Source organism: Lolium rigidum, chromosome 4, assembly GCF_022539505.1.
Source record: "Lolium rigidum isolate FL_2022 chromosome 4, APGP_CSIRO_Lrig_0.1, whole genome shotgun sequence".
Classification (NCBI taxonomy): domain Eukaryota; kingdom Viridiplantae; phylum Streptophyta; class Magnoliopsida; order Poales; family Poaceae; genus Lolium; species Lolium rigidum.
In genome coordinates this window covers 31,549,762-31,620,983 of record NC_061511.1, presented here as the reverse complement: position 1 = coordinate 31,620,983, position 71,222 = coordinate 31,549,762, and the positions used below count along the sequence as shown (strand labels likewise).

At 43.5% G+C, this 71,222-nt stretch overlaps 4 protein-coding genes and 1 non-coding gene across 6 annotated transcripts; 4 read left to right on the top strand and 1 right to left on the bottom strand.

Moving 5' to 3' along the window:
* Nucleotides 1-2,630: 2,630 nt before the first annotated feature.
* Nucleotides 2,631-2,704, top strand: TRNAR-UCG. Its single transcript has one exon. It is a non-coding gene; the product is annotated as a tRNA-Arg (tRNA).
* A 3,203-nt stretch (nucleotides 2,705-5,907) lies between these two features.
* On the top strand, nucleotides 5,908-11,495 carry LOC124708254 (nudix hydrolase 9-like). Its single transcript, XM_047239937.1, has 9 exons — nucleotides 5,908-6,039; nucleotides 6,141-6,215; nucleotides 6,292-6,348; nucleotides 6,898-6,980; nucleotides 7,143-7,201; nucleotides 7,576-7,724; nucleotides 8,211-8,348; nucleotides 10,825-10,983; nucleotides 11,075-11,495. The coding sequence occupies exons 1-9, from the start codon at nucleotides 5,950-5,952 to the stop codon at nucleotides 11,168-11,170; spliced, it is 906 nt and encodes a 301-aa protein (XP_047095893.1). The 5' UTR covers nucleotides 5,908-5,949; the 3' UTR covers nucleotides 11,171-11,495.
* Nucleotides 11,496-35,545: 24,050 nt separating this feature from the next.
* Nucleotides 35,546-43,382, top strand: LOC124708101 (E3 UFM1-protein ligase 1 homolog). 2 transcript variants are annotated; one of them, XM_047239791.1, is made up of 20 exons: nucleotides 35,546-35,748; nucleotides 36,362-36,673; nucleotides 36,764-37,030; nucleotides 37,106-37,153; nucleotides 37,466-37,531; nucleotides 37,616-37,719; nucleotides 38,362-38,455; nucleotides 38,524-38,580; nucleotides 38,701-39,136; nucleotides 39,231-39,379; nucleotides 39,555-39,620; nucleotides 39,723-39,791; nucleotides 40,074-40,163; nucleotides 40,304-40,369; nucleotides 41,186-41,232; nucleotides 41,307-41,370; nucleotides 42,071-42,148; nucleotides 42,249-42,311; nucleotides 42,861-42,953; nucleotides 43,080-43,382. In XM_047239791.1, the coding sequence occupies exons 1-20, from the start codon at nucleotides 35,575-35,577 to the stop codon at nucleotides 43,182-43,184; spliced, it is 2,448 nt and encodes an 815-aa protein (XP_047095747.1). In that variant the 5' UTR covers nucleotides 35,546-35,574; the 3' UTR covers nucleotides 43,185-43,382. The 2 variants fall into 2 exon arrangements, with proteins under 2 accessions (XP_047095747.1, XP_047095746.1); XM_047239790.1 differs by having other exon boundaries at nucleotides 39,225-39,379.
* A 4,621-nt stretch (nucleotides 43,383-48,003) lies between these two features.
* On the top strand, nucleotides 48,004-50,896 carry LOC124705310 (cilia- and flagella-associated protein 298-like). Its single transcript, XM_047237054.1, has 5 exons — nucleotides 48,004-48,187; nucleotides 48,290-48,366; nucleotides 49,995-50,124; nucleotides 50,402-50,499; nucleotides 50,575-50,896. Exons 1-5 carry the CDS (start codon nucleotides 48,004-48,006, stop codon nucleotides 50,608-50,610), a joined length of 525 nt encoding a protein of 174 aa, XP_047093010.1. The 3' UTR covers nucleotides 50,611-50,896.
* A 2,733-nt stretch (nucleotides 50,897-53,629) lies between these two features.
* Nucleotides 53,630-54,747, bottom strand: LOC124705654 (probable membrane-associated kinase regulator 4). Its single transcript, XM_047237358.1, has one exon. The coding sequence runs from the start codon at nucleotides 54,609-54,611 to the stop codon at nucleotides 53,709-53,711; it is 903 nt and encodes a 300-aa protein (XP_047093314.1). The 5' UTR covers nucleotides 54,612-54,747; the 3' UTR covers nucleotides 53,630-53,708.
* Nucleotides 54,748-71,222: the final 16,475 nt, after the last annotated feature.

The following is a 71,222-nucleotide window of genomic DNA, read 5'->3' as shown; positions in this document are numbered from 1 at the left end:
GTAATACCCTTTTGACTAAAGCCGCTGAACTTAATTATTAATCCGAATACAGGGTTATGGGATGAGGATTTATTACGAGAACTTTTTTGGGAAGTGGATGTGAATCGAATTATGGAGATTCGCATTGCACCACCTGGTATGGATGATTTTATTGCATGGCATCATACAAGCATCAGTTTTTTCACGGTGCGCTCGGTGTACCATGCTGAATGGGAATATCGTTTCGGCCGACAAGAGAGAAGAGCTTTAGGTGTGGGAAGGTCTGAGATTAGCCCGGTATGGAAAAAATTATGGAAACTAAATATTCCTGCAAAAGTAAAAAATCTTTGGCTGGAGAGCTCTCCATGGTCTCATCCCTTGTTTTGGTATTCTGGCAAATCGACATATAATTACTAATAGTGGATGCCCGGTGTGCTTGGTGGGATGTAAGGATATAATGCATACTCTGCTCACCTGTATGCGTGCAAAGAAAATATGGGAGAAGCTTGGAGTTCTTTCAGTAATTGAGGATGCGGTAAGTATAGATAGAGCAGGAGCTATTGCGTTGGAACATAACATCTGTACAATGGGAACCTGATACTCTCTTGGTGGAATCGGATTACCTGAAATTATTCTTACTGGGGCATGGTATATCTGGTGGGAGAGACGCAAATGTGTCCATGGTGAGGAGGTGCAAACGCCCCAGAATTCGGCTTTGTCTATTGGAGCCCAGGCATCAAACTATTGGTGAGCATGCAAGAACCCTATTCAGCGCAAACCTGTGTCTTGGACATGTCCACCTGAAGGTGAAGTGAAGATCAATGTCGACACATCTTTTTGTGCAGATCAAGGACGTGGAAGTGCGGGTGTTATTATACGCGACTTCAAAGGTAAATTCATCGCAGCTCATACTAAAGATCTCCCATTTGTGGCAGATGTGATGACTACTAAAGCTTATGCTCTCCGAGAGGGACTTTTGTTAGCTCAATATATGGGATGCAATCGATTTACTATACAATTTGATAATACTGAAGTAGTGCAAACAATGAATGATGGGGGTTTCTCGGCTACAGCTGCAATAGCTATCTTCTATGACTGCAACTTATTGGCATCAGGTTTCTCAAAGGTGAATTTTGAATACTGCCCACGTGAGGCAAATATTGTAGCCCATGAACTTGCTAAATCTAGTTTTTAGTCTTCTTCTTCTTGTTGTACTTGGGACGATGATTTCCCTAGTTTTATTTTCTAATAAACGATGTAAGTGTGTTTGATTATCAATACAGCTGGCAGCGGGACGGAGTCCCACTGTTTCCCTCAAAAGGACAACCAGCCCCCGTCGATCGAGCGAAAGGTGCGAAACAAAGCATCAAAGACTCAAAGCGATCTGATATCGGGAGACCGATCGATTGGAAACTGATCGACGTGTATTCTTTTTTTCCCAAGGGAACCTTTTTTTTTTTAGGATATTTTCCCAAGGGAACTGATCGTGGCCTGCTACACCTGCTCGGCTGCTCCTGCTAGGCTTGGACCGCACTAGAAAACAGCAAAGGAAGTGAATCAATTGATCAACCGGACCTAGCATACTACTGGGCTGCAGAAATTTGGGGGCCCCTAGAATTCGGGGCCCTGTTCGGTGAATCAATCGATGTGAACTTCTCGGTGCTCAGAAAGGTTCCTACCAGGCCAAACCCGATGAGGTCAGACTCGGCACCGCCGTCGCCCCCGCATGTGCACTTTCCGGTGCTCACGAGGGTTCCTACCGGACCTAACTCGATGAGGTCGGACTCGCCACCGCACGTGGACTTCTCCGTGCGCAGGAAGGTTCCTACCGGACCTAACCCGATGAGGTTGGACTCGCCACCACTGAGGGACTTCTCCGTGCGCAGGAAGGTTCCTACCGGACCTAACCCTATGAGGTTGGACTCGCAACCACCACCGCCACCGCAGGCTGACTTCTCGGTGCTCATAAAGTTGCCCACCGGAACCTACCCCATGAAGTTGGACTCATTATTGCCGCCACCACCGCACACGTGATGGTAGCGCCGGGCGCACCATGCATGCACTTACTTTGGAGGAGTAGCAAAAGTGAAGAGCCCCTTAATTTGCACTGCTTTTTTTTTTGCCTACTCGCGTCGTGGCAAATTGACAGATTCATGCATTGTATGCACAAAGTGTTATGTGTTGTCACCAACCATTTTATAATTAATAGATGAATTTCTACATGGAGATCGATCAGCTGCCTGCTTAATAAATACTCCCTCTCCCATGTCAAAATGTTATGAATATTAATTATATTGTCCTAATATAACATGCTTGCAGATTTTGTTTTTTCTGAGAATGATGCCTTCGTCAGATGTGTTGCAAATCACAATTATACAAAATACGACGCAGAGTGGCTAAACTTAAAAATCGTGTTGTAGATTAGTCAACGGGTACAAATCCAAACTATATTCCTGATGATATCCAAATTAAATGACCTCGACATATTTTCTATTCGATTTAGATCAATCCATATAATGGGAATTATGGAATATATTTGTACTGCAGTGGTGTAGTAGTAGGGTTATCCTGTGAAGTTTTCACTGTACGCACCGCTTGCAAACGAGCGGAAGACAGAATTCTTATAATAAATATGATTTTAAGAATAACTCGACCGCATAGCGCAGTGGATTAGCGCGTCTGACTTCGGATCAGAAGGTCGTGGGTTCGACTCCCACTGTGGTCGTTTTTGCATCAATTTTTTGCATTCTTCGAGTCGCCTGCTGATGACAAGATTTTGCCCGGTAACCTAATCGATTTTACTGACACGTCCCAGTAAGTGATCTTACCGAGTGAAAAAATCTGGATTAGTTCAAATGAGGCATTGGATAGATCTGCCATGTATCTGGATTAGTTTAAAACCCTCTAGCGGTTGCTGGGATGTTGGATCTTTTTGCTTTTTTCCTTTCTTTGTTATAGTTTTCTTTCTTGTTTGCCTGTAAAAACTTGGTTTCTTTAATGGAAATCGTGGGAAACCTTTTAGTAATAAAAAAAGAGCAAGTAACATAAATTGCAACGATATGCACGATACATCAGGTCAAGCGTTCAATACGTTTAGACAACTTATTCAATGTTAAAACTTTCTCATTTGTTTGAACCCCCTTAGTTTTGTAGAAGAGGTACCTAGTGTTCTACTGGGTATTATCCCACAGGTATTTGGTGAAACCACCACCCTCACCCAATTCCCCTTTCCATTATCAAGTGATTTGATTGAAGCTTGCATGTGTGCTATCGATCAAGTCTCTGAAAACAACCTGTACGCAAAAGAAACCCACGACCCCAACCCTAGCCGCCACACCCACCGCACCCCCTCCTCCCGCCGCCGCCGGTGGCGCCGCCGGGCAAAGCCCCGGTGGCGTGGCGGCGGCGGGGGCTCCTCCTCTGCTGCGCCGGGAAGCGCCCGGCCTAGTCTTCGCGTGGTGCTCTCGGGACGGCGTCGAGATGGTGGAGAGCGACGTCGCGTCGGAATAAGGATGCCTGGAGCTCGATCCCCATCTCGGCAAGGCCACTTGTGGCGGCGTCGGCGAGCTCGCTGGCCTGGTTTCCTCTCGGATCCGCGGATCGGGGAGGGTGGATTCCCCGGGCACGGTCGAACTTCGACCATGCCGTGGAGTTTGCGGAGTCCGTTCGGAGTCGGAGGAGTGCCGATGTTGTTGCCTTCTCCTCGGCCGGCCGTGGTGGCGAGGGAGAGGAAGGAGATGGCACCACTGTCTTCCTTTTAGGGTTTGTGTTCTTCCGGTGGCTTGCGGCTGTCACGTCTTGCGGCTTCTTCCGGCCGGCCTTGGTGGCGAGGGGAGGAGGCGGTCCGACGTGGCGACGCCAAAATCGGCCGGATGGTCGGGAGAAAGACCCTTCTTCCTCCTTGTCGGTATGATTTGCTGCTTCGTTGTTTTTCTTCCTCCTCGGCGCTCGATGCTGGAGGGAGTTCCTGGTTTGCCCGGGCGGATGGCCCGGCCGCGGTCTTGGACCGGTCGGTTGACTCGAGTTCCCTTCCTTCCGGAAGGGACACTTTTCGCGGTACTCAAAGCCAAAGATGGCGACGGCTGCTGCAGGCGTGTTGGATTGGTGTCCATGCCCTCTCGGGACTGGTGTCAAGGAAGGAGGAAGCAGCATGGTGGCAATTGCACCGTGGTCGAAGATGATGACCTGCTTGCGCTTGGTTGTAGCTCTTTCTGCAGGGGTCTTCTCTCAAGTTTATGGGATGATGACACATGGCTCCGGAGATCTTCATGGGCTATGGTGGTCTTAGGGTGTTCTAGGTGTTTTTGGTCCTTTGTATTTGTGTTTCTCTGTGTTTGTAAGGGTCAACAACTTTGTATCTTTCCGTGATATGAATGCAGAGAAATTCTCAAAAAAAAAAAGTCTCTGAAAACAAGCCAGTTTATAGGTACTGTTGCCCTCGACCAGAAGCACCGACCAGAAATAAAAAAAAGCAATCGGCGTACGCGAGCAGCTTTGCTAGAGAATGTCACATCCCAAAAGTATCCAAAATTTGGAATGTGAAAATAAATAAGAACTTGAAACTTGTTAGTTGGACTTTTGAATACAATTAAATGTATTTTCCAAAAAATTAACTTTACTTAAACATTTGGTTTCAAATTATTTAAAACAAAAACTATTATAGTTTTGAAGTTTTGAAATCATAAAGAATTTTATTTGAGAAGACAAAAGTCAATACCCGATTTGGAATACTAATGCCAAAGTAGCCCATAAGGCCAAATGCATAAAAATAGTATTTGTATTTTGTTATGGATTAGAAAAGTATTCCTGTGTCAAAAAAAAAGTATTCCAATATATCCTATTTAACTATTAGGAATTTCACAAATTTTATTTGGATCGATTTAGTGGCCTAAAACTTAAAATAAAAAATAAAATAGAAAAGATAAATGGAAAAAAAGACAAGACAGACGAGACCTCCAGATGCTGCCACGCCGCCGCCTTAGGTCAACGGTGGGTTTCCTCAATCTGTGGCATCGGAACTTCGGCTGTTCCGCCGTGAAAATAACAGTGGACGGCGTTCGCCGGTGGCTTGGGACATTCTCGTCACCGGAGCTCGTCGCCCACGCCTACGACTTCGGCGTGTGGACGTTCGATCGGCGGTGCCTCGAGATGAACTTCCCCAAAGTGGAGAGCCTAAGGGAGGTCGAGTTTCTCTCGCCGCAGATGCGCATGGCCACCCACAAGCAAAAGAAGGGGAATTTCCGTGCCTTCTTGCAAGTTAGGGCGCATGAGGACGATGTGGAGGCCGCCGCCGCATGACGTTACCCGAGCTCGTTCAGTTCGAGACCGAGTACTTTGCGGCGAGGGAGAATGCTAAGAAGAAGAAGAAGGGGGAGAAGGTTGCTGCAGCGACGATCGAGGCTGGTCCATCTACCATCGACCTCTCGTCGGGCTCCTCCTCTGAGTTAGACTCGAACTTCTGGAACAACCTCAGTAGCTCTAACGACGACAACGACTAGGAGCGAACTCCCCTTCCACCATCGATGTTTATCGATCTTTCGAGTTTTATGGTGAAAGTAGGCGTCGAAGTTTAGGGTTCAAGTGTGTGTCGAATTTTAGGTTTTTATACCATGTTGATGTCGAATTTGGATATATCCAATCTACCCTATGAAGTAGAAGTGTTTGAATTAAATTACTACTGCAATCTATCGTATGAGTAGAAGTATTTTACTTTCAGTTTCAGTTGTTCAGTTAGAAGTTTGGTTTGTCTAAGAAGAAGAATTTGATATAGTTTTTTTTATCTTAAGAATTTGATATAGATGCTCTTGCTATCTCACAGTGCATACGTTCTGGTTAGGCCCGAAAAGCAGGGCCCGTGCCTCTTTCTTTCCAAAGCTTCCGGCGGCCTTCTGCTCGACACCTCGCCGGCGCCGCCGCCACCGGCCACCTCCTTTCTCTCTCCCCTCACCATCCCTCCACCGCCGGTGCCACATGGCCACAGACACGCCCGCGGCGGCAGCCGGCCCCGGCGCGGCGTATAAGCTCCTCCTCTCCTGCCCCGCAGGCCTCCCTCGATCCCGGGTAACCTCCCTCTCCCCCTCCCTTCGTCCCACCGTCTGGAGTCGAACAGCTCGTCGCAAATCCTTCTTATAGTCTTGCCTCACTGTTGCTGTGAAATGAAGGTCTCGGTGAAATTCGATCCGTCGTTCGACCGGATCCCCCATCCAGATTCAGCGTTGGAAGAGTCTATAGACGAGGTAATGTGGCCAACCATGCGTTCGCTTCGTATAGGACCCAACCCATGGCTGTTGTTCATATTTTGTTGTTTCACAGATATGGAACCAGAGGCTCCAGGAGAACCCATCGCTGTACAGCGGCACAAAGTTCCGGGTATGTATGTATGTACCTCTGGGCTCTTGTTATTTTTGGGTGCCATTTCCCTGCTGTACTGATGCGTGGACGTACTATTGATTAGATAGCTTCTCTGTTAAGTAATTTAGGACTGCGCTTTATGTCGAATTGGTACTGACAAGATACCTGTGTAATGTGGTGGAGTGGAGTGTTCATGATGCCTTCAGATTTGTTCGGGATAGATGCACAGGAGTCAGTCAAGACATAGGGGTTTCATACTTAATTAGAAACTGCAGGTCACTGGGATACCATCTTTATCCAGACAAAGTTGGATCTTGACCCTTCTTTTTTCCTTTCATTAGGTGGACCTGAATTGCCACAACATCTGTTTCTGGACTTGGCTGTTCCTTTTATAGCTGAACTCAAGCTATCGCAATGTTTATTTGTTTTAGTGTTCGATTAACAGCTAAACAAGTGTTGTTTGAACTTTTCGAGTGTGCTGTCCCTGGGTTCTTTTTTTTATCCGCTTTGCTGTTATTCATTGAGTACCAGAATTAATTTCTCTTGGCCACATTGAAAAAATTTCAGTATGGAGGGCATGCCTCACACCAGAATGATGAACCAAATCAGGAGTACTCCGTCTCACTTCATTTGGGTCTCACAGACTACAGGTCTGCTTGGCCCTTCTTATTTTATTACAATAGCAACATGCTTGAAATAGAATTCCTATATCCTCTTTTTTCTTTTTACTTCCGGCCCTTGCCATTTTTTACTTCTATGCAATATTTCAATGCTATCTAACACCAATATTACCATTAACTTGCAAACAACAGGACATTTGTAGGAACAAATCTCAGTCCATTGTGGGAGAATTTTTTGGTCCCCTCTGAAGGTAATTTACAAGCTAGAATGTCGAGATGCCTTAGTCACATTCGCTTTGTGGACCAAAGCCTTTTTGTATATCTAACTTAAATTTTTTTTGATTTAAAATTATCTCGTGAATTATCTGTTTCATTCCTTGCTCAACCTTGTAAAATTTAAAATGCCTATTCCTTGCATTTATTTTCCTTTCCATGGTCACATGTTTTGCTATATATGATGTAAACATGTTCACTATAAACATTGTGTTGATGTCCACTGGATTATTAATTGTTGAATAACTTGTCTCAGTACTTTGTCTGCTCAATTACATGGTGTGAATCTTTGTATAGGATCATTGGAATCAGTCTTGACCTAAATAGTTACTCTTTCTATCTGTGTGATTAGATGACTCTGTGTGTTGCCAACACATGTCAAATCCACTGGGAAATGGTGCGATTGTTGAAACATCTGATAAAAAAATTATTGTATTGCAAAGGAGCAACAATGTGGGTGAATCTCCTGGCTACTATGTTTTTCCTGGAGGACATTCTGAGGTAAATAGGTAATACTTGAGAATGTTACAATATTGAGCACACTTGACGAAATCTAAGATTTTTGTTTACTGAATTCCCAAGTAGAAACAAAGCTCTAGGACCTCTATCTTTGGTACGCTGAATTATTTGTTTGTGTCGCCCGTGTTGCTTTGCTAGAGAACAGAAGTCAGGTCGAAGGTGCTTGTCTTTTGTTCCTCTTAACTTTATATGAAATATATCATAGTTTTTCAATTGGAATTTGGGCCACCTCTTATCTTTGAAACAAATATTCTAGATACTCTTTTCGGTGAGATGATGAAGAATTTGACCTGAGGTGTTATATATATACTTGATAATTTAGGTTTTGGAAAATTTTGAGCCGAGACAATAATCGAATCTCTTGAATTGAATACATATTATTTTTACAGGATTGGTGGGCTTGTGGATTCAATTGCCGATCAGTAATATTCACTTTTCTTATTATCAAAGTTCATTTGTTTTTATCAGCCAGAAGAAGTTGGAATCTTGGCTCATCAAAATGATGTAGAAGATGTTGGTCGTCTCATTGAAAGAGTTTCTGATGAAATGTTTGATGGAATTATTCGTGAGGTAGTTGAGGAAACTGGAGTTCCTGCTAGTTCCCTGGTAATTAAACCACCAACATTCTTTGTCTTTCATCCATAATTACTGCATAGGTAGTGTCCTCAACAAGACCACGTCACAAGGATGCTTTACAGTTTTCTGTAACTACTAGTTAGTGTGCACGTGCAACGCACGTCTCTAGAATACACCATCGTCTTTTGAATGTCAACCTTTTTATATGAGTTGTCTTTTCTATAGTTATTTCATCTCTATCTTATTATTAGAACAAAATGATAAATTTAGGCTTCCTAAGGTTGCCCAAATTTTCTCAATAAAATCAATCTGCATTCCATGAATCACGTAACTCCAATACTCAAAAGAGGTTAACGACCCTAAAAGAAACATGCACGTGCGCATATCTCTAACAGATAAAAGATGAGTCAAATCAATCACTATATACAATTCATTCAAACATAGAAAATATTTGGCATATTCAGAGAGAATAAGATAGTTTTACAATGAAAAATGATCCCTTGCAAAGTTTCATATGCACAGCTCAAGGATTAAATCCCCTTCATGATAAAGGACTACCAGAAGATCCATTATCCACGTTGGCACCAATACTTCATCAAAACGGGTCTCCACTTCCTCAAAATAAATAAGGACATCACCATGTTAAAAGCAGAAAAACAAAAACAAAAACATGTTACACTACACAGTTCTATCTCCTCTAGTAATTATAAAAATTAACCTCTTGCATTTTAAGAGCAGTAGTAGCAGTCGAATATTATGATAATTCCATATTAAAGATCTCTCGCCTTTGTACCATGATAGTAACCTCTGTACTTCAGGTCTGCACCTCTTCTTTTCACTTGAGATTGTTTTCATCGAAGAAGCAAGAAGACTACCAGAAGTGGCTAGTGAAAAACTGCTCCATATGTTCAGCCAATTGCAATACTACAATTATTCATGTCAATCCCAATCACTTGGACTGAAAAGAAGATGTAGGGAATTCCCCAAATTCAATACAGAGCCACGAAAGTAAGATCAAAGAGAACAAGATATCAGTGTTCAGTGCTCACCCACGTCATCAGTACAGTGACACATGTGGTCCACAAATTACATAATTAAGATCTCCTACTAAGTTAGCATCCCAATCTGATATCACAATAGAGCTTCAGCGCTCTCCATAACCAAATGTTAGATTACCATATCATATACTATGAACTTGGCTGAAGAAACTTATGTATAAATTATGTTATACAAATCAAAGTATTGAATAACTTATCCAAGAAAAAATTACTTAACTGACAATATGAACCTGATATTTCAACTAAAAGGTTGTGCACATCATGAATCTAAGTGCCCATTAATCTGAGTGAGAAAGAGAATAATGATACTTATAAGCTAACGTGTCTCTGAACCTGATGGAATTATACAAGTGAACCAACATAACTAACCATTTTAATTTGTATGTGGCCAAGTTAGTACAATATTTTTCTTGTGAAGAAACTAAATCAAAAGTCAGAAAATTTGTTTGTTTTCTTTTCAAAACGAAAACTGGTAGCTCCTATTTAGGAGAAACATTCCTGAACTGACCATGTAATATTTTTACCCTATCTCGAGTTCAGCTCAAGGGATGTACATACTATAGTAGAGTGATAAATATGATATGTAATCCTGTGTGGAGAAAAATAAAATACATACATGATACTTAAGCCAACAATTCAGACTGAAGTGGATGAATATTTGCCCGGTGCCAGAAAATGAGGAAAGTAGATCGATGTAGCATGTCATGCAATTACCAATATCTCTGCATTCACTAAAATTTTAATCACAGAACAGACATATATCCGAATGTCCATACTTATAAATCGCGCTACCATCCATCCACAGCTAGAAACGAAGAGCAAATACATAGGAAAAAAACCTGAAGAGAGGTGGGCTAACATTGCTCCTCCAGGCTCGCGTTTCTTCGGGAGGCAACGGCTGCAGGGGCGGATGGAGCAAGCTCGGCGAGTGGTGCAGCGGTGGCATCCAGGCCGACACCTACGCGCGAGGAGGTGGCGCCGGCAGCAGATCATGATGGCATCTGAATTGAACTTGGTATGAGGGTAGCGCTAGGCCGCCAACGCGGCGATCCAATGAGGACCGCTGCTAGACGACCCGCCAGAGAGGCGAGGGGACTGGCGGGGTGGAGAAGGAGAGCACGGCGGGGCAACAGGCCAGCAGTGTGATCGGCGGCCAGCGATGAGGAGGAGACCACGGGAACGGGAGGAGTGGAGGAGGAAACAGTCGGCAGTAAATTTTCCTGTATCGATCAGCATGTGCGTGAGATGCGGGCGCGCGATGGAAGATCGCCTGATTTGGGGTGGGGAGAACAAAGAAGCGTGGACCGTGTGATGCACACAGATAGACGGCCTTGATTTAATTTTCCTACGTGCCTTTATAAGTAGTAGAGACTATGCAAAGAAGATTTCTGCAATTGCATGCTTTTTCTTCAATATATTATGTTTACTATCTGCATTTAGTTTTGCAGACTGCGCCCATTTTCATTGGAGTTTCTCGCAGGGAACTGAATGTTAGGCCAGCGGCATTCTTTTTCATTAGATGCAACGTTGATTCCAGTACTGTTACCGAGCTTTATTCTAGAGCCCAAGATGGCTATGAATCCACTAAGCTGTATGCAGTCTCAGCAGTAAGCTCCCTTATACTAGCAGCACTTTGAGCATCTCCTCACTTCTGGGTTCTCCTAACTATTCTTCATCGGCATTGTTTCTGAATTACAGGAGGAATTAAGAGAAATGAGACAGCGATTGCCTGGTTGCCACCAAGGAGGCTTTGCTCTCTATGAACTTATGAGGAACGCTGCAAAAAAATTATGAACATACTTATAGGAGTCGTGCACTTAAATCTTAATTTTAATCTGAAATACGTTGATGCTAATTTTGTAAGGTATCTTTGTTGCATCATTCCCATATAATACTGAAGTATCCTTGCGGGTTTCGGCCTTTGCTTCTACTGCCAAATACCAAGTGGTATCATATCTGTTATCATAAAAGCTGAAATTCACAATCGTTCTCAGCGTGTCAATATGATAACGGACGGAGTATCATTAGAAACAGACTTATATGTCTTATTGAGATGTATTCAGATTGAGAGAAATTCATAGCACACAAACTTTATAAAGATTTCAGCGATTCAAGTCAAGAGCAGTCTTCTCTGGAGTAGCCGAGCCCGCCATCTGCAGACTTTTTCCCCCCTATACTATGTAGGAGTGTGACCATATACTTCATTAGTTCTGTGAATTGTGGCATGCCGCAGAAACAAAAATCTATTGAAAATAAGCAGCTGTTCTAACTTTTTGTACATCGTCTGTAATCTGTGTACCTGGTGGTGATATGCCATTCATTTCCAGCAAGTTTTTCCCAGTGTGATCCTCATGCGACAAAACAGAGTACACAATTACTGCGATTCAATAATAATCATTTACTACCTCAGATATCTATATGATCTCATTATCTTACAGATAATTCCTTTCAAAATTATTCTTGCAAAATTATTCTTGCAGATAACAATCTCGCTAATTAGTGCCTTAATTTGTCACTAGATAATGAACTTTAGACAAGATCTACCCCCTCCGTTTTCTTTACCTTGCATTCTTGGTCTAGCCAAAGTTATGTTTTGTAAACTTTTACCAAGAATATACCATTGATCCATAATATTCTAATAAGGAACAGATAGAGTAGAAAAAATTATCAACATCCAGAATATCAAATACGTAGGATATGAAATATCTACTTTATAACAATTCTTAGGGTGTGACTAGTTCTCAGCCAACTTACAACTAATATGCATGAATCATAATGCAATTGAACGGTGTAGGACTTAACCGAGCACAAATTTAGTTCTTAGCTAGCTGAGAAGTAGTAAAACCGCAGTTCTCATACCATAGATTGTATATTGCGGATGTTAATATATTTTCTTAAATATTTGGTTAAACTTTCTAAAGTTGGACTAAACCTAGAATGTGAGGTAAATAAAAAGAGAGGGAGTACGAATTGGTGAACTCTTGTAATAAGCATTTATTTACAGCCTTGCTAGGATATTTAGTCTGGAAGATAACCTCATATATCCATCTTATTATTACATGATCTTACACATTATTCCTTTTGATACTACTCTTATGGATAGCCATCTCAGCAATTACTAATTTATTAATTTTTCGCCCAATAATTAATTTTAGACGAAACCATCTCTATATATTTGCGCAATGCAGGTCTCAACGAGGCACACGCCGATCGCAAGCACTAACAATAGCTCCAAGAAAGCAGCTAGCCATGGCCATGCACAAGAGCGTTGTTGCAGTGGCGCTACTCCTCCTGCCGCTGATGCTCTCAAATGCCGCGTCGGCATGTGGCTTGCCTCATTCGCCCCCGCCGCCTTCCGGCAATCCACCTTCACCGTCAGGTCACTCGTCGCCAGCTGGGACCATGAGCGCGAACGTCTTGGCGGTGCCGAGGCCAGTTCCTACAGGACCGAACCCCATACATAACGAGTTCGAGCCGCCGCCCTCCCACCACTCGCCGCCGGCGGGGAGCGCACACTTCTCCACGCCTTCCGAGGCGTGATGGTTGCGCTGCGGATTGTGAACCTAAGTAGCTAAAAGCTTACATGATCATTGTATCGACCGAGGCTCCACTTCATCGTATCATAGTTTTAAAAAGCTTGTATGGACGATCCGTTCTTGAAGAAATTGTAAGATGCATGCATCCTCTTTGCTGGCTCGTGCAGGTACAGTGCCCGGGCCTGATAATATTATCTGCCGACATATGATGCTTGATAATTGCACTATCGTACTATTAATTCTCTTGCTGCGATTGACATCTCCTCGTTCAAAAAAATGCGAATGATGCAATGCCACTGCACGAGTAGATACGCAGTGAGCAGAAGTTAGAGCAACTCTAGCAGTTTGGTGTGGCGGCGCTTAGGTGGTGGCGGCGACGTCTTCTCCAATAGTCTTCCTGACGTTAGCCCCATCTCGATGGCGACGTCGAGAAGCTTGTGGAAGTGGTGTGGTTCTCCAGGATTTCTTTTGGCCGGGGGATCATCGGATCTCCATGGAGCTTCATCAACGGTTATTCCTTCTTCTTCATCTCCGGGACGGATGTGGTTTTCTTGACCCGTTCGGTGACTTTCCGTCCCCAACCAACAATGTCAAGCCGACTTGGGAGGAGTGGCAACGGCGGCGCGCGCCGTCGACTCAAGAATTTGATTGTAATTTTTTGTTTTGAAGTGTTTTGTATTGTTCGATGTTTCTTTTAATGCCAAGGTTCTATTCGCAAAAAGAAACTCTAGCAGCAGATCTGGGTGCCGGCCTGGCCTGGCTAGATGATAACTACCAGTTTCAAGTTTTTGGGAAAAAAAACAACCCAAGCATATACAGGAAAACGGGCCAGGATTTTTCCAGCTTCCCTGATTTTCGACTCTCGACACGCCATATGTCCGGTTTCAGCTGCTCAAATCCAATACCCCGATGCAAGAGATCCGCTGTGCTACTTGCAGGTACGCCGGCGCCGCGTACGTCCCGCTGAAGCTCGTTGAGTTCGCGGCGGGCGGGCGCTGGTACAACCAGGATCCGCCGCTCAAGCCGATGAGCGGCCCGGACTTCGACAAGTGGCGCGCCGAGTGGGAGCGCCAACGCCGGGCGAAGGCGGCTTGGAACGCGAGCATCGGGAGCACCAGCGGCGGAGGAGCTCCGCTCGCTGGTGAGGAGGAGGAGGAGGAGGACCCCGACTTCTTGAAAGCGATACAAGAGTCCCTCAAGGACGACGCCGAGAACAAGAGGGCGGAGGAGGAAGATTTGGCGGCGGCCATCGCCGCCGTGAAGGAGGCGCAGTTGCGGGAGGTGGAGGCGGAGGCGGACGCGTACATCGTCGACCTCTCCGACTAGAAGTCGCGATCCATTAGGATCGCGCATTTTGTATGTTGATCTGTATGTATGATCGACGAACTATGAATATGAACAAGATCACGTCAGAAGGATGCTTTACAGTTTCTCCTCACTTCTGGGTTCTCCTAACTATTCTTCATCGGCATTGTTTCTGAATTACAGGAGGAATTAAGAGAAATGAGACAGCGATTGCCTGGTTGCCACCAAGGGGGCTTTGCTCTCTATGAACTTATGAGGAACGCTGCAAAAAAATTATGAACATACTTATAGGAGTCGTGCACTTAAATCTTAATTTTAATCTGAAATAGGTTGATGCTAATTTTGTAAGGTATCTTTGTTGCATCATTCCCATATAATACTGAAGTATCCTTGCAGGTTTCGGCCTTTGCTTCTACTGCCAAATACCAAGTGGTATCGTATCTGTTATCATCAAAGCTGAAATTCACAATCGTTCTCAGCGTGTCAATATGATAACGGACGGAGTATCATTAGAAACAGACTTATATGTCTTATTGAGATGTATTCAGATTGAGAGAAATTCATAGCACACAAACTTTATAAAGATTTCAGCGATTCAAGTCAAGAGCAGTCTTCTCTGGAGTAGCCGAGCCCACCATCTGCAGACTTTTTCCCCCCTATACTATGTAGGAGTGTGACCATATACTTCATTAGTTCTGTGAATTGTGGCATGCCGCAGAAACAAAAATCTATTGAAAATAAGCAGCTGTTCTAACTTTTTGTACATCGTCTGTAATCTGTGTACCTGGTGGTGATATGACATTCATTTCCAGCAAGTTTTTCCCAGTGTGATCCTCATGCGACAAAACAGAGTACACAATTACTGCGATTCAATAATAATCATTTACTACCTCAGATATCTATATGATCTCATTATCTTACAGATAATTCCTTTCAAAATTATTCTTGCAGATAACAATCTCGCTAATTAGTGCCTTAATTTGTCACTAGATAATGAACTTTAGACAAGATCTACCCGCTCCGTTTTTTTTACCTTGCATTCTTGGTCTAGCCAAAGTTATGTTTTGTAAACTTTTACCAAGAATATACCATTGATCCATAATATTCTAATAAGGAACATATAGAGTAGAAAAAATTATCAACATCCAGAATATCAAATACGTACGATATGAAATATCTACTTTATAACAATTCTTAGGGTGTGACTAGTTCTGAGCCAACTTACAACTAATATGCATGAATCATAATGCAATTGAACGGTGTAGGACTTAACCGAGCACAAATTTAGTTCTTAGCTAGCTGAGAAGTAGTAAAACCGCAGTTCTCATACCATAGATTGTATATTGCGGATGTTAATATATTTTCTTAAATATTTGGTTAAACTTTCTAAAGTTGGACTAAACCTAGAATGTGGGGTAAATAAAAAGAGAGGGAGTACGAATTGGTGAACTCTTGTAATAAGCATTTATTTACAGCCTTGCTAGGATATTTAGTCTGGAAGATAACCTCATATATCCATCTTATTATTACATTATCTTACACATTATTCCTTTTGATACTACTCTTATGGATAGCCATCTCAGCAATTACTAATTTCTTAATTTTTCGCCCAATAATTAATGTTAGACGAAACCATCTCTATATATTTGCGAACGCAGGTCTCAACGAGGCACACGCCGATCGCAAGCACTAACAATAGCTCCAAGAAAGCAGCTAGCCATGGCCATGCACAAGAGCGTTGTTGCAGTGGCGCTACTCCTCCTGCCGCTGATGCTCTCAGATGCCGCGTCAGCACGTGGCTTGCCTCATTCGCCCCCGCCGCCTTCCGGCAATCCACCTTCACCGTCAGGTCACTCGTCGCCAGCTGGGACCATGAGCGCGAACGTCTTGGCGGTGCCGAGGCCAGTTCCTACAGGACCGAACCCCATACATAACGAGTTTGAGCCGCCGCCCTCCCACCACTCGCCGCCGGCGGGGAGCGCACACTTCTCCACGCCTTCCGAGGCGTGATGGTTGCGCTGCGGATTGTGAACCTAAGTAGCTAAAAGCTTACATGATCATTGTATCGACCGAGGCTCCACTTCATCGTATCATAGTTTTAAAAAGCTTGTATGGACGATCCGTTCTTGAAGAAATTGTAAGATGCATGCATCCTCTTTGCTGGCTCGTGCAGGTACAGTGCCCGGGCCTGATAATATTATCCGCCGACATATGATGCTTGATAATTGCACTATCGTACTATTAATTCTCTTGCTGCGATTGACATCTCCTCGTTCACAAAAATGCGAATGATGCAATGCCACTGCACGAGTAGATACGCAGTGAGCAGAAGTTAGAGCAACTCTAGCAGTTTGGTGTGGCGGCGCTTAGGTGGTGGCGGCGACGTCTTCTCTAATAGTCTTCCTGGCGTTAGCCCCATCTCGATGGCGACGTCGAGAAGCTTGTGGAAGTGGTGTGGTTCTCCAGGATTTCTTTTGGCTGGGGGATCATCGGATCTCCATGGAGCTTCATCAACGGTTATTCCTTCTTCTTTATCTCCGGGACGGATGTGGTCTTCTTGACCCGTTCGGTGACTTCCGTCCGCAACCAACAATGTCAAGCCGACTTGGGAGGAGTGGCAACGGCGGCGCGCCGTCGACTCAAGAATTTGATTGTAATTTTTTTGTTTTGAAGTGTTTTGTACTGTTCGATGTTTCTTTTAATGCCAAGGTTCTATTCGCAAAAAGAAACTCTAGCAGCAGATCTGGGTGTCGGCCCGGCCTGGCTGGATGATAACTACCAGTTTCAAGTTTTTGGAAAAAAAAACAACCCAAGCATATACAGGAAAACGGGCCAGGATTTTTCCAACTTCCCTGATTTTCGACTCTCGACACGCCATATGTCTGGTTTCAGCTGCTCAAATCCAATACCCCGATCGTGCAGAAGGTATAGGCGCGGCTAAAAATTCAGCTCATTCTGATAGCGTGTCTTCTCCTCCTCCGGCCACTACCGCCACCGCCTGTTGGAACAAATCTTGTTATTAGTACTAAGTTTAGAGTTTCAGCATGTTTCATTTTGATTTTGTTGAAGTCTGCATGTAGTAGTCGTCTCAGGCTAGGACTGTTTATGCATGTCATCATGGTGAAGTGGACGGATCGATCGGCAATGTTGCGAGCTGATCGGCGGTCAAGAGAAACCACTAGTTGCAAGTACATGTTGTATTCAGTCAAGTCCTACACTAGTTTGAGTCCACCGTCAGTGCATGTAGCTAAGGGATCTATACGTTGGGCGAGCCGAGAGACTAGCGCTATATGAGCTGAGTTAGTTGTGGCATATACGTGATGTTGATCCATAGAGTGGCTGCATGCGCGTGTGGGCAGTTAGTGTTAGTGGTCTACTAGTTAGTTGGCACAAGTGCTAAACGTGCGTGCGTGCAGTAAGTGTGGAGTAGAAGTCGGATCAAGCTGGTGTGTGGCTTGACCGTGTGTGCGTGGGTTATGTTATAAAAGCATTGTAACCTTCAGTTGTTTCAGTCGAGAGAAATACAGAGAAAGAGGCAGACGTGTGTTGCCGAGAATACCTGTGTGTTCTTCTCCACCATATGTATGTGTGTTGTATCTTGGGCAATTCTGTCATTTGGTATCAGAGCAAGGTGCGTTGAGGTTGGTGAAGGTTCAGATGATTAGTTAAGAGTCATGCACGTAGTACTAGCCGCAGTAGTATACGCATGTAGAATCGTGTTCACGTGTGTACCTGCAAGCTAGCATATTGTTAGTTGGTTGGACTAATTAGCTGCGTGCTTATCTAGTTGTTTGGTCGAGTCGTGCGTGGCCGTTGAGAACGTGTGCGTGTAGTTAGCTAGTGGAGAGATTAGTGGATCAAGCAGTTAGTAGCTTGACCATGTGTGCGTGGGTGTGTACTTCCACTGCTATTTAAGGACATGTAATCATCTGAGTTAAGTTAACGAGAAGTGCAGAAGAAAAGATGTAGCCTGTGTGGTTGCCAAGCGAGTCTCACGGCAAAGCTATTTGGTTCCTCCTTGGCGTATGCGTGTGTGTGTAGAGTTTCTCAGTGTGTGTCCGTGAGAGAGTGCCGAGAGGTAGAAGAAGATGATCAGGGAGCTGCAAGGTGCAGCTCCTACATTTGGTATCAGAGCCTCGTGCGATCGAGGTCGGAGTCTCCATCATCGTCAAGCTCCGTCACGAGCGATGGAGGAAGGTATGCTGCCCGATAAGTTGCGTCATCGGCGGCAAGGAGGTGATGGCCAAGGTGCGGAGGCCATTACCGCGAGAAGTTCACGTTCATGTCCGAGTCGTCGACAAGGTGCGTCATCGACGGCAACATGAAGGCGAGTCACCGGCGAGGTGTGGCACCGGTGGCGGACATGGAGGCAAGTCGCCGGTGAGCTGCGACACCGGTGGCAAACTTGTGGCTGCGAGCGTGTCACGGCGGCACGCTCGTGGTGAAGGTGTAGGAGGTGCATCTCTCGGCGAGGGCAGCGGCGACGACGGCAATCGGCGTGACAAGATGGCATTGGCGGCTGTCTGCGAGGTGCACCGATGACGTCGACGGCCATGGGCTTAAGAGAGAAATAAGATAACAAGATTAGGAAGGTGATTGTTGGAACTAATCTTGTTAGTAGTATTAAGTTTAGATGATTAGTTAAGAGTCATGCACGTAGTACTAGCCGCAGTAGTATACGCATGTAGAATCGTGTTCACGTGTGTACCTGCAAGCTAGCATATTGTTAGTTGGTTGGACTAATTAGCTGCGTGCTTATCTAGTTGTTTGGCCGAGTCGTGCGTGGCCGTTGAGAACGTGTGCGTGTAGTTAGCTAGTGGAGAGATTAGTGGATCAAGTAGTTAGTAGCTTGACCATGTGTGCGTGGGTGTGTACTTCCACTGCTATTTAAGGACATGTAATCATCTGAGTTAAGTTAACGAGAAGTGCAGAAAAGATGTAGCCTGTGTGGTTGCCAAGCGAGTCTCACGGCAAAGCTATTTGGTTCCTCCTTGGCGTATGCGTGTGTGTGTAGAGTTTCTCAGTGTGTGTCCGTGAGAGAGTGTTGAGAGGTAGAAGAAGATGATCAGGGAGCTGCAAGGTGCAGCTCCTACACCGCCTACTACCTCCGCTGCCCTAGATCCCCGTCATTTGCGCCCACTCTATGCTGCTAAAAAGCTTTCCCGCGCTCTGCCGCTCCTTTCCCTCCTCTTGGTGAGTTCGCGGGCGGTGGTTTAGGCCAGCGGCATTCTTTTTCATTAGATGCAACATTGATTCCAGTACTGTAACTGAGCTTTATTCTAGAGCCCAAGATGGCTATGAATCCACTAAACTCCCTTGTACCAGCAGCACTTGAGCATCTCCTTGCTTCTGGGTTCTCCGAACTATTCTTCATTGGCATTGTTTCCGAATTACACGAAGAACGAGAAATGAGCCAGCGAATGCCTGGTTGCCACCGAGGGGGCTTCATTCTCTATGAACTTATGAGGAACGCTGCAAAAAAAATTGTGAACATACCTATAGCAGGCGTGCACTTAAATCTTAATTTTAATCTGAAATACATTGATGCTAATTTTGTAAGGTATCTTTGTTGCATCATTCCCATATAATACTGATGGATCCTTGCGGGTTTCGGCCTTTCCTTCTACTGCCAGATGTCAAGCTATCTCATATCATTAAAGCTGAAATTCATGGAACCGTTCTCAGTGTGCCTGCCAATATGATAATGGAGGGAGTATCATTATAAACAGAATTATATTTCTTATTAAGATATACTACATTCAGATCGAGAGAAATTCATAACACACAAACTTTATAAATATTCCTGGGATTCAAGGCAAGGGCTTTCTTTCTCTGGAGTAGCCGAGCCTGCCATCTGCATAGACATTTTTTCCCCTATACTATATAGGAGTGTAACCATACATTTCATTCACTCCTGTTGTTGTGTGAATTGTGCAATGCCGCAGAAACAAAAAAAAAGTCGACAGCTAATTACTTCCTATCGAAAATAGGAGTGTAACCATACATTTCATTCACTTTTGTTGTGTGAATTGTGGCATGCCGCAGAAAAGAAAATCTACAGCTAATTCTTGCCTATCGGAAATAAGCAGCTATTGTAACACTGTGTAACATCGTCTGTAATCTGTGTACCTGGTAGTGACATATTCGTTTTCAGCAAGTTCTTCCCAGTCTGGTCCTCCTGCTGACAAAACAGAGTACACAATTACTAAGATTACTACATCAGATACTATCCCATCTTATTATCTTATAATTCATTTCAAAATTATATAGCTAATATCTTACAGCTCTTGCGGATAACCATCTAGCTAATTACTGCCTTAATTTGTCACCAGATAATGAACTTTAGACAAGACCATACTCCCTCGGTCTTTGCTTATCTTGTGTTATCGCTCTCGTTAAGGTCAAACTTTCTAAACATTGACTAAGAATATACCACTGCCTCCCATCTATATTACACCCTTTATGCCAAAATATAGTGCCTATAAGGTTTTTTCGAAGTTAAGTTGGGTAATCTTGACCAAATTTATGATTAAAATATCAATATTTAAAATATCAAATCAATACCATTGAATTCGACATAAAGTATATTTTAATATGATATAGATTAGGTATTATAGATATATATAATTTTATCAATGAATTTGTTCAAAGTTAATGTAGTTTAACTTTCACGAAAATCAATGCGCACTATATTATGGCATGGAGGGAGTAGAATATTATAGATCAGAGGGAGTATAAAAAATTATCAACATTCACAGTACCAAATACATATGATGTGAAAATACATTTTATAACAATTTTAACACCATAAATTTTATATTATAGATGGTAATATTTTTCTTAAAGTCAATTTTATAAATTTTGATTTTGATTAAATTTAGAATGCGAGGTAAATAAAAATAGAGGGAGTACGAATCAGTGAAACCACTGTGATAAGTATTTATTTACTGTCTTGCGAGGATATTTAATCTCAAAGACAACCTCAGATATCCATCTCATCTCATTATGTTACACATGATCCGTTTTGAAACTTTTCTTACAGATAGCCATCTTAGTAATTAATAATATCTTTCTACCGCTCGGCAGCCTGGCCTTTCTTCCGCTCGGCCGGGACTATACGTTTGGGGTGCTTGACTTAAGTGGTGGCATACTTTGTAATATGCACTTTGGTGGGAGCATGATTTGGTCTAAAAAATTGTTGAACGACGGAACAATCCTCCCTTTATAACTAGGTATAGGTATAGATATAGATTATAGATATAGATATAGATATTGGTATAGATATAGATATAGATATAGACATGGTCCGTTCTGAAACAACTTTTCTTGCAGATAGACATCCCATTAATTAATAATGTCATAATTTTTCCCTGAATAATTAATTTTAGACAAAACCATCTCTATATATGTGCCCAATGCAGATCGCAACGACGCACACACCGATCGCAAGCACTAAGAAAGCAGGTAGCCATGGCCGTGCACAAGAGTGCTGCTGCAGTGGCGCTACTCCTCCTGCCGCTGATGCTCTCCTACGCCGCGTCGGCACGCCGCTTGCCTCATTCACCCTCGCCGCCTTCCGGCAATCTGCCTCCGCCGTCCGGTCACTCACCGCCAGAAGGGACCACGGCCGCACAGGTCTTGGCAGTGCCGAGGCCGGTTCCTTCAGGACCGAACCCCATACATCACGGCCTCCCACCGCCGCCCCGCCACCACCGGCCGCCGGCAGGGATGAGCGCACACTTCTCGGCGCCTTCCCAGGCGTGATGGTTGCGCGGTGACGTGTGCATGGGTGCACACTTCTTGTAGGATTGTGAGCCTAATATAAGTAGCTAAAAGCTTACATAATCATTGTATCGATCGAGGCTCCATTTCATCATATCATAATTAAAAGCTTGTATGGACGATCTGTTCTTGAAGAAATTGTAAGATGCATCCTCTTTGCTGGCTCGCGCAGGTACAATGCCACGGCCGGATAATATCACCTGCTGACATATGACGCTTCATAATTGTACAATCCTATTACTCTTTCCGTCTAAAAATAGATGTCTCAACTAGTTATATACATCCGTATGAAGATAAACCTAAGACACCGAGGTAATACTACTTCTCTGCCTGCGATTGATATCTTCTTGTTCACAAAAAATACGAATGATGCAATCCCACTACGCGGGTAGGTACATAGTTGAGGAAACTGGAGTTCCTGCTAGTTCCCTGGTAATTAAACCACCCACATTTTTCTTATCTTGCATCCACAATTACTACATCGATCATCCTCAGCAATACCACATCAGAAGGATGCTTTAGAGTTTTCTGCAACTATGCAAAGAAGATTTTTGCAATTGCAGTTTTTTCAATATATTATTTTTACTATCTGCATTTAGTTTCACAGACTGAGACCATTTTCATTGGAGTTCCTCACCGAGAACTTAATGTTAGGCCAGCGGCGTTCTTTTTCATTAGATGCAACGTTGATTCTGTTAAATATAAATATAGTGTCTAGGCTTTTTCATCAGTTTGAAATTTTGGTTCACTTGGCTAATGCAGCAATGTTATATGGTACCCCTTTCCATCAGTTCGAAGTTTTGGTTCAGTAGACTAGTGCAGCAATCTTGTAGATTTTAGTACTAAAACTGAGCCTTCTTCTAGAGCCCAAGATGGCTATGAATCCACTAAGCTGTATGCAATCTCAGCAGTAAGCTTCCTTGTACCAGCAGCACTTTAAGCTTCTCCTTGCTTCTGGGTTCTCCTAACTATTCTTCATCGGCATTGTTTCCGAATTACAGGAAGAATTACGAGAAATGAGCCAGCGAATGTCTCGTTGCCATCGAGGGGGCTTTGCTCTCTATGAACTTATGATGAACGCTGTAAAAAAATTGTGAACATACATATAGCAGGTGTGCACTTTAATCTTAATTTGAATCTGAAATACATTGATGCTAATTTTGTAAGGTATCTTTGTTGTATCATTCCCATATTAGTTATGGATCCTTGCGGGTTTCGTCCTTTGCTTCTACTGCCAAATGCCAAGCAGTATCATATATGTTATCATCAAAGCTGAAATTCAGAGAATCATTCTTAGTGTGCCAATATGATAATGGAGGGGGTATCATTAGAAACAGACTTATATTTCTTATTGAGATATACTGCATTCAGATCGAGAGAAATTCGTAGCACACAAACTTTATAAATATACCTGGGTTTCAAGGCAAGGGTTGTCTTTCTCTGGAGTATCCGAGCCGGCCATCTGCATAGACATTTTTCCCCTATATACAATATAGGAGTGTAACCATACATTTCATTCACTTTTGTTGTGTGAATTGTGGCATGCCGAAGAAACAAAAAATCTACATCTAATTACTGCCTATAAAAAATAGGAGTGTAACCATACATTTCATTCACTTTTATTGTGTGAATTGTGGCATGCCGCAGAAACAAAAAAAAAAATCTACAGCTAATTCCAACCTATCGAAAATAAGCAGCTACTGTAACTCTGTGTAACATCATTTGTAATCTGTGTACCTGGTAATTAAACCACCTACATTCTTTATCTTGCATCCATAATTACTGCATCGATCGTCCTCAGCAATACCACATCAGAAGGATGCTTTAGAGTTTTCTGAAACAGTGCAAAGAATATTTCTGCAATTGCATTCCTTTTTTTCAATATATTGTGTTTACTATCTGCATTTAGTTTTGCAGACTGAGCCCATTTTCGTTGGAGTTTCTCGCGGAGAACTGAATGTTAGGCCAGCGGCGTTCTTTTTCATTAGATGCAACGTTGATTCTGTTAAACATAAATATAGTGCCTAGCCCTCTTCCATCAGTTCGGATTTTTGGTTCAGTTGGCTAATGCAGCAATGTTATATGGTATCACTTTCCCAGTGGCGGAGGACGGACTAAATTTTTGGTGTGGCGGAAACGATACTGCAAAAATAACACATGATTGAAAATAGAAGTTTTGTATATATCACCAGAATTCGCAACACAAAATGTAATGAACAAGGCAAACATCCTGTACCAGAACTCACACGAAGGTAAGATTTGGAAAAAAAACAGTACCTCACTAAATAAATCAGAGCGATCGATCCGATTGATCAGGAGAGACGTGTGTATGGATAGGCAGCATAGGCTATACGTGTCTTCTTCACCTAATTTAAAAAGCCCACCAAGGCCTCATATACCTGTTGGCTGACTATTTTCTTCTCTACCCCACATACTTGACTCAGACCATCGGACGCAATACATGCACATGACGCTGATTCGATCTGGAGAGATATATCAGGTAATCAGGAACTGGGTGTACGCCCAGTTCCTATGTATGGTGGACGCCCGAGCTCACCAGAATGGGAGCTCCACCCCGTGCCCTTTTCATCAGTTCAAACTTTTGGTTTAATAGGCCAGTGCAATAATTTTATAGATTTCAGTACTGAAACTGAGCCTTCTTCTAGAGCCCAAGATGGCTATGAATCCACTAAGCTGTATGCAGTCTCAACAGTAAGCTCCCTTGTACCAGCAGCACTTTAAGCATCTCCTTGCTTCTGGATTCTTCTAACTATTCTTTACTGGCATTGTTTCCGAATTACAGAAAGAATTACGAGAAATGAGCCAGCGAATACTTGGTTGCCACCAAGGGGGCTTCGCTCTCTATGAACTTATGAGGAACGCTGCAAAAAAGTCGTGAACATACCTATAGCAGGCGTGCACTTAAATCTTAATTTTAATCTGTACATTGATGATAATTTTGTAAGGTATCTTTGTCGCATCATTCCCATATAATACTGAAGGATCCTTGCGGGTTTCGGCCTTTGCTTCTACTGCCAGGTACCAAGCGGTATCATATCTGTTATCATCAAAGCTGAAATTCACAGAATCGTTCTCTGTGTGTCAATACGATAACGGATGGAGTATCATTAGAAACAGACTTATATGTCTTATTGAGATGGACTGCATTCGGATTGAGAGAAATTCATAGCACACAAACTTTATAAAGATTTCAGCGATTCAAGTCAAGAGCAGTCTTCTCTGGAGTAGCCGACCCGCCATCTGCAGACTTCCCCCCCCCCCTATACTATGTAGGAGTGTAACCATATATTTCATTAGTTCTGTGAATTGTGGCATGCCGCAGAAATAAAAATTTATTGAAAATAAGCAGCTATTCTAACTTTTTGTACATCGTCTGTAATCTGTGTACCTGGTGGTGATATGCCATTCATTTCCAGCAAGTTTTTCCCAGTGTGATCCTCATGCGATAAAACAGAGTACACAATTACTTCGATTCAACAATAATCATTTACTACCTCAGATATCTATCTCATCTCATTATCTTACAGATAATTCCTTTCAAAATTATTCTTACAGATAACAATCTCGCTAATTAGTGCCTTAATTTGTCACTAGATAATGAACTTTAGACAAGATCTACCCCCTCCGTTTTTTTTACCTTGCATTCTTGGTCTAGCCAAAGTTATGTTTTGTAAACTTTTACCAAGAATATACCATTGATCCATAATATTCTAATAAGGAACAGATAGAGTAGAAAAAATTATCAACATCCAGAATATCAAATACGTACGATATGAAATATCTACTTTATAACAATTCTTAGGGTGTGACTAGTTCTGAGCCAACTTACAACTAATATGCATGAATCATAATGCAATTGAACGGTGTAGGACTTAACCGAGCACAAATTTAGTTCTTAGCTAGCTGAGAAGTAGTAAAACCGCAGTTCTCATACCATAGATTGTATATTGCGGATGTTAATATATTTTCTTAAATATTTGGTTAAACTTTCTAAAGTTGGACTAAACCTAGAATGTGGGGTAAATAAAAAGAGAGGGAGTACGAATTGGTGAACTCTTGTAATAAGCATTTATTTACAGCCTTGCTAGGATATTTAGTCTGGAAGATAACCTCATATATCCATCTTATTATTACATTATCTTACACATTATTCCTTTTGATACTACTCTTACGGATAGCAATCTCAGCAGTTACTAATTTCTTAATTTTTCGCCCAATAATTAATTTTAGACGAAACCATCTCTATATATTTGCACAATGCAGGTTTCAACCAGGCGCACACCGATAGCAAGCACTAACAGTAGCTCCAAGGAAGCAGCTAGCAATGGCCGTGCACAAGAGGTGGCGCTACTCCTCCTGCCGCTGATGCTCTCCGACTCTGCAGCGGCACGCAGCTTGCCTCATTCGCCCCCGCCGCCTTCCGGCAAGCCACCTTCACCGTCAGGTCACTCGCCGCCAGCGGAGGGGACCACAAGCGCACACGTCTTGGCGGTGCCGAGGCCTGTTCCTACAGGAACGAACCCCATACATAACGAGTTCGAGCCGCCGCCCGCCCACCACTCGCCGCCAGCGGGGACGACCGCACACTTCTCTGCGCCTTCCCAGGCGTGATGGTTGCGCGGCGACGTTGCATGCGTGCACACTTCTTGTACTAACTAAATGCTTACATAATCATTGTATCGATCGAGGCTTCATTTCATCATATGATAGTTTAAAAGTATGGACGATCTGTTTTTGAAGAAATTGCAAGATGCATCCATTTTGCTGGCTTGCGCAGGTGCAGTGTCCGGGCCGGATAATATTATCGGGCGACATATGATGCTTGATATTTGCACTATCGTATTATTAATTCTCTTGCTGCGATTGACATCTCCTCGTTCACAAAAATGTGAATGATGCAATGCCACTGCACGAGTAGATACGTAGTGAGCAGAAGTTAGAGCAACTCTAGCAGCTTGTGTGGCGGCGCTTAGGTGGTGGCGGTGACATCTTCTCCAATAGTCCTTCCTAGCGTCAGCCCCATCTCGACGGCGACATCGAGAAGCTTGTGGAAATGGTGTGGTTCTCTAGAACTTTATTTGGCTGGGGGATCATCGGATCTCCATGGAGCTTCGTCAGCGGTTATTCTTTCTTCTTCGTCGCCGGGACGGATGTGGTCTTCTTAACCCATACGGCGACTTTCCGTCTGCAACCAAAAATGTCAAGCCGACTTAGGGAGGAGCGGCAACGGCGGCGCGCCGTTGACATGGTCTGGAGGTTGAAGATAAAGGGCATCTCAATAATTTCATTGTAATTTTTGTTTTGGAGTGTTTTGTACTGTTCCATGTTTCTTTTGATGCCAAAGTTATATTCGCAAAGAAAACTCTAGCAGCAGATCTGGGTGTCGGCCGGGCCTGGCTGGATGATAACTACCAGTTTCGAGTTTTTGAGAAAAAAACAACCCAAACATATACAGGGAAATATGCATGCCAGGATATATTTTTCCAGCTTCCCTGATTTTCGACTCTCGACACGTCATATGTCCGGTTTTGGCTACTCAAATCCAATACCCCCGATCGTGCAGAAGGTATAGGCGCGGCTAAAAATTCAGCTCATTCCGATAGTGTGTCTTCTCCTCCTCCGGCCCCTACCGCCAGCGCCCACTACCTCCACTGCCCTAGATTCCCGTCATTGGTGCCCACTCTATGCTGCTAAAAAGCTTTTCCCGCACTCCGCCGCTCCTTTCCCTCCTCTTGGTGAGTTCGCGGGCGGTGGTTTAGGCCAGTGGCATTCTTTTTCATCAGATGCAACGTTGATTCCAGTACTGTAACTAAGCTTTATTCTAGAGCGCAAGATGGCTATGAATCCACTAAGCTGTATGCAGTCTCAGCAGTAAACTCCCTTGTACCAGCAGCACTTGAGCATTGTTTCCGAATTACACGAAGAATTACGAGAAATGAGCCAGCGAATGCCTGGTTGCCACCGAGGGGGCTTCTTTCTCTATGAACTTATGAGGAACGCTGCAAAAAAAATGGTGAACATACCTATAGCAGGCGTGCACTTAAATCTTAATTTTAATCTGAAATACATTGATGCTAATTTTGTAAGGTATCTTTGTTGCATCATTCCCATATAATAGTGATGGATCCTTGCGGGTTTCGGCCTTTTGCTTCTACTGCCAGATGCCAAGCAGTATCATATCTGTTATCATCAAAGGTGAAATTCACATAATCGTTCTCAGTGTGCAAAATGATAATGTAAGGAGTATCGTTATAAACAGACTTATATTTCTTATTGAGATGTACTGCATTCAGATCGAGAGAAATTCATAGCACACAAACTTTATAAAGATTTCTGGGATTCAAGGCAAGAGCAGCCGGCCATCTGCAGATATATTTTTTCCTATACTATGTAGGAGTGTAACCATATATTTCATTAGTTCTGTGAATTGTGGCATGCCGCAGAAACAAAAATCTACAGCTAATTATCGTGCGGGAAGCACGATATCAGAAATCTACAAACCTTGATGTTATGATGAAGCATGCATGTAGTCAAAAAACAAAAGAAAAAAAAAATCTACAGCTAATTCCTGCCTATGGAAAATAAGGAGCTATTCTAACTTTGTGTATAATCGTCTGTAATCTGTGTACCGGGTGGTGATATGCCATTCATTTTCAGCAAGTTTTTCCCAGTCTGGTCCTCCTGCGACAAAACAGAGTACTCAATTACCGCGATTCAATAATAATCATTTACTACCTCAGATATCTATCTCATCTTGTTATCTTACAGATAATTCGTTCAAAATTATTCTTGCGGATAACCATCTCGCTAATTAGTGCCTTAATTTGTCACCAGATAAGACCTACTCCCTATGTTTTTTTACCTTGCATTCTTGGTCTAGCCAAAGTTAAATTTTGTAAATTTTACCAAGAATATACCATTGATCAATAACATTCTAATAAGGAATGGAGGGAGTAGAAAAAGTTATCAACATCCACAATACCATGATATGTAAATATACTTTTTTAACAATTCTTAGGGTGTGACTAGTTCTCACCCAACTTGCAACTAATATCCACGAATCATGATGCAACTTAACAGTGTAGGATTTAACTGAGCACAAACTTAGTTCTTAGCAAGCTGAGAACTAGCAAAAGCCTAACTCCAATACCATAGATTTGATATTGCAGATGTTAATATGTTTTCTTAAATATTTCATCAAACTTTATAAAGTTTTACTAAACCTAGAATGTGAGGTAAATAAAAAAGAGAGGGGGTAGGAATTGGTGAACTCCTGTAATAAGCATTTATTTACTCCTTGCAAGGATATTTAATCTTGAGGATAACCTCGTATATCTGTCTTATTATCTCATTATCTTACCCACTACTCCTTTCTATTTTTATAGATAGCCAGATCAGTAATTAATAATGTCTTAATTTTCATCAAATAATTAATTTTAGAATCTCTATATGTTTGCGCAATGCAGGTCTCAACGAGTGCATGCGTGATGGTTGTGCGGCAACGTGTGCATGCGTGCACACTTCTTGTAGGATTGTGAACCTAAGTAGTAAAAACTTACATGACCATTGTATCGATCGAGGCTCCATTTTATTATATCGTAGTTTTAAAAAACCTTGTATGTACGATTTGTTCTTGAAGAAATTGTAAGATGCATCCTCATTGGTACGTAGTGAGCAAAAGTTCAATATTCCTAGACGGAAATGCTGAACCTACGGGTTGTTTCTACGGAAATGAATTTACGGAATTGGGTGGAAGGTGTTGGTTGGTGCAAATTTTATCTCCTCCCGTGATTCAAGGTGCTGCAATTGTTTTGATTTGCTACACGTCATTCCGTAAGTGGATTTCGTAACATTCCGTCCATGGCTGTAGCATATTGTTGATTCCTAGACCTACACAAACATGCTAAGGAATGCTTTTACGGGATGACATGGTGAATTGGTGGGTGCATCACAATCCTAAAAAAGCCGAAGGGAAAAAAATGCAGCAAACCACCTGCCTCCCACCTCATCCCGTAAGTCCGTAAAACTCCTGTTGTATGTGCAGCATTGCTCGTAGAAGTTAGAGCAACTCTTCAAACCGGTTCATCTCGGATAATAACCACCGGTTTCGAGTTTTGGCAAAAAAAGACCTAAGTAGATACCGGGAAATAAGCCAGTCTTGATATATTTTTTCGGCTTTCCCGATTTTAACTGTCGACGTACCATATGTTCAATTTTCGGCCATCCAAATCCAGGACCCTAACAACGCGGAAGGTATTGGCACAGCTGAAAATTCAGCTCCCTCTGAGTGCATGTCCTCCCCTACCGCCACCGCACATCGCCTCCGTCGCCATAGATCCACACTATTCGCGTCCACTACGCGATGTTAAAAAGATCCCCCTCCCTTTGCCGCTCTTTTCCTTCCTCTGGGTGAGCTCCCGTCCGACACATCAACCATGCCACCGCCATGGATCTCTCGCCGAGCTCGAACGGAAGCACTGTCGTGGTCCACAAGGCTTGAACCTAGGGTTGTCACCGCCAACGTCACCATCGTCGCTCTCGGCGTGAATCAAGCCGACCTTCGACTTGGCCTCTCATCCACCGCCGCCACCTTCCCGATTTTCCGTTAGCACTTCAAATTCCTCGCCGTCCCAAGGGTAAGTTTAGGATAGCCAGAGTCAATATTTAAGAATCGCGCGCCGGTTATTTGTGAACATAGAAATTTTCTTCTAGATTAATTTGTTCGTGGTACGATATTTGCTCGAGGACTCGTTGTCGTCGGGACGATTCCGACATCAAAGAACTTCACAACGACGATGTATAGAATCTCATCTTGGTTGCTGCCGTGAAGGAACACGAGGACAAAAAGAAGAGAAAACGCCGAGGCTCGACGATGGGCCACCTTTGCATTCTCCACAATTGATCTCATCCACTCCGAGCTCATGAAAGATGACTTCACCGAGATGTGCACCTAACCAGCTCAATTTTTTCGTAGGCGTTATGGAATGCATCGAGATGTATTTGTCCGAATAGTGGAAGCTTCCTAGCCGACAAAGTGATTGTGGTCTCCTAGGATTTGGTCCATATCAAAAGATATCGGTCGAAATAAGAATGGTTACGCACAACATTCCAGGTAATTGCATCGATGAGTACCTTTGCATTACATAAGATACCTCTATCATGTGTGTGCGGTGTTGTTTGCCAAGGTTTTTATCTAGGTTTTTGGTGCCCTGTACCTCTGAGCTCCCAGTGAGGAGGACACAAGAAAGTTGATTGCCCACAATGAAGCAATAGGATGGCCGAATATGCTTGGGAGTATGGATTGCATGCACTAGAGGTGGAAGAACTGCCGTGCTGCTTAACACGCTTGTACACCAACCATCATTATGATTCAACTATTGTGCTTGAAGAGGTAACCTTAAAGGAGTTGTGCATTTGCAATAGGTGAACTGCCCTTCTACTTGGCACGGTAGTACACTGGTCATCAACATGATTCAACTATTGTGCTTGAAGAGGTAACCTTAGAGGAGTTGTGCATTTGTCATTGTTTCTTTGAGCAACCCTGATCTCTCAACGACATCAACATTTTTTAGAGATATCATCTATTTGCTAGACTTGATAGTGTCAAACTCCATAGGAACCCGAACCGGATCCAAGCTTTTCTTAAGACATACCGGCATATTGAAAACAGGGGAACTCATACCAAACTCCATGATGATTTCGTTGAGCACCGGTGGCATGTATTTGGAAGAAAATAGTCTCTTTTTTTCATATTTTAAACCATTCATTCTAGATTCTTATTTGTGTACTTATTTGATTTGAACATTCATTGTAATTTGGATCATTATTGTATTGTGTGTTTTTAAACAATAGTAATTTTGATTTGTATTAGTGTTATATTGACATTCTACTGTTTTCAAATTAGTAAACCCAAATCCTGAATTGCGGTCCCGCACGGGTTCTTGCCAGAACAAATCCCCTAAATTCGTACTGTAAACAACTTCTTGCACAATTATACGATTTTTTTTTTAGCAAAACTCGTGCGGCCGCGAAAAAGAGTATTCAGAGGTGCCTGATCCGCGTTTTCTGTCATGGAAATGTCCAGGATATGCTAGACTTGCTCTTATGGTAAAGGACGATGATAGGGGAATAGATGCCGCGTTGTAAGCCCTTATTAAAAGTGGTTTGCAATTCCATCTCAAAAAAAAAAAAGTGGTTTGCAATTTACAAGGAGGATCAAGCGACGTTCACAAATCTGTATATTTCGCAGGATACGACTTCACCAGAGGAAGGCGGTTGCATCATTAATTCCGTTTGACTTGTCATGGGCAGAGATATTCCGTCCATTTTCAGCAAACTGTAAGCTTGCGAGAGAAATGAAATATGCCTCCATAGCACAAATTAAAGATGTTAAAATTGTATTACTACTAATAGTATATATTATAAATAAACTTTTTTCATTTGAGGATAATTATAGACATCCTCATAAATCCATCTTATCTCATCATTAATCACCTGCTTATCTTACATATGGAATAATTGTCAACGGTTAATGTTCTTAACTCGCCAAAAAAGGGTTAATGTTCTTAATTCGTCACCAAATAATTCCAACGACTTCATGCTATATATACATGCAAGCCAACCAGGCACATATAGCACAGCAGCTGAGCAGGTAGCACCTTCTAAACAGGGAATCTCAGGTAGCTAGCTAACAGTAGCCAAACGGCCATGGAGGCGCTCCTCCGCCTCCTCTTCCTTCCGCTGATGCTTTCCTCAGCGGTGGTGTCGGCGCGCCACTTTCCTTCGCCCTCCCCTTTCGGTGACCTGCCAATCCTCCACTCCCCACCGCCGCCACGGCGATCGACCAATTGCTATTTCCCGATTCCAGGGCTGCCAGATCCTAGCTATCATCCTCCATGTCCGCCTCCCTCGGCGGTGGAGGAGGCGAGCGTGGAAATCAAGGTCGCCCCCAGGCCAGTGCCTTCCGGACCGGACCCGATACATCATAGCATCCCCGCACCGCCGCCGTACCACCCGCCGCCGGTGCCTTCTCAGGCGTGATGGTGGTGTGCGCGACGTGCATGCACCCTTTATTTTTTTAGTAGAGCAGCGGCGAACTGATGTGAGTGTGAGATCATTGTACCGTGGCTCCATTTCACCATCGTTGGATAATAAAGTTTACTTCACAATACCGTGATGAACAATTCACAGGCTCGATCATGTACATCGGACGGTGCTATAATTTTTTTATAGCATGAGCATTTTATCTACTGCGTATTACTAGTACATCTCCAGCTGCGAGCCTGCGATCACATCTCAGAGAAATATTAAGATCATCGTACCTATTTTATCACGATCGTTATCTGGTAGTTCATATAACTACCGGTAGAACTTGAGTGCAAAGCGTTCTTAGGCTTAGGTCTAATTACCGAGGCATGGAGCTTGCCTAGAAATACTGGAAGCATGGAGCACGAACGTTCTTAAGAGTAGGCTTAGGGTAAATACACATGTGGCATCGAGCTGGCATAGAGCGCCTGATGGCAAACAAGGCAGTAGAGCCCCTATCATGCGGGAATGACCTATCGAGCCGTGAAATAGTGTTGTCGGAAGCGGCGGGGTGGACGGTGGGCTTAGCAAGTTACCATGTAAAGTTTAATCCCACACTGTATTTTCTTGACACTCCAGCAGAGGCTTACCATGTAAAGTTTAATCCCACACTGTATTTTCTTGACACTCCAGCAGAGGCTTTCTCCCGGTACTATAACATGAAGGCAAGCGAAAAGTGCTTTTGGCTCCCGAGGTTCAGTGCTCTCGCCATTTTTTAAAAAAATTAAAAAATATTTATTAGTTATCAAAAAATCTGAAAAATAATTCTGTATATTGTCAGTAATACATCTCACAATCATGGAAAATCTCAACCCAAAATTCTTTTTACTTTGTGCTAGTCAAAAATAACAAAATCTGACATGTTTTTGTTGATTTGAAAATGACTACTCACATCTGCGCAGTTTTGTCCTTTTTGTGTAGCTTAAAATATAATGTATTTCAAATTGATATTTTACACGGTTGTGGGATACATTATTGGCTATAATGGAGATTTTTCTTCAGAATTTTTTAAAACTCCAAAATATGTTTTTTTATTTATTTAAAAAACAAGATCACTGGTGCCAATGTGCATCAAATCTCTGTCCGATGGCAAGCTCTAGATTAGGTTGGACCACCTATTGGTTTGACCGTGAGACTTTGGGGGCTCATCAAGGATTGGCTAAGGCTTCACTTCATTGATCCCCAAGCACGATCGACACACACTATCTGTCTTTTGGTGGAGCATCATGACAAAGCGTAAAGATTTAGCTTCCATCATCGTTGTTGTTCTTGGGAAATCCAGAACAAGCGCAATGCCCCTCCTTCGGCGATCCTTGGAAAGATGTGAACCTTTGGGTTTTGGCTGGCACGAAACGATTAAATTCTTTGATGCCACGAGATTATTTGATGTTGTAATAAGCACTTTTATTTTACTTCCTTGTATTCTACTCGCTAAAACTGGGCAAAGCTTTTGCCCTTGCTTAAAACAAAGTTTTCTATTAGTCACCATCCTGGATGCTTCTCTCATGCGTTTTACTACATCCCGACTGTCACGCTGTAAAAAATCATCTATACTTGTTGCAATATCCAAACATGTTAAGCAACAAGAATTCTAGGCATATAGAAAAATATGTTAGTTAAGATTGGTTGCAACACACGCCTACACCTACGGGATGGCGTGGATGATGACTTGGCTTCTTTTGTACCGTTGGACGCTACATCAGAATAAAAAATGGTTTAGATGCGCTAGACACGTTAGTTCATCCGTTCAAAAGATGACGAGACTGACAAAAATAAGTTTTCACCATTCAAAACAAAAAGTCAGTTCTAATTTTTCTCTACATATCAAGGTGGGCGAGGAAGAACCCAACTGCGTGTCAAAGACCTTGCGCAGACGTGGCGACCCACGTTGATGGGAGCGGCGTGGTAGTAGCCTAGGACATCGGTGCGCGGAGACGACGAAGATGAGCGCATGAAGCGATGCTACGGCGCAAAGGGGCGGCATAGCTGTTGTACGTGAGTCAGTGCAGGGGTTGGAGGCCACCGACGAGTACACGCCTAGGAAGACGTATTCAAAGCTAGTAGCGTTGACCAAGAGTGATGGTGCTGCGACCGAAAGGAGCGACGCAGCGGCAAAGTGCTCTTGGCTCGATAGGCAGGTGCTCGAGGATGTGCTTGGCGGAGATATGTGCGGGGTCGGTGCTGCACTCGCCATGGCCGCAGATCAGTGTCAATGATCAGGGACACTGGATCCCTGTCGTTGGCTGCAAACTACGTTTTCACAATAGGGATACGTATAACCAGGTATGCTCCTTCAGGTGCGGAAGGCGATACCGCATCCACCACGAGGCCCCACTTGTCAGTCAGTAGACAGGACCCTTTCCTAAGTTCTCTCTCGCGCAACCCCCAACTCCGGCTCGATCGATCGATCTCGGTCTCCGGCGACACCGCACCGCGTCACGCCGGCAAGCGAAGACGCGGGGAGGGGCGATGGACGCGGAGCTCCTGGAGCTGCAGCGGCAGCTGGAGGCGGCGCAGAGCGCGCGGTCGAGCGTGCGCCTGTCGGAGCGGAACGTGGTGGAGCTGGTGCAGAAGCTGCAGGAGCGCGGCCTCATCGACTTCGAGCTCCTCCACACCGTCTCCGGCAAGGAGTACATCACATCCGTAAGCCCCTCCTCCGCGTGCCCGCTTGCACCCACCTCTACTAGTACCCCCCAATCCCCTCGCGGTCTCTCCGGAACCAGATTCGCCTCCTTGCGGCGGAGAGGTTGTAGTAACCTCTCCTGTAACGGACTCAGCCTGGATTCGGGTGTCAGTCCTTCGAATTATGGACTCGGCTGTTGAATGAAATCATCGGTGCTACTGTATTTCAGCTTCGTTTATATCCTACTGTAATTACTCGGCTGAAAAAAAAAATAGGTATCACTTCTGTAGGATGCTTTAAGTTTAGAGCACTCCTGGAAAATTGATCCAATTGCGTAGTTCTTTGGTGTTGTTCTTGTAATGTAACGGGTCTAGGTTTCATAGTACATCTGTGTCCAGTCCCTCTTGCAACCTTGTCGAGTTGCCCTAGAGTTCATGAGAGAAAACTGTTCTACCCCGGCAATTTTCCATATACGCAGTCAACCATGGCCCATGTGAGAGATTTTGACTCAGCTGCGTGTTTGAATACCCCGGGGGTAATAAGAATGTCGCTGGAGTCTTATCTAGAAATTTATATTCTGAATCCTCAAAACCATATGTAATCCGTCATCCATGGTCATCTCTGGTGTGTCAGGACCATCTGAAGCATGAGATCAAGTTGGAGATCAACAATCGAGGGCGCGCATCACTAGTCGATCTATCAGATATCCTGGGGGTGGATCTTTACCATGTTGAGAGGCAGGCACAAAAGGTCGTCACGGAGGATCCGGCCCTGATGTTGATCAACGGCGAGATCATGTCACAGTCTTACTGGGACACTGTCACAGAAGAGATAAACGAGAAGTTGCAAGAGCGCAGCCAGATTGCCTTGGCTGAGATTGCTGCGCAGCTACACATTGGGTCGGAGCTGGTCGTCAATATCCTCGAGCCTCGGCTTGGAACTATTGTAAGTGTACTATATCACGCTTTCATGTTTGTTATCTTAGCTGCTTTCATTCAACCGATATGGTACTACTACTATAATTAATCCTTGCAGGTGAAGGGAAGGCTAGAAGGTGGCCAGCTATACACTCCAGCATATGTCTCACGAATCACTGCCATGGTCCGTGGTGCGGCAAGGGGCATAACAGTTCCGACAAACTTGCCATCTGTTTGGAACTCCTTGCAGCAGCAGCTCCAAGAAATGCACGGTTCTAATGGAGTTTCGGTGGAAGGTTCATTCTTCCAGTCCATTTTTGCTGCCTTGCTAAAAGAAGGTGCTGTACTTGGGTCTCTCCGTGCGGGAGTAAATTGGACACCAGCTGTAAGATCTGCATTTCAATTTATATTCTGGATTCCCAAAACTATATTTGATGATGTGATTTGTTTCCTTTGCTAGGTTTTTGCGCATGCTCAAAAGGAAAGCGTTGATGCCTTTTTTTCACAGGTTGAGGCATCTCTAGCTTACATTTCAATCCCTACAATTTATAACACCAGCTAGTAGCATAAGTAGGCTTTGCAGAACCACATGTTTATTGACCTAGACAAGATCTCAACTGCTACATGTGCACCTTTGTATGCCTACTGATCTAGTTCTTCCACACACATCCACACAGTTTTACTCCCATATCTTCTTGCATCATATGAAATCTCTTCGTCTGATATTTAGCATGATAATTGTTGTTTTCTGATCACATACTCCGCATTATTGTGATGCCTTATCTCCTTTTGTTTGTTGAGATCTTCATTTTCTGTACAGAACTCTTATATTGGTTACGAAGTGCTTCAGAAACTTGCAATCCCTCAGCCTAAGCAGTACTTGGAGGTACTTGAAGCTATTAATATTCTTTTACTATTTAAATGCTCTGTCTGTAAGCGTTTATATTGACTATCTTATTATCTTCTACAGGCCAGATATCCAGATGGCATTGCACTGGAGGCTATTTTTGTTCATCCTTCAGTTGTCGATATGCTAGATGCTGCTGTGGGTGACGCAATCGAGAATGGACAATGGTATTGTTGAATGTTGACTTCATATCTCCTGAATGCTTAATTGAGCTATGATATCCTAACTTGGCATGCATGATTTATCACCGAAAGATGAGTCTCTCAGTTGTCTCTGTCTCTCTGATAGTCATGTTGGTTCACAAACCAAGAGCGGTACAGCCTAAGTGGGCCACATCCTCTTCCTTGCCCATTAAGTTAGGACTTCTGGAGTTAAAGATGATTTCAGTGCAAAAGAGACTAGGTTGTCTGAATTCCACCTTTAGCTCTATAGAAGGGGATGGAATTATCAATAAGGGACAAGCAAGTCCCTAGTTTCTCTCGCTCTCCCTGCGCCCCCTTTTGCCCACGCACAGTTACGCACGCCATCCGGTCATGTCAGGTGGCAGGTGTATGATTTATGAATTGTGGCCTATATCAGAGTAGAGGGGCAAAGGGATAAGCCAGTCAAGTGATAACAGGATATAAAAATTTGGTTAATTAGTAGCATTAGTCATTGAAATAGCTGAGACTTCCCAGAGCATCTCAACAATTTGTATAACATCAGTATAGTATTTATTTTTTCCCTAATTGGCTTTACTAATCCATTTTGCTGCTAAGTTAAGCATTTCTCAAGTTTACATTGCTAAATATACCCTTTATTTGTTTCAGGATTGATTCTCTTTCGGTGCTTCCATCATATATCAGTGGCCCTGATGCAACCAAGATATTGTCCCTTTGTCCATCTTTTCAGAAAGCAGCCAAGGTTGATGTATTTGTAGTTGAGTTTGTGTATTTTTCATGATGGTCACACATTAAAATATTTCTTTGCAGTCTTCTAAAGCAGTGATATTTGGAGAATCATGTGTCTTCAGCAATGTGTTCATTAAGGTGAATTATCAGAGCCTTTTTTCTTGAACCTGCGACAATTTTTTGTGCACTCATGTCGGCACCATCGCATTATATCTTCTAAAATGAGTGCAACGTGTCTGTTTTTTCAAATCGTTTCAGAGTATTTTTGATCGACTAGAGAAGGAGATTGACTCCTTTGGTATTAGACATATTGCTGATCAAGGAAACCCCATGAATATGAATTCGAGTACATCTGCCCAGTATTCGAACACAAAAGACATTGGTGATAATGACACCAGTAGTACTACTAGTGCTGGTGTTTCAGCAGACAGAGGGCCAAAGAAGAAAAGAGGGAAAGTGGCAGGGTCTGCCAAAGGTGGGTCACTTGAAAAGGATGATGACAGTGAAGAAATTATCCCTGTAAAGGGCAAGAAATCTCATAGAAAAAACAAGGATGCTGGTTCTTCAGGTGATGCCAAACGCGGTGGTAAAAAAACATCAGAGAAACCAAAAGAGGAGAATACAAATATCTTTCCTGATGAATTGATACAGCAAAAGGTTTTGGCTGTTGCTCCAGAGTTAGAAGAGTTGTCAGGTCAGTAAACCGAATAAGATTGACATCATTTTTTTATTTAGTTAAATTTGCACTTCTACAAATTTCCTAACTTTTAAATCGACATTAGGCTCAGATGACTTAAACAGCCCAATTAAATTATTGTCATCTCACCTGAGACCAATGCTTATTGACTCATGGAAGAAGAAGAGGAACACCATGCTGTCAGAAAATGCTGAAAGGAGGCGGAGTGTGCTTGATAATCTGCAAAAGCAGCTAGATGAGGTAGTCTGCTTTTTTATTCCATCTACGTCTGCTTTCTTGCTGTAATATAGTTGCTTTTTTGAGTTTCTGGGTATCCTCCTTGGAATTGTTGGTTATTGCTAGTCAATTTTAAATTGCTTTCCTGCATTTCTCTTATAATGTAGCTTTTCTCAATATTATTCTTTGTCATTGTCAGGCAGTCCTGGATATGCAACTCTATGAAAAAGCTCTGGATGTGTTTGAGGATGATCCTGCTACCTCTGTGAGTTGCTATAAGCATCATCCTCACAAGATCGCTCGCTACTCAACAATATAGCAGCCTTTACTTATGGTCCTTTTTCTTGATCTGTTTTCTTGTTTCCAGGGTATATTACACAAGCATCTGCTAAGAACTCTGGGTACACCAACAGTGGACAAGATTTTGCTTACTCTGGTAACTCCTATAAGCTCACACAGTGTGGTTATCTGCAAGTTTGTAATTAAAAAATAGTTTTGATGTATCTGTTTTTTTGCTTTAGTTTTGCACTTGCAACAGAACACTTCAAATAACATGCAACCCCAGCTGTGTTGCTTGTCTACTTGTGATGCTTGTTGTGGGGTGAACTAGGAATCGCTTACTGGCTTATAGCTCATAGTTCAACTTTGAATCATTTAAAAGTTTTTTGCAAACTACTTCTCTGACTAGTGCTTGTACTTTGCACTTAACTACCTATAGGATAAGGACAACAAATTGAAGAGTGGAATGGAGTTTGAAGACAGTGAAGAACAGCATGTTCAATTGAGCACCACTGACCGTACTTTTCTGGTACAGTTAACTTATTTCATTCCATCTAGGCATCTATTATGTAATATATTTTCCTGTGTTAATCCTGAATGAAAATGTCATTTTGCTTAACCTTGCGGGATTGCTCTCTTTTGTAAATGCAAAAAAAAAAAAAAATCCAGGCAAAGGATCTTCCTGGGCAATTGTCATCAAAGGCTCAAGCTTTAGTCGAAGCGCTGGAGGGAAAGGTCAGTCTTTAACGAAGAAATAATGTTTGATGTATTCATTGAAGACTTCGAGTCCTTAGTTCTGTCTTATTACGCTTCTCAATCTAGTATGCCTAACAGCTTAAATTGTGGTAATATGCTAGCACCTAGCAATTAATAATTTGACATACCACAGAAAAACTTTAGTCTGGGTCTCTGGAGTAGATTACATGCTTGGACGCTTCACATGATAAATTACTCAACTTTCTTGATGCACTGAATCTAGTATAGATGAAGTTCTTTTGTGAACCTTCATGCTTTATGTCACCAGACTGGCAATATGCTATATTATACATACACAACATTCATAATTGCTTATGCCTTGCCTATATCCTTGGAAACATTCCGTCATTCTGTTGACTAACCCAGCAACCATCTTCATGTAATTTTCTGCATGTTCTATGATGCCAATTATTTGATCCTCTATTTGTAAGTAAAATAAATATGCAACAGATGCCCTAAAAAATATTGACACGGCAAGATAATTTTGAATTTCTTTTTGATATTATATATTCAATTATTTTTTCAGAAGCATATATAATTAAAACTAGGGTTTACTAGTTCAGATATAAGACTGTACATCTGAAGGATATTCACCTAGTTTTTATTATTTGTTAGTTCATAAAATTTGCATGTTTCCTAACTCCTAAGCATGTGACTGGTGAGCCTTTTGTTATCTATAAAGCATAAATTAGTCATAAATGAACAAGAGACACTTGCTGAGTCTTTGAGATGCTAACTACAAATATAAGTGGATTTTGTAGCTCTTTCTAACCTTTCCCTTGTAATCCACAACAGCGGTTTGATTCATTTCTGGATGCCTTAAGAGATACAGCAGAGGAAAGGTAACATTTTGTGTTTGTACTACTTGCTTTCCACACTGACTGGATTATCGAAGTGCTTACTCTTCTTTTTTCAGTGGCTTGTCATTTAAGAAGCTTGATAAAAGATTAGAGCGATCAATGATGCATTCCTACCGCAAGGTATGTCTTGGTATCTTGAGGGTACCACATTGTTTAGAAAACCAGTGAGAACTGACTTTTCTTGAACCAGTCCAGACAGATTTGGTTTTCGCTGGTTTAGGTTAAACAGTTCCCTTTGATCCTGATGCCAGGTGGAATGAGTATATTAGCAGTATTATCACTTGCTTCCTCCTTTCCCTTTTAATTGACTCTGATTTAGTACAACTTTGTACTAAATCAGAGTCAATTAAAAGGGAACAGAGGGAGTATTTGATAATGCCCCAATGTAAATTTCATATCCATAATAAGTGTCGGGATTTTAGTTCAAATTTGAACTAAAACCCCGACACTCATTATGGATCGGAGGGAGTACATGTTTAAAATAGCATAATGTAAGCGGAAGTCCGGGACCATCCTGGTAGCAGTTTTTCAAATCCTGGTGTCTCGTTGTATGATCACTATTTCAGTGAAAATATGCTGTTCTTTGTCTTTTTAAGCACCAGCGTAGTGAAAGTACGAAATAGCAGAATGCAGGTCCAAATCAGCATGATAATATTACCAGACCAGTCTGGTATGGTACTTTGGTGTGAAAACGTTGATGTTCATTACATCATAATTGTACTGAAAAAGGAATTCATTGTTTAATCGTCATGCTAAGTTTCTTTATAGCTGAACTATATTGCTAATTATATGATACCCCAATTTCCTGTATGAATTGAAGGATTTGATAGCACAAGTTTCTTCAGAGAGTGATCCAGTTTCCTTCCTACCAAAAGTTGTTGCTCTACTTTTTCTTCAGGTTTGCTTGAAATAAATACATGTTTCCTTTTTTCTTTAAATACTCTGCTTATTTATATGTATAGGTTGAACTGAGAAACATCATGTTTGAATTTTTCCAGGCATACAATAAGGCTCTTCAGGCACCTGGAAGGGCTGTTGGTGCTGTAATCACAATACTGAAGGTAATTGTTGATTTTAATTGGTTTTAGTAATAATTGATTTGGTTTAGATAGAAGCTTTTATTCTTTAGCAACTATAATTCCTTTCCTGGTCATAGTTCTTTTGTATTGTTTCTTTGGTATGCTAGTTCGTACATCTGTCATTTAGCTATCAGAAGAATCTTGCCTCCATGTGCTTCTTATTCTATCTTTTTATAACAATAAACTCCTTCCTGGTGCTATTTGATTTGTCCTTTTTTTTGAACTGTTCATAATCTGTTGAAACGGCATAGGATATATTATATTTCCTGTACTAGTAGTTTGCAGCTCCAAGCTTTGGCAGTATTTCCAGAAACCAGTGGTAACCACCAAATTCTTTGCTGATATTTTGGATCCCTGGTCGGCAGTCCTCTGCATTCTAGTCATAGCCTTAGCCTCTTAGGTCGTAGGACATACAGAAATAGGATGTTTGGATCTGTCTATAATGTTGGCTTCTTACGCATTTTCAGGTAATACTGTTAATTGTAGCAAAATCTATATCCTGCCTGATCATCCATATCCTCCATTTCGCAGGACAAGCTGCCAGCTTCAACCTTTAAGGTTTTGACTGATTATCACAGCACAACCGTGAAAGTTCTGGCACTACAAGCTGCTGCTACGGGTGATGTAAGTCCACGTCAACAGTTTCGGATACATTTTCCTTACTTTGTGAACTGTAAAAGAACCAAACAACCATGAACAATATGTGTTCGTTCCTGCAATAACGCATTGTCTCATGTCTCTGCCCTGCAGGATGAAGACTGCACATCGGATAGGTTGATGGAGAGGAGGGAAGATCTGGTGGAGAGGCTGATGCCCGAACTGAAATCCCTGGCCCTCGGCACAAGCAAAGAGTGAGCAGCAAAGATTGTGTGTCCATGTAAATACACAGCACTATCTATCCCCGACACCTGGAGCTAGGGATACAAGCAGCAGGCTGCGATACTTGAGTCAACTTAGTGCAATCTTCACTCGAATTTTATGTAGTGGTGACTTTAGGTACTTATATGGGTTCCCTGCTTGCATCTCGAGCTCTATTCGCCCTCTCGGAGTACCGAAAAAAGGAGCAATGGTGCTTACCTCACTGAAAGAAAGATGGTAGATCGTGTCACAGCAGAGTTGACATCTCATGTCGTGTATACTTCAGAATATGTTCATGACAATCTTCAGAAGGCTTTACTGAATTAAAATTTTCACTCTGGAGTGATGTTTATCCGAGGTGAAAAATGAGGGAACCAGATAGATGCCCATAATAATTAAGTTGGAGAAATTATTGTGATATCTCTTGTTGCCTGTTGCCTCCGGAAAGGTGGGCCCATCCCGATTTCAGTGAGGGCATCTCCAGCGGCGCGACGCATTTCGGACGTCCGAAATGTCCGTTTGCGTCGCGCGGCGGACGCTCGACAGACCGTTTTTGTCCGCGCGTCCGTTTGCACCTAGGGGTGGCTCCAGCGGGCCGACGCATTTTCGCGTTTGCATCAATTTATGAAGTTTCCAAACAACAAAATAAGGAAATCAACAAAGTCATAGTTATTACATTTAAAAGTCGACATGAAAATAAGATAGTATTTCTCTAGGCATGATCTTCATGGCCAGCCAATGTCCACTGATGCTCAATCAGATCCGTTTGCAGCTGTTTAGAGACGTTCTCGTCAGTGACTTCTACATTCCTATGTAGATAGTCCTGCCAAGATGAAGCTCTAGGAAGTGGCGCAACCAGCTCACCTTGAAAATCTCATTGGTTCTCATTGCGGCCATCAGGACGCTCGTTCTCAACGATCATGTTGTGCATGATCACGCAACATGTCATCACCTCATGCATGGTCTTCAGCGACCATGTTCTTGCCGGGTGACGGACAATTGCCCACCGAGCCAGGGCCGGCCCTGACCCATGGCAGGCATGGGCGGCTGCCAAGGGGGCCCAGGACCGGACCTTCTCTATACTACTATGGGCTGGAAAAATGTTTCGTATGGAAGCGGTACTTATTATATTTTTTATTATTTTATTTCTTTTTATCATAAATATATGTACACATATTTGCGTCAAGGGGTCCTTTTATCGACTTCGCTCAAGGGCCCCGAAAAACATAGGGCCGGGGCTGCACCGAGCTTAGAGCACACCAAATCCGCGCTCCACATCTTTCCTGCAAGCCTCTTGCATCTTGGCAAACCTCCTCGTCTTCTCGGAGTTTGGATTACGGACAGTCTTCACCAATGTGGCCCAGTCAGGGTAGATGCCATCAGCAAGATAATATGGCTTGTCATATGCATTTTCATTGATCTCATAGCTCACCCGGGGAGCTTTACCTTGCATGAGCCTGTTGAAAACCGGTGATCGGTGCAACACATTGATGTCATTGTTGGAACCGGCCATGCCAAAGAATGAATGCCAAATCCATAAATCTTGAGATATGACAGCTTCAAGAATGACAGTTGTTCCCTCCTCATGCCCGCTGTACGCACCCTGCCATCCAAATGGACAGTTTTTCCACTGCCAGTGCATGCAATCTATGCTGCCAATCATTCCTGGGAAGCCTCTAGACTCGTTGATAGACAGGAGGCGACTTGTATCCTCAACAGTTGGCTCCCTACAGTAATACTCTCCGAACACGGCAATCACGGCTCGGCAAAACCTGTACATGGCCTCAAGACAGGTGCTCTCACCCATTCGAAGATACTCATCGAATATATCCGCAGCCATTCCATATGAGAGCATGCGAATAGCCGCGGAGCATTTTTGGTAGGAGGTGAAGCCTAACGCACCTGTTGCATCGCGCCGCATTGAAAGTAGGGGTCGTAGTTTCTGACGCCCGTAGAATGACCAAGAACAGGTCCCTTGACATCCTGTATCGGCGCCGGAAATATTTTTTCGGGAAGATCGGATTGGTGAGGTGGAAGTAGTCCTTGTGGAGGCGGGCCTGCCCTTCCACTCTGTTGCGCGGCAGGTTTTTGGAGCGCCCCTTCACAGAGCCCCGTTGCTGCGGCCCCGGGTTAGAGGTAAACTCGTGGATCATGGAGACCGCAGTAGTTGCCAATGTCTGCGTCGACTCAACGGACTCCTCGTCGGAAGAGGAGTCGATGACCTCCGCGCGGAACTTGTCCAACATCTGCCACATGTCCATCTGTGTGGGTACAAACTGCGGATCAATGGCCGCGCACAATAGCGCCGAAAACACGAGTAGAAACCTACCGACGCAATTGACCGAACAGGTCGTGGGCGGCGCGGAAGGGCGGCGCAACCGGGAGCGTTTCGCCCGAAAACAGTCGGCAGGTACATGGCGGAGCCAAGCCCGAGTATGCTCCCGCTCTCCCGCGCGGCAAGAACGCAGCCGGCGGCGGCTACTGCGGCGCTGCGGCCGGACGACGGCGGATGGGGTTGGGGTGGTGGGGACGCACTAGGGCAGCAAAGAAGGGGAAAAAGACGCAAATCGAAGCGGTCGATTTCGCTGTCCCTGACATGCGGGACCGGGTAAGAAATGGAGGACGCTCCTTGCGACCGCCGAGCGTCCGCCGAGACGCAAACCTGACGCATATTTGGGCCAGGTTTGCGTCTCCGCGGACGGCCCGGTCACTTTGCGTCGGCCCGCTGGAATAGACCCCAGACGCAATTCCGGTCACGGCGAACGAAAACAGTTGCTCAGCGACCGTTTGCGTCGCGCCGCTGGAGATGCCCTGACGCCACGAGTGACAGACATCTGACAAGGAAAGTGTTTTCACTACTTGCACATCGCCTTGATCGAACAGCGACTACCTTAGATATTGTTGGAAGGCATGTGTGGCTACCAGATTTCCCCAATGAAATGGAAATTTTTGTAAACATTTTAAATAATCAATGATGCTTTTTCTCTAAAACATTTTTTTCACTGTACAATATTCTAACGAAGAAAAATGATTTGCTTCAACATTCTAACGAAGGAAAGGGAAATTTCGCGGCATCTCCAACCGGGCGATGCAAAAGGACGAGCAACCGTTTGCGTCCGCCGAGACCAAAAATGCGTCTAGGCCCTGCTCCAGCGGGGCGACGTAAAGTGTCTGCGGGGACGCAAACTTGGCCCAAATATGCGACATGTTTGCCCGCGGATGCTGCGCGCAAAGTGACCGCGTTGGTTGCATCCGTTACTAGGTAAGCAAAATATTCCTTCATTACTGTTGATTGGCCAAAAGGACCGGCCAAAAGGACCATCTTTACGGAGATGGTTAGTCGAGTTCCCGTGGACTGAGTCAGTTAACCGTAAGGAAACCTATAGATAATGACTGGTCCAACTCAAATATGTGCTTGAGCCATCTAAATTTATGTCTTAACCTAAAGCTACAACGGCCGTACCTACTCGCCGTCGCACGGCCTACCACAGCCGGGGTTACTCGCAGTCGCTGCCTACCACTGGCCGCCGGAGGGGCCGACGCCATCGTCGAAGCGCGAGCGCTTCACGCCCTCCTTGCGCCGCGCACGCCGCATATGGGACACCTCGTCCTGCCACCTGCGGCATTCGAGGGCCTTGGCTAGAGAGGAGTCCCACATGACTCTCTTGGCCGCCGCCTCCGCCTCCACCGCCTCCTCCGCCGTCGCCGCCTGCACCGCCTCCATCTAAGCGTGGTAGCGGGCTCTGTCCCTAGCCGCCGCCGCGACCGCATCGTCCCTTGCGACGATGGCATCCGCCAGCTCCCGGTTCTCCTGCTCGACCCGCGCGGGAGAAGAGCCCCTGTGTTGGAGCGAATCCAGGTCGGAGCACATGTACCTTCGAGCCATGGCGACCACATAGTTGTGGGCTTCCTCCTCCGCTGCCCAAGCCTGACCGCGTAGGGCGTCCCCAACTAGGGTATCGAAGGACGCGAGCAGAAACTGCTGGTCGCCGGTGCACTCGAAGCGGCTAGGTATGTCGTCGGCGGTGGCGATGTCTTGGGTGATGGCGTCCGCGGGTGGGGCCGCCGATAACGGAGGGGCCGCCATCTCCGCCCGCGCCTCCGCTAGCGCCGCCCTGGCGTCGGCGAGCTCGGCACTGGCGTCAGCGATTTCCGCCCTGGCCGCTGCGAGGCGCTGATGCCCTAGCGCGCGCCCTGCCCCCTCCGCCTCCAGGTCTAACTGCTCGGCCTGAAACGGCTAGCTGCTCGTCCTCCTTCGGGTGGGCTTGGCGGCACATCTGAACATTCCAGCTAAGGTTGTGCTCGGCCATGGATGGATGCTAGGGTTTAGCTTGAGGTGTGCCCGTCACCCGCCGGTGTCCACCATATATAGTCATGGCGGGGCGGGAAACAGCGTTGCCGCTTAGGTCGTTTCCTGCGTGCGCGAAACACCGGCGAAAAGGCGCCAATGTGTTGGGCAAGCGCGGGAACGACCGTCATTACAACCTTGACCCTGTCTGCGCTAAAAAAAATGCATCCGCACCACTGGGATACCCGTCGCTAACGGTTGTCCTGAACTGCATGGCATCCGCGGGTAGATGCAAACGTGCATATACGGACATTTTGGAACGCCCGAAACGCGTGGAGATGCATGTCCCTAAATATTTGGCCGTCCAATCTTGATCAGACGGCGTCAATCAGCTCCCGGCAACGGCGCACGACCCACACGAGCGCGTGACCGCGGCGCCGTACAGCCGTCGGCCGCGCCATCTCCCCGAAGCCGGAGGACGCGCGACGCTTCTAGAACCTTCGAGACGCCGGCGAGTGAGCACACGACATGGTGGTGCTGCACGTGAGGTGGACGATCCCCTCCCCATCGCCGTCGCCGTCGCCGGAGGAGGAGGAGACGGAGTTCCTGCACGAGTGCGCCGCCACGGCCGCCGTCGCGGACGTGGCGGCCGCGCTCGCGGGCACCGCCGAGCTCCAGGCCCGCGTCCTCTCCCTCTGCCGCCGCCTCCGAGGTGAGCGGAATTTCTCTGCGCCGCGTCGCGTCGCGTCGCGTTACCCGCCGTATTGGATGGTGAACGGATCGAACCAGACTGACGCGCGCGTTGCCGTTGCAGAGCGGTGCGCGGACGCGCCTGCGGCATACGGGGAGCTCGAGAGGGCTCTGTCGGAGGCCGAGGCCTACGCATCAAAGGTAGTAAAGCTTCTCGATTCGGTTCACGAGCTGTTGGAGTCAGATGCCTATGTTTCTTCCTGTTTCGTCTTTGCTTGTGGGGGGTTTGGGTACCAAGTACACTGGATTAGTAAGTACACTAGGTATAGAATCGAACTCCATAGAGCTAGCTGTATGATAAGCTGAGACTGCTCATAGCAATCAAATTCTTACTGTTTGCAATTGTTGTTATACTGGCATCAAAATGGGGTTTGTTTTACTGGAAATGGGAGTGGCATGGGAGTATGTCATGTGTTTGTTTGTTTGTGAATCAAGCGTGCTGCTACAACCGTTGGTGCTTTCCTGCCCTTGACCTCCTCTATTTACTTGAGAAATTGCCGGAGTTTTCTAGCCTGTATGTCGTTCAGCTCAAAGCGCTGTCTAAAATATTCAAGAAAAATGTAGACCTTTTGCTAGGAAGCAGATCATAATAACTATTGCTAAGTTAAGGTGGCTGGTTTTTGCCTGGTGTTCCTTACCCTGTTTCTTCCAGTAAGTTTCTTGTGTTTGGTTAATCTGGTGGTGGTTAGGGTTTCTAAACAAGCTGAAGTAATTGCTGGGGTCTTGCTCTATATATATAAATCAGGAAATTAAATTAAATTCACCTTCTCTGCAGTTTACAAAAACAAAGGTCTAAGGGTTGTTCTATTGTGGGATGTGTAACTAATTTTGCGAGTCTAACCAATTCTCAGAGCCTTCAGATCAGATTTCTTCCTGTTCTGTCGATTTTGTTTGCGGGGATTGGATCAGTTTATGATGTTCTGTAGTAGCTTTAAGAGTTTCAGGTATGCCATCAATATTAGTCGGAAGATACATTGGATTGGCACACTAGCCTTAGAACCAAACTCCATAAATGTCCATCAAGCCGAGTGAACCAACCTTAGAATTAAGTTCCATGAAGTGGAATTGGAGGAAAGTATACTACTACTGCACTGCTGCGTAGTGGTGTTATGCTACTATGCATCATTTACATTGTTATTGCATCATAATCTGAGGATGCTCAATAAGAATTTGCAGATGCTTACTTATATGCAATTATTATACCGACATCAAATTGGGGTTTGTTTTTGCTGGAACTGGGAGTGTCATGGAAGTATTTTATTTGTTCATCTGTGAATCAAGTGGTGCTGCTACTACCCACGGTGCTTTCCTAGCTTTGACTTCCCCTATTTACTTGAGAACGAAAAAAGACATGCAATATTCAGGGCTTCGAGCCCTCAGCTATATTCAAGAGTGAAATTATCGGATTTTTTGTAGCTTTGATATTGTTCAGTCAAGAAAAAATTCTTTAATTCTCAAGAAATGTGGATCATAGAAAGCTAGCTTTTGGTAGGGCGTTGATCATCGGCAATGGCTGGTTTTGGCCTGGTGATCGTTACCCTGTTTCCTCCAGTAAGTTTTTTGCGCTCGGTTATTCTAGTAGTGATTACTGTTTGTAAACAAGCCCAAATGATTTGTTGATTCTTCCACTTTATTTCTAGACCGAGAAACGAAAACAAAAATCGTCCACTCTTTACTTCAGACAAAAAAAAACTTTATGGATTGTTGTGCTGTCGAATGTGAAACTAGTATCTGGTGAAGATGTTGAGATGTGTCTAAATTTTGTCCAGGTACAAGTTCGGCATAAAAAATTCTTGTCCCCTCGTGCTCTAAGAGAACATATCAAGAATATTGAAAAAGCAGCTGCTAATGCTCTCGAAGAGTCCTCAGAGGCATTGTGTCTGCAACATCCAAAATCAGGTAATACAAATGAGTTCAGATAACATCCAAAAACTGTACTGTAAATATGGTAACACAGGAGAAAGACTGAACTGCACACTGGATAAGTCATATTTCAGTATTTTCTAGTTCCACTGAAGCTATGCAAATCTTTTAGAAGAACATTAACCTTTAGTAGGACTAGTTTTACCCATCAAGTTGGCAATGTTCTCCTTAGAGTGTAAATTTATTTCATCTCCCTTTTCTTTGGAACACCGGATATTTTGTACATACCATTCAGTTCATTCTTGTAACTCAGATGAAAAGCATGATACCATACAACTTTGGTGGGCTGGAAAAGAGCTAGCTATGGACAAGAAGCTATCTGACTATATTGGTACTAATGACAAAACAAAGGTAACACGCAACAGTAGTGCAAGACAATTGCTTTAGTTCGTGATTGATTATTTACTTTTTTTTGTACTTATGCAGATTGTCATCAGGCTAAGCCTACCCAATGAAGCTTGAGCGTGTTTGTACCTGTTGTTGATCTTTCATAGTTAATTTTCCTTTTGAGTAGTATATGCATTTATGCAAATTTATCTGTATGCGAAGTGTTCTTAGTTTTCGTTAGAAAACAAGCGAAGCATCCTCTTCAGCTGTAATATTAACATACCAAGTACCAATTATACCCTGTATCAACAGCTTGAAACCATGACAGTATGATCATTGGGGGCGCCAAGTGGTGAGCTAGACACTTGAGCATGATTGTCAAATTGGTTGTTGTACTCAAAATGTGATTCGATTTTGTCAATTGGTGAGTGAGACTCATTGCAGCAGCTTCCCATATGAAGGGGGACCCTGAACATGCTTACACCCTTTTATCTTCAATATGGGGGTTCAACCTTTGCTGTTGTATCTAGCTTGCTTGTCTTCATATGCATGCCTCTTGAGTTCCTATGAAAAAAGACACTCTGAGCAGCGAAAGGTGTACTCCAGATCATTTTTTGGGCATCTAGGTTTCTTGTCAGTTGATAGACTATGTACCACATTGCAGGAAGGTTGCAGACATATTAAGCAGCTGCTTATGATGCTTCTCTGCCTTCATGATTTTATATTTGAGTATTTTTTTTGTAATATCTGTGAAACATTGTGGCAAAGTTATTGTGGTTCTACAATTCAAGGAAAGACAAAACGTGTGGTACTCCGATAGTATTTCATTACAAAAATACTTTTAGCTCTGTGATTGAGAAACAAGAGTATAGCATTGCAGCAATCATGGAGCTCCCGGTTGGGATATTCTACACGTGACATATGGCCGGTGCCTGCCCGAATGCAGTTCTTGGCGTATGCAGCTGGAGGAAGTCAGGAATCAGGAAATTACTCGTGGGAAACCAACATTGTTCAGGAACCGGCAAGGTATGGTTTTTGGCTTGTCTCTTACTTACTAAACATTAACCTGTACTGATATACTCGTATGTTTTAGATAGGAACCTGTACTGATCTTGGAATTGAACAGGTGTAATGTAGATAAATGGTGCCTCCTGTCTACAGGTATAAATCCTGTTTTGTCGGATTCCTTGTCTTTCTACCTGTAGAAGGAACAGGCATCGCTGTAAACAATAATGTATAAAATTAGCTAAGTAGGTTGCATGGAGCTTTGAAGCCTGTCCTGCCTGGCAGTTGCATTTCACTGTGCTACTAGTCGATCTACCCCACAACTGTCATGAGCAAAAACAACCATATCTTGGTCCATTGGTTCAGTGAAACCTGTATTATAATATGTATTTGTTCCATAACTTTGACCCATCAGTCAAACTACCTGCTCCTGTACTGCTAAAATATACTACTGATACAATGCAATGCTACCAGTTGCTACTCCAGCCACTGTAATTCGGTTGTTCTCTTCTGCTTCACCTCTGCCAAACTCCTTGGTATTTATTTTTCAGGTTTGCAAATATGCCGATGGCCGTACAAGCAGCACTCGTATATTTCTGAATGCTGATTTCACGCTCTGGTAATGTGGCCTCATCACTCGCCCGTGTCCAGACCGGAAGGAAACAATCATTCTGCACGACTGATAGCAGCCATGGGCGCGCAGGAACCAATGCAGCGCAAGTGTTTGTTGCGATTGGAAATCTCTCTCACCTCCAACCTTTTCCCCTCCTCTCGAGCAACAGAAAGGTAAAACCTTTTCCTGCATCGCCACTGGGAAGATTCGTTTGTTGCACTAGGGTTTGCTCCATCCAAACTCCAAGATGCTGTTGCTTTTTTTTTTTTTTTTTTTTTTTTTTTTTTCCAACTGGGACTTACTCCCTTTTCCATTATAAGCATAACGGAAATACAGATGTTCAAACCTGACAACAAAATCTTAACAAAAGGAGCAACAATAGGGATATGCCCAGCAAAGGAAACATCATGGTAGGAAAACCCGCCACTTGATCTCGGCATCGAAAACCAAGCTACGGGGCCCAAGATGCTGTTGCTACATCGCTCCAGGACACAGGGGCGGTGAAAGTAGGGAATCTCTCGTGGGTTTATCGTGCTCGTCTGGTCCTCCCTGTGGTGTGGTTGTTGTGCTCGCATTGCATGACTGGGAACCGTGAGGTCCATGACACGTCCCAATCACAAGATGGACAAGCCATGGTGGAGCGAGAACTGGGAACCGGGCAATCATCGCCCAAGGCTGCTCGCCTTTTGGCCACCCTATTGTGTTGTGTGGCTCTGGCTGCCAGTGACTCCGTGCCCAATGCTACCTTCCAACTGTTTCAGATTTATCCGATTCAGACATGTTTTTCAGCAAACAAAATAGAGGTATCACAACTTGCCCTAGTACTCATAGCTAGCTGTAGATCATCTTGGCAGGACACGACAGAAATGCACAAATGATTTGTTGAGAAGCTTGTTTGTTCTCGCTAGAGAATGCTTGCCTTAAAAATCTTTTATCTGATTGTGTAAGCTCAATGAAAAGCAAACGTTTGAGTGGGATCTCACAACGAACTTTGTTTGTTTTGAAGCCAAGGCATGGCGAGACGCAGCGTGGATCAGAAGTTGGCAGGGACGTGGAGTGTGAGGCAATGTCTGCAAGGTAGGTGAAAGTATGCATGGCCCAATTTATAACCAGATTGGAACGAATATTTTTGGACAGGAGGTATGGTCAAGGTCTCAAGAAGTAGTGTGTACTTTGAGTGGAATCAAATCTGCCACCAAGTCAGTGCCACCCTTGCGCAATTCATCAGGACAGTACACACGGCCCCCACAATAGTTCATTCATTTTTCTTTTGGAACAGACAATGGTTCATTCATCATAGTTGTGGCAGCAATGCTAAAGTTGCTTCCCAACAATCCCAACAATACTTGAGCTACATGGAAAATCAAATCAAAGATGATCAGCAGTTTTGATTTTTTTGATCATATATATCTGGGAAATGAATAGTAGATCCTTTGGTCCAGGCACATTGAGATAGAAACATGAAGGAGAACAATGGAAAAATTACAGAGAAGTTGTTGATTCTTCACACACAATTCACAAGACACATTGCTCATCTTCACAAACATCTGCCCCAGAAACCAGAAAGAGAGAAAGAAGACAAAAAACTTGCTTTGATCAGTCAAAGCTCATGGCGTCATCCCCTGCAAATCTCCTGCCTCTCTTTTTGCGCCGTCTCACTGGCGGCAGCGGCGGCGGCGGTTACGGCGACAGAGGTGGAGGTGGAGATCCTAGGGGTGTTGGACAGCGAGTAGAACACGACGCCGCTGGCGCTCCTCCGCCCCTGCTGCAGCAGCTGCTGGTGCGACCTCTTGCAGTGGGCAATGGCGCCGTGGATGCCCCCCTCCTCCGACCCGGCGCTGCTGCTCCGCTTGAGCACCGGCGTTGCCGTCCTCGGCCGGAGGAATAACCCCTCCGTGTTGCCGCAGGACGGCGTCGACGCGGACGAGGAGGAGGACGACGAGCAGAGGGGAGAGGTCGCCGGGGGTGACGCCTTGGTCGCCACCACCAGGCGCACCCGCCGGATGATGCCGGAGAAGGACCTGCGGTGGCTGCAGAGCTCGTCTTGGTCCAGCACGCTCCCCATCCGCACCGCTGCGCCGCCGCCAATGTCGCCTGGCCTGGCCAAGAAGAAGGACTTGATGTACTCCCTCGACGTCCACCGCTTCATCAGCTTCAGCCTCTTGGACCAAGAGTACTTCTTGGCGCCCACCTTGTCGTCCTCCGCCTCCGCCGCCGCGCTCACGCTCGCGCTAGGCGGCGCCGCCGCCGGCTTGATCTCCGGCACGCGCACCTGCTGCTCCTGCAGCAGCTTCTGCACGAGCTGCAGCCGCGGCGGCAGGTGGAGCGGCAGGAGCTTGCCCCTGTAGAAGAGCTCGTCGGCCGGGGACTCGTAGGCGGTCTCCCTGTCGTGCCTGGACACGCCGCCGGTGGCCGCGCTCTGGAACTCGAACTCCAGCAGCGCGCATTTGGGCGAGGAGGGGGTGAGGTCCATGTCGATGTAGTCGTCCTGGATCACCATCGTCGGGGCCCTGGCCATTGCCACTGCTGGGAGCTGCTGCAATGTTTTGGGTGGAGTGGAGAGATGGTCTGTAGGGTTTTGGGGGTTGGAGCTCAGCTGTGGGAGTTTGTGTTGTGGGTTGGTTTGGTAGAGGAGTTCAGTGGCAGCACAGCACAGCACAACAAATGCAAATGCAGAGCAGAGAGGCAGTAATGGGTGAAGTTATTGAGGGAGAGGGGCATGGGGCTCTGCTGAGGTGGCACTGGAAGCTCTGTCTCTCCCTCTGTAGAAAAATGGAAATGACTGTGCTGAATAATCTTACTCTGTTTGGTTCACTGGTTAATAAAAATAATATGAACATATACGATACAAAATGTATATAACATAAAACTATATTTCATTATAATTCTAATAGTATTAACTTTGCATTGTATATATTCATATTTTTATCAACATGCACGATCAAAATTTATAAAGTTTAACTTTAACTTAAACATTTATGCAATGTACTTTGGGCATGAGGGGGTACCTCTGATTTCAGCCGGCATGCTTGTCCGGAAGTACTTTCTATGTTTGAGATTAAGTCTCAGGTGCAATTTGTTAAGGCCAATAGTTTCATATCCATGAGAGAAAAGAGGACATACATTAGGTAGAGAAGACAATAAATAAATAAGTTATAATTTATAACACTTCTAAAAAGCTCTCGAGCCCTATATTCCCGATGAAGTACTAATGTTTAGGTAGGAGAGGCAACAAGAAATGTTCCGGTTCATGAGACGTCCCATCCATCCATTCAATTCAATTCAACCAAAGTGTGTTCTGATGATCTGCTGCCCACAGGCTAGGGATATGATAGGAGCAGCAAGCGAGCAAGCAAAGCTAGGCAGGGCATGGTAGCGTTTGATGGGCAGAAAGCAGTCAAAAGACGGTCGAAGACGCGGCAGTTTTTAAGACGGCACGCCGCGGCAGATGAGAGATGAGGAGCACCCCATTTGGACGGTGAGCTTTTTCACAAAGGCCTCGTAGCAACACACCACATGATAGCCTCACCATTTACTACTGTACTTACCGCTTCTACTTTTATCCTCAATGTTGTTCATTTACCCCAGAGATTAGCACTGATGCAGTGGGCTCAGGTAATTTTGTACTATGGTGAAAAGGTGCAGGCAGGGGGCAGGGCATTCATGCGGGGTGGTGGCTTGTTTGACCACCCTTTGGCCTTGGTCCAAAAAGAGGTTGGAGCTTCGGCAGTGTAGGAGCTCTTGGACCAAAGTGGCTCTAGGTATGTGTGCACTACTCTCCAGAGCTCGTGTGTAGGGAGGCAGCTGCGTGGCTCACTCCCACACGCCGTGCAGAATGCTAGTCCATGATTGTTTAGGGTAAATAATCATTTTCCCCCCTTTTTGAGGAAAGCAGTTACTGGAGAATCATTTGTTCTTCTTGCTTGCTCGAGCAATGAATTTGTAGTTAAATGTTTATAACATGTATTTTCAAAGAAAAAACTAGTTTGTCAGAAACAACCCTTTTATTTCCTCCATTTCAATGAATAAAGCTTATATTTATTTTCTAAAAGTCAAATTACGTAAAATTTGATCAAGATTTTAGAAAAACTCTTACAATTTAAAATCAACACAGTTAGATACATCATGAAATATCTTTTATGTGATATCTACATAATACCATAGTTCTTTATAGTTTCTTTTTTCTAAAAGTTTGGTTCAACTTTGCTCAACTTCACATTGTTTAAAAAACTATAAGCCTTGTTCATTAAAACGGAAGGAGTAGGATATACTACTATAGTACACTCTCCGTCCCAAAATATAAGGCGTTCAAGGATTAGTCAAAAGTTAATGTTTTTTAAGTTTGACCAAGTTTATACATAAAAATATAAACATTTACAGTACTAAACCAACATGAATAGATTCACCATAAAATATATTTTCTTAATATGACCATTCGATATTGTAGATGTAAATATATTTTTTCTAAATATTTGGTCAAAGTTAGTAAAGTTTGACTTTTGACCAGTCCTTAGACGTCTTACATTTTGGAACGGAGGGACTACATGATTAGAGTAAATGTTTGTATGTACTCTAAACTCAGGAGATTATATAAAAACGGGTTTCCATCAGGTTCAGAAAAAGTAGTTTTTCATTTGGGATAGTGCTAAGCCATCCTCGTCAGCCGTCGTGGAACACGACTATCACGATGATACACATATCCACCTAGCTATCCCCAAAAACTGCACACATATACACCATTGAAGTGAGGATCCTCGTTGAGGTTGCTCACTAGGGTCATCGTCATCTGTCGGCAACAACTCCAACTTTCATGTTGACACGGCCACTAAGAAGAGCTAGTGGATCTGTGAAGCTCAAACCGATCTATGCGAAACAAGTAACTCCTCGCGTAGCAGCTCCAACTCCTACTTGATGACGAGCTCCAGACACAGATATAGTTTTTCGTTTGAGATGTTGCTGATTTAACAATGGAGATCTAACAACGACAGAAAACAAAATGCGTGTGGTAGGGCTTCGTCCAGCAAGAACTGCAAACTTTATGGCAAAAAGGACTGACCCACAGGTAGCTTAGTTTCATACTAATTGGACCCATAAAGTTGAGATTCCAGTGAGATTCGAGATCATTGACAACGCAAGTGATGAGATTTCTTTATAGGGTTGAGCAGCCTGTGTTCCTGCGACCTAGGGACGATATATATGTATCTCGAATACTTTTCCCTCCCCTCCTTTTCATTTCAAGCAAAAGTGGACTATGCTGTGGCGCTCAAGTAACATATTGATTTGCCCACTTTGACCTAGATTCGATGTGGATTCGTCATCAACTACAATGCTATTTATAATGACGAGCTGGAATGTTTGTTCTTCTTTCAAAAGTGGTCTCGTTTTGGGTCTCTGTGGGTTAGGTGATTTCATATTGAACTCACGAAATTCCAGCCCTTCTGGGTTCAAACGAATTTCGTAGGAAATTTGGACGATTGTAGTACTTCAGCTTTTTTTCTTCTTCTCCTCTCTAAACATTGTCTAGTTTGGCTATTAGAAACCATGGAAGTTTTTTCCACTTGCATACAATTCAAAACATAAATTAGATCAGGTAAAATCTCATGAAAATATTCTTTATTTCATTAGAAGTTTTACGATATAACCAATCCTGCAATTTATTCCTACATTTTTCAGTAAAGCGAATCACTTTAAATATTAAAGTAAACTTTGAGCAATGTTCAAAGATGCAAATGAAGTGGCGCACCAGCTAGTTAAGGAATCGTATAATTCTAATTTAGTAGTGAGCTGGGATAGAGAGCCTCATGGTGTTTTGGCTCATAGGTCTAAATGCATCCATGAAGAAAAATACATTTTAAGTTTATTTTAAAATGTTGAAAAATTATAAAGAAATATCTCGGATGTACATTTGGGCATTCTATGTCAATTATAAAAAAATGTAGAAAAAAGACATTTTGTGTGGCCTACGTAAAAAAGATAAAAACATATCGTGTAAAAAGATTTTTTGAATCACCGAAAATTGTCGTTTTTATACATCCCATAAAAATATCATTGTGGGGACCCCGGACTAGCTGTCCGAAATTCCCTGTTATGTATACAGTTCACGATCCCATGATCAGTGCGCCGTGAACACATAACCGAACTGATATCAAATTACACCATCCATTACAAAGCGGAATAAGAAAATTACAACATGGTCACATGACCCATACTTACATAATAGCCTCGGAGGGCCTAACTAAACATCAGAGTAGCATCATCACTTCAGCAGCGCAGTACCCAAGTCATCTGCCATAACCCTACAGGCAACTGACTGGGAAGACGTTCCTAGCTCGCATAGACGTCGTCAACTCCTTCTTCATCCATCGTGTTCCTCCGAGTCTGGCCAAGTAAATAGCCACGGACAAAGCCGTGAGTACATTTGGAATTGTACTCGCAAACCATCAAGAAAGATGCTAACAGAGCTAACTAAAAGAGACAAGAGAGGAAGAATAGTTTCTCTTGTGGATATAGCATGTGAAAGAGCATCAGTTTCTCTTGTGAATATAGCATGTGAAAGAGAATCAGTTTCTCTTGTGGATATAGCATGTGAAAGAGAATCAGTTTCTCTTGTGGATATAGCATGTGAAAGAGAATCAGTTTCTCTTGTGGATATAGCATCCCGACATCGCAATTGATGGAGACACTAAAGTGGTACTAGGACACCTCTATATATTTATTGAAGAAGATACTTCAAAAGATAGCTATGGCATATCCATATCTTTATTGAAGAAGAGTTAGCATACCGCCATCTCAGGTGATGGGGATACTAGGGAAGTCCTATGACATCTCTATATCTTTGTTAAAGAAGAGTTCCTCTACATGAAACATTAGGAAAGAGTTCCCCACTCGGTCTTATTTTTCCACGACCATCTCTCGTATGGTCAACACACACCCATTTTCCGTACCTTTCCGGTACACATAAACACAACACTTCCTTTGCAAAACATTTGTCCAAAAACAAAACTCAAGCCCCGGTTAAGTATGGCCATTTCAACTTGTCCATGACCGCGGACGCGGCTATTCGAATAGATTTGACTCTGCAGAGTTTGCACACTTTCCCCACAACTATCCGGATACCTATCGTGTGGGCATCATCCCCGCATAACAACATATGCCACGACGGATACCCGGACATAACCTTTCGCCCATCTCCACTGGCACGAGTCCTTCCCTGCGGGCTTACCCCTTCCCGGCACCCCGGCAGCATACCTCCTTTTGAGCGTATCTCCGGCGCCACGACGGAAGACCCTCAGTAATCGTCCGGCTATCGGTCTAGACAGTGTATTGCCTCCTCCAGAGCGCAACCCGGCGTCGGAGGTCATCGTGACCCTCCCTAGAAAGTTGTGAAGGGTGCTCCTGCCAGCTTCAACAAACTACGGGCTAAGCCCCGTCCCACACCAGGGTAGTGTGGTTGCGCGATAAAAGTTGGGACGGCGAACACTTATACGCAGTGCTCCTTTAAAAACATTTTTCCCACAACACCTTGGTTGTTCAACAAACAGCCATACACCACTTTCCGAACATCTTTACCAAGATCCTTTGCTTTCTTAAACCATACGCTTGGGTTAACTCACCCAAGGTTTTCATAAAACATTTACAACAAGGTAAGCCTTGAGGGGTTCCCAACCTATAGTTTCATGAGTTGAACTAGAATTGCACTATGGCCGAGATGAGAGTCATCACGCCATAGATGGTGTAAAAAGGGGGTAATGGAGTGGATCATACTTGCTTAAGGTAAGCATGTATTATGACAACACGAGGATTATAATCTCATATTTGTGGTACTAACTATTCAATTTGGATAGTGGAGAATCACTATCCAACCAACTCTCCAAGAGGGTACACGGCATACTCCTCTCAAATTGAGAATTACACCAAAATCATGACATTGATACCTCTAAACTACAAAAGTGGTGAGTGTGGTGTAAGTTACTATCTTGAGAGGGAAGATGCTCAAGTTGAGCATACAAGATGACCAAGTGGAATAGCACGGCCATGATGCCATGCATCCAATAATCACAACGACAATAGTGGAGTATCACCACTAGGGAGTACCCCACTAGGAAACACACATAGATGACATAAATAGAGAGATTAACACACATAGAATTCAAGGTGCTTTGGACATCAACAAATGACATCCAACTAGACACCAAATCAGAGATCAAAAGATGGCTTGCCTTGGCTTATTTGTCCCTGGACTTCTTCAACTCCATCAATATAAGGATCCCAACAATATAAATAAAATCCTCGTCCGATTCCACTTCTTCTTCTTCTCCGGAATTGTTCGCATCTATCGCCGGAAAATATAAAAGGAACACAATCAATCACATTGCACCAACAAAACAAACATACAACAATCAAAAACTAACCAATCAAATAAGGGCCACTATACAAAGGACTTATAGATACCACAAAACAACTTTAAGAGAACCCATTTTATTTACCTAGTAAAGGTATGAGAGTATCACAACTTAGCAATTGCCTCTCTTGGTATCACCATGGCACAAGCTAAGTATCCCCTGGTAGATAACATCATAAAGAGGACAAGATCATTAGTTTGACATCAAATACACTCACAAAACATCTTCAAACATTTTTGAAAAAGTAGAAAACAGTTTTCCTAACTTAGTTTGCTCACATAACACAACATCCAAAATAGGAAGCAAACCATAATCCACATCATTTGAAAACTTAAGCAAAACAACAGGGCTAATGTTAAGTTGCAGAGATTTTGTTTTGCAAGCATAAAACAAAGGTTGCCCAATTCTAATAGAAAGAGTTGGTCAAGGGTTTTAAATAAACCAACAAGTTTTGGTCCAACAATGCATATCACCCATATACATTACTAACAGTAACAAATATGCATGAACAGAGACTAATAATATTTTTCCTAGATGGCTAGTACTAATACAAGACTAACCCAATTGGATTCACCCAAAAATATTAATCCTACAATTTTAGGAATTTCTGTGAATCTGACTATACAGAAAACAAGATCTGTAAGCCATAAATCGTAGAAAAATCCTAAAAATATGAGACCACTGGCATTTGAAAGATATTTAAACAGAGATGCATACACAATTGGATTTGGGTTCAAATTATTTTTGAAACTCTCACAAATGAATTGACAAGATTACTGCATGTCTATACCATTTGCTTTACCTCTGGAGTTACAGAACAGATAAATGTTTGAAACTTGTTTGAGAAGATTAAGAAAACATTCAGTAGTCCTACAGAATTGGAATCACTCAATTAAGTTCAAAAATGGATTTTTGGTGATTTAAAAGCTAACAGTCATGTCTGCAGAACACACAGAACAAGTTTAATTCACCACAAATCGTACATCAATCATAAAAATATGAGGTCAGTTGCATCTGAAAGGCATTGAAAATCTGGTTCTCACCCAGCTGGTTTCATTCAAAAATTCGTTCCCAAGCTCCTGGTTTAATTCGACAAAGTCAGATCTGTTCAGATCTTGATCTGTGAACCATTTCAGTTTCAGGAGGTCAATCGATGTAAAACCACCGCCAAAATGAAGGTATTGAAGAAGGCTTTCACCTACAGTTGAGTTTGTTCAAAAAGGTTTTGTAAAACGGAACAAATCTAATAAACAATGAATCTGCATGTTTTCAGAACTTTATTTACCACGGACAATCCGTAACGAATTTGAGGGTGAGACCAACGCCAAGTTGTAGATCTTTTCAATACCTATCTGTGAAACTTTGAATCACTCGATTTGGATCTGCACACGAGATTTGGCGGATTTTACAAGATCGTACCAGAATCTGAAACAGCAAGATAGCAGAAATTACAGCAAGTTTTTGGACGAACTTTGGTTAAGAGCTTCAGATCTGAGGATTGCTCAACCTTCTCCATGCTTGGACCATCATGCACCTGCATCAAGATCCAATCTTAGCAATGGAGGAAGAAGAAGAGGAGATTAAACCATCTAGGGTTGGGGAGAAGATGGAGAGGGAGTCTCTCATGGTGAGGGGAAGCTTGAGGGAGGAGGGGAGCTGCATCTTGGCTGGTTTTCATGGCCATGGCCGGCCATGTGAGCAAGGGGAAGCAGCAGCTCGTGGGAAGAAGAAGGGGAGGGAGTGGCTAGAGTGGAGGAAGGAGTGGAGAGTGTAGAAAATGAGCAAATGGGGAGGAGGTGGCCGGCCAAGCTCTATTTATAGAGGGAGAGAGTTGGCTGCCTCCTTTTTTGATTGGCCAAGGAAGGTGGCTGCCCATTTAATTGTTGGGGTAGTTGGGAGGCAAGACTTGTGGAGGAAGGAATGAAGATGAAGGGCTGGCCGAATTTCAAGTTATGGCCGGCTCCTTTCTTGTCATGAGCAAGTGAGAAATGTGAGAGAGATGCACAACATTCATGTGAATAAATCAAGACATGATGTTGAGGAGGTAATGTCAATGAGTGGTTTTGATGCATAAAAGATTAGGAGTAAATACATATAGATAAAAAAGGGGTATGAAGGTGACATAAATCTTCAATTCATGAGGTCAAGGTAGTGATGGAAAAGAATAGAGGATCGACATGGGTATGATGAAATATAAGTTGCTCTACAAATGAGAGGTTAATTGGGAGTGGTTTGAAAGTATCAAATGATCATCCATTTGATCAAAAATTGGAGGATGGAGGGGATACAATGTGGTGGATCAGAGATGTGCATAAGATGTGCAAGAGTTGCCATTTGAAAAAGAGTTTAATTGAAAGGTATGGGACACACCTCAATTGTCTAGAGACACTTGGGAATGAACTCAAGTGTAATGGAAATTTGAAGATGTTGAGAGAAAACTAGTTGGAGCATAGGAGTTCAAAATATTCTACTTACTTTCTCAAGTAAAGTAGAGTTTTCTCAAATGTAAAATAATCAAGAGGAACACAAGAAATGGTATAGGTACCATAAACAAGATTTTTGTTAAAACAAAGCAAAATAGAAATAATGTTTTAGAAATCAGTACTTGGTAGAAATGGGATGAGAAACAAAAGCCATTTCAGTTCTTTGTTTTCTTTGAAGAAGTATCTTGAAAAGATTTAGTAAAACTAGAAGTAGTTTTGTGATCCAAAACTAGAGAAGAAAAACAAAGGGGTTTTGAGAAAGGAAACACATTTAGAGAGGAGTGTTCTCAAGGGTAGGTGGTGGCTACATAATGTATCCATCATTCCCACTCTTGGTTTTTGTGAAGATAAACTCGGATGTAAACAAAAACAAGAGGTAAAAGAGGAAGAAGTGATCTGGTGCTGGAACATGGGATAGGATACCTGATCAAGTTGAATATATGAGTTGTAAGGATTGGCTGAGACATGCAGGACGTGGAGCTTGAAGAGGATGTTGCATAGATGAGATCCATGCATTGAAGTCAACAATAACAGTTGTGGGTGCTTAGAGATCAAATGCCAAAGTCTGGATATTTTAAGCCTGTCAACACAGAGGGTCGACATGGCCTCAAAACCAACAAGGATGAGTGGGTATAAGAGAGGGATGTAGCAAGGGGTAGATGGTACCAAGTTTTGAATTAAGGATGATTGAGCTATCTTGTACCACAAAGAGAAAAATCAAGATGGCACACCCATGTTGTCATCAGGAGAGAGGTTTGATGTAGTAAGAAGGAAAACAACATTTCCTAAGTCACACATGTGTTTTATTTGGTGAGTTGCTTGTTTAACCAGGGTGTTGTTCTATGAGGTAGCTCAAGACAAAACTCAACAAGCAAATCAAGACAATTCATCTACCAACAGATCAAGGCAATTCATCATAACCAACAGATCAAGGCAATTCATCTATCTATAGTCTTAAGAAAAAGTTTTTGTTCCCCCTAATTTTTGCATTATGGACAAATAAACAAGGTTGCAAAAAGTGGGGTGTTACAGATCTTCCACCCTTAAACTAATCTCGTCCCGAGATTACTGAGTGTAGAACTAGAGGGGTTATAAGGTTTAACTAAAGTCAGACTCCATTCTTCTGTAGACGTACCGCTGTAGAGAAGGTCGTTGCTTCATCTTCTGGGAGGCATGATGGATTTCTTCCGAGGGCAAGCTTCGTGAAGAGGTTGACTACTCCATGCAGGTGTTGGATCTGTAGTTTCTTCCCGATCCTAGAGGGGGTTCAAGGCTGTGGGAGGGTTAGTGCACCCAACTGTGCTTGAGCAGGGCTGAAAACTTTTTAGAGTTAGCTTGATTTTAGTGGAAGACGAAGTCTTCCACCCTTAAGATTGTTCAGCAGGGTTCCTGAAATCATAGAGCCTCAACCACGGGTCTTGTCGGGCGCTTTTTGGAGAAGTCATTGATCTCTCGTCTTGAGTCAACACCTTCAGAGGGTGTTATGTAGTCCACGGCTTCAAGAGGGGTTAGTGCATCCCATGTTTCCAACGGTGTGTTAGAAAGGTTTAAACTGTTAGGGTTAGCTCCAACCTTTAGTGGAAGACGAAGTCTTCCACCCTTAAGATTTTTCATCGGGCCTTCGGAAAAACTCAGAGCGTCTGTCTTGCGGTCCTGTCGGGGCATCTGAAGAAGTCGTCGACCTTCCTTGTTCAGTTGAAGAATCTTCGGGGGCGACGTGCAGACCACAGCTTCAAGCGGCACTCACGTGTTAACTAAACCATATGGGACGCGCGGTGAGTTAGTAAGTTGAAGAAACGCCTGGTTGGTACCCATATGAAGCAGCAACAGGGGTCGTCGGAGGCAATCTTCAGCTTGACGGTCAGTGCTGACTTATACCAGTTGAAAAGTTAGTGGGTAATCTACACTTAATCTTGAGTCTTGAGGTATCTTCATGAGCTTCACTTGGTAAGGACCAGATGAACAAGGTGATGTAGCTTGGCTTTGACGCTATTGTTCACTCAACGGGTTAGACGGTGTGTTAGGGGGGTATTTTGAAGAAGATATCCTAGAGGTTAGCACGACTATACTCCGAGGTTAGACCAAGTTTGTAAGGCTTCTCGCAGAGGTGCAGTCACTCTTGAAGGTAGGAGCTTCTGCTTTCTTGGCGTAGTGGAGATGCTTCAGATGACCTTGAAAGTAGTCGGCGTAGGTAGGGGTCTGAGTTAGTTTCCCTGATGGTTGAAAAACAACTGCTAACGGGTTTAGAGTTAGAGTCTTTCGTTAATCTACCCAACTAACTAGCAGTTAACAATACACCGGCGAGGCAAACTTTAATCCTATCATGGCATGCGACACCCATACAATCATAACCAGAGACAAAATACCACTAACAGGGGCTACTGGTATTTTTCCTAGATGCACATAAACAAAACAAGATCAACACAATTGGAATCATTCAAAAATATTTATTTTTCAATTTTTGAGACTCAAAATACTAACCAGAAACAGTGATCAAGTTTTATTTATTAAAAATCGCACAAAAATCCTAAAAATACAAGGTCAGTGGCGTCTGAAAGATAATTTCATACTGGTTCTAGTGCAATTGGAATCACATCAATCGGAGCTACCAAATTATTTTTATTAGCAAAACAGTACACTGGCAGATTTCCATTTTTAATTTCTGTTTCACAAATTTCAAACAATTAAAAAGGGGCGGGAACGTCTAAATAGCAAGACATACATGCACACAGCAAACATATACAAACACTCAAGGCAGCACACTAGGGAACTACAAGCAATCATCAAACCAGACATGGTACTCTAAGTACCCAGAAATTCCTAATGCGCGGGTAGCTCAATCAAAGCGATTGAGTTTGTCCTATCCATCCTATAGGTTTGGGGGCGGGTCACATATGTCGACGTCTTCATATCATTAGCATCAGCTTCAATTTGGATCCTTGTAGCAGTTGGTGGTGAAGGGGCCGGGTGTTGAGTCGTTGATGTTGAGGCGGAGGAGAAAGCTGCGTAGAACTTCTAGTCTCGACATCCCGGAAACATGAGGTCTTCGAAGAGGTAGCTGTTGAGGTACTCCCAAAGTCGGCAACTTCTTGAGGCTGGCCTAAAAATTACTAGTCAAGAACTGAGGACTTGATCCCAGACAACTGCAAAAAGGTGCAAGTCCACGGAGGAGCAAGGTCAGCTCATCGACAAACCTTGGCGACAACCAAGACATGACGTTATCATCCTTATATGTGCACACTAAGTCGGCCTCCAATCTTCCATAGCTGCAATGGGAGGTACTTGCGTCATCATGAGGGATTAACTGATTCTTGAGTTCGAGTCTCCGGTCTAAGTTGGGGACATCGTCCAACATGTAGGTTTGAAATGGATGAGACAATAGAGTAAGAACTTTCAAGCATTTATAAAGCGGAGAGGTAAGAGTTTAGAAGCTTTGAATAAATAAGAGGAGTAGAAGCTATGCTTCCGACTAAAGAAATAATTTGTTTCGTAAATAGTTTTTCCCAAGTACTTGTTTCCTAACTAAAGTCCATGCTAACTAAGGTCTCTTACAGTCAGGATAGCTCTGATACCAGCTCTGTGGGGACCCCGGACTAGCTGTCCGAAATTCCCTGTTATGTATACAGTTCACGATCCCATGATCAGTGCACCGTGAACACATAACCGAAATGATATCAAATTACACCATCCATTACAAAGCGGAATAAGAAAATTACAACATGGTCACATGACCCATACTTACATAATAGCCTCGGAGGGCCTAACTAAACATCAGAGTAGCATCATCACTTCAGCGACGCAGTACCCAAGTCATCCGCCATAACCCTACGAGCAGCCGAGCGGGAAGACGTTCCTAGCTCGCATAGACGTCGTCAACTCCTTCTTCATCCATCGTGTTCCTCCGAGTCTGGCCAAGTAAATAGCCAGGGACAAAGCCGTGAGTACATTTGAAATTGTACTCGCAAACCATCAAGAAAGATGCTAACAGAGCTAACTAAAAGAGACAAGAGAGGAAGAATAGTTTCTCTTGTGGATATAGCATGTGAAAGAGCATCAGTTTCTCTTGTGAATATAGCATGTGAAAGAGAATCAGTTTCTCTTGTGGATATAGCATGTGAAAGAGAATCGGTTTCTCTTGTGGATATAGCATGTGAAAGAGAATCAGTTTCTCTTGTGGATATAGCATCCCGACATCGCAATTGATGGAGACACTAAAGTGGTACTAGGACACCTCTATATCTTTATTGAAGAAGATACTTCAAAAGATAGCTATGGCATATCCATATCTTTATTGAAGAAGAGTTAGCATACCGCCATCTCAGGTGATGGGGATACTAGGGAAGTCCTATGACATCTCTATATCTTTGTTAAAGAAGAGCTCCTCTACATGAAACATTAGGAAAGAGTTCCCCACTCGGTCTTATTTTTCCACGACCATCTCTGTATGGTCAACACACACCCATTTTCCGTACCTTTCCGGTACACATAAACACAACACTTCCTTTGCAAAACATTTGTCCAAAAACAAAACTCAAGCCCCGGTTAAGTATGGCCATTTCAACTTGTCCATGACCGCGGACGCGGCTATTCGAATAGATTTGACTCTGCAGAGTTTGCACACTTTCCCCACAACTATCCGGATACCTATCGTGTGGGCATCATCCCCGCATAACAACATATGCCACGACGGATACCCGGACATAACCTTTCGCCCATCTCCACTGGCACGAGTCCTTCCCTGCGGGCTTACCCCTTCCCGGCACCCCGGCAGCATACCTCCTTTTGAGCGTATCTCCGGCGCCACGACGGAAGACCCTCAGTAATCGTCCGGCTATCGGTCTAGACAGTGTATTGCCTCCTCCAGAGCGCAACCCGGCGTCGGAGGTCATCGTGACCCTCCCTAGAAAGTTGTGAAGGGTGCTCCTGCCAGCTTCAACAAACTACGGGCTAAGCCCCGTCCCACACCAGGGTAGTGTGGTTGCGCGATAAAAGTTGGGACGGCGAACACTTATACGCAGTGCTCCTTTAAAAACATTTTTCCCACAACACCTTGGTTGTTCAACAAACAGCCATACACCACTTTTCCGAACATCTTTACCAAGATCCTTTGCTTTCTTAAACCATACGCTTGGGTTAACTCACCCAAGGTTTTCATAAAACATTTACAACAAGGTAAGCCTTGAGGGGTTCCCAACCTATAGTTTCATGAGTTGAACTAGAATTGCACTATGGCCGAGATGAGAGTCATCACGCCATAGATGGTGTAAAAGGGGGTAATGGAGTGGATCATACTTGCTTAAGGTAAGCATGTATTATGACAACACGAGGATTATAATCTCAGATTTGTGGTACTAACTATTCAATTTGGATAGTGGAGAATCACTATCCAACCAACTCTCCAAGAGGGTACACGGCATACTCCTCTCAAATTGAGAATTACACCAAAATCATGACATTGATACCTCTAAACTACAAAAGTGGTGAGTGTGGTGTAAGTTACTATCTTGAGAGGGAAGATGCTCAAGTTGAGCATACAAGATGACCAAGTGGAATAGCACGGCCATGATGCCATGCATCCCATAATCACAACGACAATAGTGGAGTATCACCACTAGGGAGTACCCCACTAGGAAACACACATAGATGACATAAATAGAGAGATTAACACACATAGAATTCAAGGTGCTTTGGACATCAACAAATGACATCCAACTAGACACCAAATCAGAGATCAAAAGATGGCTTGCCTTGGCTTATTTGTCCCTGGACTTCTTCAACTCCATCAATATAAGGATCCCAACAATATAAATAAAATCCTCGTCCGATTCCACTTCTTCTTCTTCTCCGGAATTGTTCGCATCTATCGCCGGAAAATATAAAAGGAACACAATCAATCACATTGCACCAACAAAACAAACAGACAACAATCAAAAACTAACCAATCAAATAAGGGCCACTATACAAAGGACTTATAGATACCACAAAACAACTTTAAGAGAACCCATTTTATTTACCTAGTAAAGGTATGAGAGTATCACAACTTAGCAATTGCCTCTCTTGGTATCACCATGGCACAAGCTAAGTAGATAACATCATAAAGAGGACAAGAGCATTAGTTTGACATCAAATACACTCACAAAACATCTTCAAACATTTTTGAAAAGTAGAAAACAGTTTTCCTAACTTAGTTTGCTCACATAACACAACATCCAAAATAGGAAGCAAACCATAATCCACATCATTTGAAAACTTAAGCAAAACAACAGGGCTAATGTTAAGTTGCAGAGATTTTGTTTTGCAAGCATAAAACAAAGGTTGCCCAATTCTAATAGAAAGAGTTGGTCAAGGGTTTTAAATAAACCAACAAGTTTTGGTCCAACAATGCATGTCACCCATATACATTACTAACAGTAACAAATATGCATGAACAGAGACTAATAATATTTTTCCTAGATGGCCAGTACTAATACAAGACTAACCCAATTGGATTCACCCAAAAATATTAATCCTACAATTTTAGGAATTTCTGTGAATCTGACTATACAGAAAACAAGATCTGTAAGCCATAAATCGTAGAAAAATCCTAAAAATATGAGACCACTGGCATTTGAAAGATATTTAAACAGAGATGCATACACAATTGGATTTGGGTTCAAATTATTTTTGAAACTCTCACAAATGGATTGACAAGTTTACTGCATGTCTATACCATTTGCTTTACCTCTGGAGTTACAGAACAGATAAATGTTTGAAACTTGTTTGAGAAGATTAAGAAAACATTCAGTAGTCCTACAGAATTGGAATCACTCAATTAAGTTCAAAAATGGATTTTTGGTGATTTAAAAGCTAACAGCCATGTCTGCAGAGCACACAGAACAAGTTTAATTCACCACAAATCGTACATAAAACATAAAAATATGAGGTCAGTTGCATCTGAAAGGCATTGAAAAGCTGGTTCTCACCCAGCTGGTTTCATTCAAAAATTCGTTCCCAAGCTCCTGGTTTAATTCGACAAAGTCAGATCTGTCCAGATCTTGATCTGTGAACCATTTCAGTTTCAGGAGGTCAATCGATGTGAAACCACCGCCAAAATGAAGGTATTTAAGAGGGCTTTCACCTACAGTTGAGTTTGTTCAAAAAGGTTTTGTAAAACGGAACAAATCTAATATAAACAATGAATCTGCATGTTTTCAGAACTTTATTTACCACGGACAATCCGTAACGAATTTGAGGGTGAGACCAACGCCAAGTTGTAGATCTTTTCAATGACAGAATTTGCCCAAGGATCAACACACACATATACACATTGGAGAAGAACACACAGAGACTTTTCGCAGCACCGCACTTGTGCTTTCTTTCTCTTGTTCAACTCAACGAAGTACATACGGGCACATGGCTTTATATAGCCTCACACGCACACATCACTTGGTCAAGCTCGTAGCTGCTTGATCCACTAAACACTCCACTAGCCGGTAGAAACGGCCACTAGCAGTCACACGCGCGGCCACACGACTCGGCCGATCTTATCACGTCTGATTGCCAGGTCCTCGTCTAAGCCTCACTAATAGCTAGTTTATCCATGCATGTGTATATCACTCCTCCTACTAACTAGCCTTGCAACTAACTTGGTACCGTACATGCACAGCTCCAAGCTAACTCACGACAGAACGAAATCTTTGCTGTGTACACCGCATCTATACGTGCACACTGCCGCAGATTTCTCCTAAATGCAAAAGTGACGAACTAAAATATGATAAACTACAAACTAACAAGATTAGTTCCAACATTCACCTCCCTAATCTTGTTATTACTTATTCCTCTCTTGAAGCCCATTGGTGTTGATGTCGTCGTTGCAACACGCACACGGCCGCATGCCATCTTGTCGCATCGATTGCCATCGTCGCCGCTTGCCTCGATGAGAGACACACCTCCTACGCCTTCATCGCGAGCGTGCCGCCATGACACACTCGATGCCGCATGTTCGCCGCCGGTGCCGCACCCTCCATGTTGCCGCCGATGACGCACCTTGTCGACGACTCGGACATGGACGATGAACTCTTCATGGAAATGGCCTCCACGCCATGGCCATCACCTCCTTGCCGCCGGTGACGCAACTTACCTCGCAGCACGCCGTTCTCCTTCGCTCGTGACGCAGCTCGACGACGATGGAGAGCGGACCTCGACAAACGAGGCTCTGATACCAAATGACAGCGCTAGCACTGGCTAGCTCTCTCTCTCTCTCTC

Coding starts and splice junctions, on each gene's coding strand:
- LOC124708254 (XM_047239937.1), top strand. CDS start 5,950: ATGGCCACAGACACGCCCGCGGCGGCAGCCGGCCCCGGCGCGGCGTAT. Junction 6,349..6,897: donor ACAGCGGCACAAAGTTCCGG/GTATGTATGTAT, acceptor AAAAAATTTCAG/TATGGAGGGCATGCCTCACA. Junction 7,725..8,210: donor TTCCTGGAGGACATTCTGAG/GTAAATAGGTAA, acceptor TGTTTTTATCAG/CCAGAAGAAGTTGGAATCTT.
- LOC124708101 (XM_047239790.1), top strand. CDS start 35,575: ATGGACGCGGAGCTCCTGGAGCTGCAGCGGCAGCTGGAGGCGGCGCAG. Junction 37,031..37,105: donor GAGTAAATTGGACACCAGCT/GTAAGATCTGCA, acceptor TTCCTTTGCTAG/GTTTTTGCGCATGCTCAAAA. Junction 39,380..39,554: donor TGCAAAAGCAGCTAGATGAG/GTAGTCTGCTTT, acceptor TGTCATTGTCAG/GCAGTCCTGGATATGCAACT.
- LOC124705310 (XM_047237054.1), top strand. CDS start 48,004: ATGGTGGTGCTGCACGTGAGGTGGACGATCCCCTCCCCATCGCCGTCG. Junction 48,188..48,289: donor CCTCTGCCGCCGCCTCCGAG/GTGAGCGGAATT, acceptor TTGCCGTTGCAG/AGCGGTGCGCGGACGCGCCT. Junction 50,500..50,574: donor GTACTAATGACAAAACAAAG/GTAACACGCAAC, acceptor GTACTTATGCAG/ATTGTCATCAGGCTAAGCCT.
- LOC124705654 (XM_047237358.1), bottom strand. CDS start 54,611: ATGGCCAGGGCCCCGACGATGGTGATCCAGGACGACTACATCGACATG.